At 44.3% G+C, this 71,717-nt stretch overlaps 2 protein-coding genes across 2 annotated transcripts in view; both read right to left on the bottom strand.

Moving 5' to 3' along the window:
* The window catches only part of LOC126045081 (T-cell activation Rho GTPase-activating protein-like), a 2,215-nt gene extending 718 nt beyond the window's left edge, over positions 1-1,497 (bottom strand). Inside the window, exons 1-5 of the mRNA XM_049815667.1 lie at positions 1,455-1,497; positions 1,304-1,357; positions 757-1,177; positions 338-499; positions 54-163 (exon numbers count right to left, since the gene is read on the bottom strand). Of these exons, the coding sequence (XP_049671624.1) occupies positions 54-163; positions 338-499; positions 757-1,177; positions 1,304-1,357; positions 1,455-1,459 (752 nt within the window). The 5' untranslated portion in view covers positions 1,460-1,497. The remainder of the gene's footprint in view (positions 1-53; positions 164-337; positions 500-756; positions 1,178-1,303; positions 1,358-1,454) is intronic.
* Positions 1,498-18,074: 16,577 nt separating this feature from the next.
* Positions 18,075-23,870, bottom strand: LOC126045159 (T-cell activation Rho GTPase-activating protein-like). The gene is made up of 10 exons (XM_049815869.1): positions 23,828-23,870; positions 23,677-23,730; positions 23,130-23,550; positions 22,711-22,872; positions 22,427-22,536; positions 21,912-22,107; positions 21,526-21,684; positions 21,191-21,246; positions 20,932-21,104; positions 18,075-18,863 (listed from the first exon to the last, which is right to left on the bottom strand). Exons 1-10 carry the CDS (start codon positions 23,830-23,832, stop codon positions 18,817-18,819), a joined length of 1,383 nt encoding a protein of 460 aa, XP_049671826.1. The 5' UTR covers positions 23,833-23,870; the 3' UTR covers positions 18,075-18,816.
* Positions 23,871-71,717: the final 47,847 nt, after the last annotated feature.

Genomic DNA, 71,717 nt, shown 5'->3' on the forward strand with positions numbered 1-71,717 from the left:
GTCCCGCCCTCTGCCATTCCCCGTGGAGCAGGCAGGCTGCTCGCCACACGTACTCTTTCAGTCCTGCCAGCTTCTCCTGCCTGCTGGACTTCTGCAGGGCGCTCATCCACTCCTCGTAGAGCTCTGCCTCGAGGAGCTTGGAGGGGATCTTGCGGAGGAAGTCCTGCAACGCCAAGGGCTCCGGGTGAGTCTTGGACCACCGCCGCCGGGAGCACAGGCAGCATCCCCGGCACTCCAGCCGACCAGCGGGCGGCTGGGTTTTGGCTCCTGCTCTCGCAGGTGCCCATCGGCACCGGCAGAGCCGGGAGCTGCCGGGCTCCAGGTCAGCAGGGTTTACCTTCAGGACGATGGCCAGCAGGTGCGCAGGCTGGCTTTCGAGGCGGACCTCCGCTCCGCTGTCGAGGGCCTCCCTGAGCTCCCGGGAGGCCTGCTCGCTGGCCGCCAGCCGGAAGATCCCCTCCGTGGATGGCCCGTGCTCGTGCAGCAGAGCCAGCAGGTCCTGCAGGGGACAGAGGAGGAGAGCTGCTTGGCTGGAGACAGGCCCTGGGGCAGGCGAACCTTCCTCAGGGGCAGGAGCAAGTGTGGACGGCTCCACAGCTCTCACTGGGGCGGGGCGGGGCGGAGGGGTGGCTGGAGGTGGGCGACGTGGGGAGGAGATGGCTTTGTCCCCGAGCCCCACCCGGGGTCCCTCTGCTGGGGGCACCACCTCTCCGGAGGAGCCAGCGGGGTGGGGACCCCCTGCCCAGGCTTGCTTACCTGGATGAGCTGGGGCAGCGTGCCGTCCTGGCTGCAGAGAGCTGCCAGGGGCCGGCCAAAGAGAGCCCCCCCGCCTCCAGAGCCCGACGGCCCGGGCACCTCTGCAGCGGCCGAGGTCCCTCGCTGCGCAAAGGGCCAGGGCAGGCCCATCCTCCTCCTGCGGGTCCCGCCTGCTGCCAAGGAAAACCAAGCAAAAAACCCTGCGTGGAGAGGTGTCCTTTGGGAACGAGGGGCAGAGCGGTGGGGACGGACGCGCCCCGCGGGAAGGGCAGCAGCAGCCCCAGTGCAGCACGAGTGCCCGCCTGCAGGAGGAGGAGAGGAGGGACGTCCTGCCCCCGTCTTCTGCGAACTCACCAGCCACGTGGCCATGTCCACGCTCTCTTCCAGAGGGGACGGGCGGCGGCCGCTGCTCCGCACCAGCCTGCAAGACACGCGCTGCGCTCGCCGAGCAGCCCCGCTGCAGAAAGGGCCCCCGGCGAGCTGCATCGGCCCCTGGCCGTGTGTGAGAGGTGGGGAGGGCTGCGACTGCACCCCGAGCGATCCTCACCTCTGCCTGGCGCTCGACCAGCCTCTCCAGGCTGCTGGCGTGTAGCGTCGTCGCCTGGGCAAGGGGAGAAGAGCAGAAGGTGAGAAGCGGGCACCTGATGCTGGGCCGGAGCAGCATCCGGGGGCAGAGCGGAGCCAGGAGGGACACTCACAGCATTGCGGCCGCTCAGCTCCTCCAGCAGGAGCTTGATGGAGGGCAGCTGGGTCACCCGGGCTCCCTCCACTCCTTCTGGCGGCCTGTGCATGGGGAAGGGGCAGAGAAAGAGCCGCGTGAGACCCAAGCCGCCTTTTCTCTCTCCTGCCAGCCTGGGGAGCACTCCCGAGGCGCCCCGCCGCAGCCGGGCAGCGCCCGGCAGCGGGCCGGAGAGCAGCGGCAGCGGTGAGGACGGGGCTGGGCAGGTGTTGGCTGGACACGGCTGGGCGAAGCAGCTCCGCCAGCTCTGCCCGCTCAAGAGCGGCCCGCAGCCCTGGGGGCAGGGGAGCGGTGTGTCCGCCTCGTACGGCTACACCTGGAGCATCCCCCCGCGATGCGAGCACGGGCCCCCCCGGGCTGCTCGGCCAGGCAGGGCTTACCCAAGGAGCGCGCTGACCCAGAGCTCCTTCAGCGCCCAGCAGCTGCAGAAAGAGCGGAGAAAGAGCCTGAGCGCCCGCTGCTCCCCAGCCTGCGGGCAGAGGCGGGCGCCCACTCGGCCCTGCCCTGTGGGGACGGCCACGGGGGCGGGACGGAGCCCCGTGGGGCAGGACAGAGGCGCTGCCCAGCCCTGCCGGGGACCCGGCACCGAGACTCACCGGAAGGTGACGACGCAGAAGCCGCAGGGCCAGACGAGGACGAGGGACTTGGTGGGCTCGCCTTCCTCCTCGCCAGCGGCATCGCTGGCCGCCCCCTTCCTGCTGGTCAGCACCTGCAGCTGGCCCAGGGCCAGGCAGAGCTGCGGGCGCGGGGCGCTGCCACGTCTGCAGAGCGGAGCGGCAGGGAGTGAGCTGGAGGTGGCCGAGCCCGGTGGCTCCCCTCCGGCGTCCCCCTGACATGGGCACGGCCGTGGGCGCCTCCAGCACCAGGGTGCCGGGGGCCTGGGGCTGCTCCTTGGGCATCCCTGCCCCGGGGCCGGGGCTGGGGCCGGGGCCGGGGCCGGGGCCAGGGAGAAAAAGGCAGGCGGGGCCTGCCGCTCTTACTTGGGCTTGGCGATGACCAAGGCGTCGCTAAAGAGGAGGAGGTCCCTCCTTCTCGTCCCACGGCCCTGGGTCACCCGCATGCGCTGGCGGAGCAGCGGCTCTGGCGACGCGGGGACGGGCGCGCACTGCTGCACGGGGTCAGGGTCGTCCCTGCAGAGCAGACGGCGCCGGGCGTGAGGAAGGCGGCTGCTGTGGGGTCCGGCTGTGCCGGCGCATCCCCGAGCCACGGGGGAAGCCTACCTGGACCCGTGGCAGCAGTTCGCTTGGCCCATCCTGCCGAGGTCAGGAGAATCCTCGCGTCGGACGCGGCGGTGGGGCTCCGGAGAGTGCCCGGCCGGCCCGAGCGAGGTTGCCAAGGGGGGCAAGAGTGCTGGGAAGCGCTGCTCGGGGAGAGCTTGGCTCTCCCCAGTGCTGCTCTGTCCTCGCACAGCGCTGTCCCTGCAGGTTCTGTTGTCGCTGCCGGGGGCAGCGCCAGGTCAACACGGCATGGCATTGTGACCTCAACAGTGGCACCAGGAGGGGCACTGGGGGCTCTCCCCACGATGGCCACGTCTCTCTGGTACTGGGGAGCCCAGGCCTGGGCACAGCACTGCAGGCATGGCCTCACTGGCGCTGAGCAGAGGGCAAGGGTCACCTCTCGCCAGCTGCCGGCAAGGCTTTGCCCAGTGCAGCCCAGGGTACCGCTGGCCGCCGGCTTCGGGCCAGGGCACCTCGCCGGCTCCTTGTCAACTTGGTGTCCACCAGGTCCCCCGGGGCCATTTCTGCCACGCTGCTTTCCAGCAGCTTGCCAAGGCGCTTTTGGTCACGAGTAGGTGCGGATGTGTCCCGGGATGCTTCATGCCATCCCGGCGCCATCGCAGTCGGTCCCACGCTCTCTCTGCAGGTCTCCCGGTGCCACTGTGGTGAGGGGGAGAAGGGCATCTTTCCTCCAGCCAAAGCAGTGGCCCAAGTGGAAGGGCTCTCTCTTGTTAGGGGACAGGGAGAAAGGGGATGGATGCGCTCTGGTGACAGAGTCGGGAGATGGCATTTCCAGAGAACTCCCACCTTTGCCTTTTTCCCTTAACTCCAACTTTCTCACACCAACTTTGTTCTTCACGTAATGTCTGGGTAAAAGATGGTGGTTGGCGCTCTCTTTTGGACCCCAGCCCCTAAAACATCGGGGGCGAAACTCCAAGAACCAGAGCAGGCCAGAATAGTGCAGGCCAGAATAGTGCAGCCCAGGGGGTTGCAGACACGTCCTGCCCACTTCCCACTTTTCCTGGGATGCTTTAGACAGTTGGCAGAGGGAAGAAAGCCGTCCTTCTGCCTGCTCGAGACAGACCTGTTGTCTCTTTCGCTGCAAATGTGCGAAGCAGAGCAAGGAGAAGCTAAAACCATACCTCAACCTGTTTTGCGAGCCTGCCTTGACTTTTGCGGAAAGAAAAGCAGGAAAGGGATGAAGAAGGGAAGGAGGGGAGGGAGGGAGGGAGGAAGGAAGTCAGTGAAGGTAGAAACAACATAAAAGGAAGGCAGGCAATAAAAAAAGAAAGAGACAAAGAGAGAAAGCGAGAAAGAAAGAGAGAAAGAAAGAGAGAAAGAAAGAGCTGTACTCTCTGTAAGCCCTCTAGGAGCAGGGCTAGGAAAGAGTTTCCAGGACTACAATCCCTCCTTCTCAAGCCTTGAAATGACTTGAAGGAGTTCCCAGGTGCCATTTAAGAAGAGAAATCTACACTGGGTAACTCTGATAATAATTGTATGTAGGTATATGTAGGAGAATGCATGGTTTAATTATGACCACAGCTTTTGCAGCTGTAGGATCAAGGATGAATACAATAGGACAGTGCAGTTGGAATGGACCTACTATGATGATCTAGTCCAACCCGCCTGACTACTTCAGGGCTGACCAAAATTTAAAGCCTATTATTAAGGACATTGTCCAAATGCCTCTTAAATACTGATAAGCATGAGGCATCGGCCACCTCTCTTGGAAGCCTGTTCCAGTGTTTGACACCTCTCTAGGTAAAGAAATATTTCCTAATATCTAGTCTGAAACAATCCTGATTCCTCTGCAAGCTCTCTCATCCCTCGAGAGAGTCAACAGCACCTCCCAGTTTAGTATCATCAGCAAACTTCTTAATGGTGCATTCAACTCCTGCATCCAGATCATTGATAAAAATACTGAGCAGAACTGGCTCTAGAACCGAGTCCCGAGGAACACTGCTGGTGACTGGCCGCCAGCCAGTTGTAGCCCCATTCACTACAACCCTTTGAGCTCTGCTGTTCAGTCAGTTCTTCACCCAGAGAACCAGCTACCTGCTCATCTCACAGCTGGACAACTTGTCCAGAAGGCTACTGTGAGGGACAGTATCAAAAGACTTACTAAAATTCAGAATAACTACATCCCCTGCTTTCCTGTCATCTACTAGACAGGTGACCTTATCATAGAGGGATATCAAATTAGTTCGACAGGACTTTCCCTTTGTGAACCCATTTTGACTGTGCCTGATGATTGCATTGTCCTTGAAAAGCCTTTCAATAGCACCCAGAATGACCTTCTCCATCTCTTTTACAGAAACTGAGGTTAAACTAGGAGTTCTGTCATTTCCTGGGTCTTCCCTCATGCCCTTCTGATAAACTGGAATAAGGTTGGCTGTAACATCTGTTAACTCCTTCAGGACTCTGGGATGAATCCCATCAGCCCCCATGGACTTACGAGCATTTAACTGATACAACTGTTCCCTTACAATTTCGTTGTCCACAAACGGGAAGTCACTGCTCCTGCAACCATGGTCTTCTGACTCACAGGACCAGGCAGCCCAAGGTCTATCGTTAATATTGAAGACCAAGGCAAAACAAAAGCATTAAATGCCTCTGTCTTTTCTTCTTCCCTATTTATCTGTTGACCATCTTCACCAGATACCGGTCTGATGCCTTCCTTACACCTCTTGCTATTAGCATACTTCAAAAAGTGTTTTTTTGTTGTCTGACAGAAAACTGGCCACTAGTTGAGCTTTAGCCTTTTGTGATTTCTCCCTCCATATGCGAACCACAGCTCTGTCGTCTTCCTGTGAAGCTTGACCTTACTGCTAGAGATCATACAATTTCTTTTGCCATCTGAGTTCCAAGAGGAGTTCCCTGTTCAGCCAAGCTGGTCTTCTGCCCCACATGCTTGACTTTCAACATAATGGGATTGCCTGCTCCTGTGCTTTTAAAAGATGGTTCTTTAAAACTGACTAGCTGTCATGGTCCCCATAGTCCTCAAAAGTAGATTCCCAGGGGACACTGCTAAATAGCTCCCTGCGTAGCTTAAAGTTTGCTCTCTTGATATCCAGGGTCAGCAATTTTGCTGACCTTTTTTCTCGTAACACCAAAAATTTTAAACTCAAACTCTTGTGGTCACTGTGGCAAATACATCCTACCATCACATCTCCCATTGAGTCCTTCTTTATTCACAAATAGCAAGTCTAGGAGGGCACCTTTCCTAGGTGGCTCACTGAGTGCTTGTGAAAAGAAATTATCTTCAACAACCTTCAGGAATTTCCCAGCCTTACTTGTCCCAGCAGTGATAGTATGGTATTCCCAGCTGATGTGTGGGAAATTGAAATCTCCCATAAGGACAAGGGCTACCAATCAAGAGATTTCTCCTAATTGCCTATAGAATAACTCATCAGTGCTATCATCCTGGCTGGGTGATTGATAGTAGACGCCCACGACATCTTCTTTGTTTCCCATCCCCCTAATCCTCACCCACAGGCTCTCAACTACATCATCCCTAACGGTAAGGGCTGTAAAGTCAAACCTCTCCCATACATAGAATGCAACTCCTCCACCTCACCCGCCTTGCCTATACCTCCTGAATAGCCTGTTCAGCCTTCCTGAACAGTGATGCTATGTTACCATTCTGCACCAGTGTCAGTAAACATTGTGTACGTAAGTTCCAGGTTCACAAGACAAAATGGTCACCTGAAGCATGATGTAACTATGATTTTGGCATGTAAGTGTAAGCAATTGCTTTAAAAAATTATGATTTTCTTCAGCCTGGTGACACACAAAATTGACAGCACCCAAGTTTCTGATAATAATCTCTCCAAGAACTTAAAATTTCTCCCTGGATGTTCCAAAAGCACTTCAGTCACAGCTGAGCATGGACAGCCATAGCCTCCTCCATGAGGCTCTGCAAATAAAACATTGCTTTTTCCCATTGCACGACAGCTGGAGATCTAGTCTGCGAACACTACTAGTCAGCCTTGATATATGATAGAGTAGTAAAAGCTTGTCTTCAAGAGCTAGCCAGAGATGCTGAGACCATCCACTCAAACACGAGACACCCAGGTTGACATTCAGCTCCTCTGACTTTAGATAGCTATATTGCAGATATTTATATTAAAAAGTTACTAAGATCCCATTATAGTTAGCAGACTAAAAAGTTATTCATGCTGCCCTAAAGTAGACATCTTTAGGACACCTTGAGACTTAACTGACTGTATTGACTAGGGCCTCAGTTTGATTTCCTACACACAGGCTACTTAAGATGCTGTAATGAAACTAGCACCTAGAGCCTAGCAGATATGACACAGGACCTATGGATAGTCTTGCCCTTCTGAGGGGATAGCTGGAAGCCAGAGGATATACCTATAGAATCTCAGATCATACCCAACTGATGCCAAGGGGAAGGCTACTGCATCAAGCCTTGATATTCCCTCACTATAATGCCTAGGTGGACACCTAGTGCAAATGTAGACACAGAAGTTAGAGTGAGCCGAATCCCACCTTAGTTTTAGTTAGTTCCCTCTTTTACCAAGGAGGTTTGTGTCTTGTATCCCCATAGCTGAGACCTATTGGGAGCATTCTCCATACACTTTTTGTAGCTTGTGCAGTTAAGAGCAAATATTGGGGCTAAAGGACTCTTTCCCCCCCCTCTGTTTCTTATTCTAAACATCTCCATTTGGCAAGCTTCAAGAAACACAATTCAAAGTACTTATTTGAACAAATTTTTGACATTTGAAAAAAGGACGTGCCATGTTTGTTAATTAATAAACACTTGTTATTTAAGAAATTATATTAATATGTGGCATTTCTAAATAATAAAAGACATTTGTTGAAGTGGAGAAACATTTTAAAATTAGTTATCAAGCAGTAAATACACAGCTCTACCTGTTACTCCCGCTTTCCCTAGAATACCAAAATGAGTTTCACAGATAGTGTCTGGTAAATTAACATGCTGAAAGCAACAGGTTTGTGCCCATAGCAAAATGCCTGACTGCAGCTAGTTCATTGTGTTGTACTAGTTTACCAGTGGACTAATTTAAAAAGCACCAAGTAAATGATAGGTGTTTGTGAGCTATCAAGAGGACCTCCAGGAAGACTAGCTGGTCTGTGAAGAGAAGCCGCTTGCCTTTGTCACCATCAGTCTTTGTTGTCATCTGCCTTGCTTTCCTATAAAGGGTCTCTTCTTATAGCTTTGTCTGCCCCTCTTTCTTCACTCATTTTGGCCCTTCACGCTCCCAATTAGCTTTTGGATTGATAATCCACCTGTCCTATGGCAAACACATAAGCTAGAAAGGCAATAGCTCACCCTGACACTGTGTCAGTTTTTCTGCCCTGCTCCTTAGGCCTTGACTAAAGAAAATGTTAACATAAGCAATTAAGAATATTCTTAGTTTACACATCAGTCCCACAGAAGTCAAATGCATGCGAGATTTGGCCACAGTCTCTGAACCAGATTAAATGTTGGGTTCTCATCCTGTTCTTTACTGTATTCTCTTCCTCTCTGTAGCTCCATTTATAGGCTGTGACTGGCGGAACAGCTCAATAATTTTCTTTCATGAAGGCTGTGAATGCAGAACTCGTATTTTCCCTGTGTTTTTTTGAGTAGAAGGTTAATTTTTCAGGGCTTGCTAAAAGCAAAATTGCTCCTGTGCAAGTTTCCCTCAATGCAGACTTCACCTTACTGCCTAAGGTACTAGAGGTAATAGAAAATCAAAATTCTGTAGAAGTCAAATGTACAGGATGAGAAATAATGAGGATAAGCAAATTGTATCCCTGATGGGAAATAAATTTTAAAAATATGAAATACAGACCATTTGGCTAATAGATTAAGTAATATTGCTCACCACTTCATAGGAAATATACATTACAGAAGAACAGAAAATATTGCAAATGCTGAAGTAACATTTTCTTATTTCCCTAAGACAGTCTTCCAGCACTTTTATCGGATGCTGTTGTATTAGATCATCGGGCTTATTACCATTTTAAAGACATACCAAAGCCTTTTAAAGAGAACTGTAATAGCCAAGTCGGCATCATCACCTCCCTACACTGACTCTGAACTTGGCCTCATATTCTAAAACAATAAGCTTCTACAGCACTGGGAAAGCCAATCCAAGCTACCCTGTATCCCTTCTCAGCAAATATTTGAGCATTTCTTCTTAAGGGGTTCAGGTAGAACATTGCAAACAAATACTGACATCTTGCAAGCCTGGACTGCAGAATGTCAACTTTTTAAAATTTCACCACAGCAGTTGACCCATTAAGTAATTTATTGCGTGTGCGAGTAGGTTGACCTTGGCTGGCCGCCAGATGCCCACCCAGCTGCTCTTTAGCAGGTCAGGTGGACAGAGTCATGCCCTTCCTCAGCAGGACAAAGGGAGAAAATAGGATGAGAAAGGTCGTGGGTGAACGTAAAGACTGGGAGATCACGTACCAATTACTGCCATGGGCAAACCAGACTTGACTTGGGGAAAATTAATTTAATTTATTGCCAGTTAAAATAGATTGGGGTGGTGAGAAACAAAGACAATTAATACAAGACCTTTCCTCCCTGCTTTCCTGGGCTCAACTTCAGTTCTTCACTCCAGACTCAGCTCTGCCTCCCTCTCAGCAGCACAGGGGGATGGGGAACGGGGCTGTGGTCAGGCCATAGCAGCTCCTGTTTGCCACTCCTTCCTCTGCACACTTTTCCCCTGCTTCAGCATGGGTCCTCTCCCTGGGCTGCAGTCCTCCAGTCTAAACCTGCTCCAGTGTGGGCTCTCCACATGCTGCAGTTCCTTCAGGGCATATCCACTTGCTCCAGCATGAGGTCCTCCATGGGCTGCAGTGTGGATATCTGCTCTGTCATGGCCCTCTCCGTGGGCTGCAGGGGAATGAATCTCTGCTCCGCCGCGGAGCACCTCCTCCCCTCCTTCTCCTCTCCCCTCGGTGTCTGCAGGGCTGTTTCTCACACGTTCTTCCTCTCTCTGCCCGTGTGACTTTTTTCGGCCCTTTTTGAAACCTGTTTTCCCCGGGGCACCCCGGCCTTGTCTGTGGGGCTGAGCGGTGCCCTGGGGTGGGCGGGTTGGAGCCGGCTGGAGCCGGCTGGAACCGGCTGTGTCCGGCACGGGGCAGCCCCCGCCGCTCCTCACATGGGCCGTGTCTGCAGCCCCCCCCGCCACCAACGCCTGGGCACCTGCAACCAGTGCAGTGTGTCTGTTCGAAAGAGCTATAATCACATTAAAACCTTTCCTCGCAGTGGAGAAAGGACATATGCTAGTTATTGACCATAAAGAGTACCTTTCTTTTTGTCAAGTAGAAGCCAATCTCATACTGTTCCACCTCTTATTGGCACCATGACTTGTTTTCAACTGTCTTATTTGTTCACTCAAACAAATACAAATTTCAGTCCTAACTTCTGTATAAAGTGTTAACGACGCACCTGTGCAAAAAAAGACACACGCCCCCCCCCCCCCCCCCCCCCCCGCCAAACCCCAACCACTGAACTAACCAAAAATGCCCACTCAAGGCTACGATACCCGCTGTGCAGAGGGAACCTGAGTAGACTGTTTAGTCAAATAAGTAGCTAATGCCTTTTAGAAATCATACTCAGGTTTTTTTACTTTAATAATATTCAACAGCAGTAAACTGCTTTGGCTAGTTAGGCATAATCTTAAACTGCATTCTACTTCACTAATATTTTTATGTCATCTCCTGAGGACTTTAGGAAAGCACAGAACTGCATCCTGGCAACTGCTCTGGCCCTTTTAAGATGATCTAGCAGTGTGCTGAAAGATTCCTTGCAGACACGGGCACCTAGGCGCTACACAGAGCAATTCTGAGGCAGCCTAAAGGGCCAAATCAGCTTGTAGCCTCAGGAACAAGATGACAAACACAATCATACTGAGTCCCCTTGGCTTCCCCTTGCCCTGTCCTACACCTTCTGCCGTCCTGTACTGTGCACCACTCAGGCAGCATCTTGGTTAAGATTAAAAAGTCAGTTAAGACCAGCTGACATGGTAGCTCAGAGTGGTCATTGTCACATAGGAGTAATTCAGTTCTGTAAAAGGATGGAGTTACTGGTTTGCTGAGCCTTTGTGGTGTATTTCATAGTTGGCTTTAGAGACCATAAGGTGTTTGGATGCTTTTATACTCCTAATGTGGGTCACATCACCTGGATGACATCATTAACTATTATTGCCTTCCAGCAATTACATACTAACTCTAGGACCAAGCACAGCAAAACTGACATCCAAACTTTACATCTTCCTCAGCATTTGGTCTTTCCAGATGACAGGCGATATTATAGAGCCAACATCCACTTTCATTAGCTTTTCCATCTCTACAGTAAACTGGAGAGTTTTCAAAGTAAAAGACATTACATACACACACATTATTAAAAAATCAGAGATACTTTGCAAAAAAATAATTTCAGCATTTAGGAAAACATGCATTGAGGTAATGTGAGGTTTTACTATGTTCAAGCACTGGCTCCAAAAGCAGCATGGTAGCAGCTAGCAGTCTGTCTGCCTTTCACAGAAACAAAACATGATCAGGTGATCTGCCCAGGATTCACATCCTGACTATTCTTTCTGTTTCTGTTTGGAGACTACTAGCTTTGTGCAATGCCTGTGTGTTCCCTGAAATAGATCTCCAGGACTGACTACATTTTTATATGTGTGAATGAATATACCTGAATTAAGACACATCCAGTTTGTAGCCAAGCCATTGTATAGGTATGATCATCATCCTGTATCAGCAATTTCAATTAGATTCAAAGTAAAAGTTCGCATGTCTTAAAAGAAAGATGCAAAGTCTTCGGGGTCAATAGCATCCTATTCCAGTGAAGCAATCTCTAAAACATGCCTGAGAGCATGGAGAATAATGGCAGAGGGGGGTAAAGTTGTCCCAGGATAGTGGATTTGAAAAAGAGCTTGTCCTCTGTATCCCAGTGCTGAGAACCAGACCCTTGAAGTGGATAACGAGCTTCTCTGTCTGTTCTTCAGGTCTTTTGGGGAAACAGTTCAATGAATGAATTACTGGACTGTACAGGTCACCACATCAAAACATAGTAGGAAGAAGGGGCAGAGAGTCAACATTCATTGCGAGCCGCTCACAGTGTATCTTGCACAGACCAGACCTCTGAAGTTAGGTCTTCAGTATAGGCTCCATTGCAGAAGGTGAAACCGCTAACTCCCTTTCTCTCATAACGTCTTGCAGCTATTTTTTTTAACTCATAATCTCTGAGAGTAAATGCAATGACAGCTGCAGGAAAAACAGAACCAGTGAGGTGGAAAGGGAGCATTTCTTGAAGTTGTCATAATTAAATTATAGCCAGAGTAAGCACAAAACCCCTGTAAATCATTCTAGCATACAGATCCAAACACAAAATGTAAGTTTGCTTCCTAACTCATCAGTTTCCCTACATTCATGTCACTAATTATAATTACTCCAAAGGAATTATTAATTAGAAATTATTTTGCATTAGGCAATTGGAAGACACGAAGCTCCCTTCTGAAATAAAAATCTATAATGACATTACAAATACCGCTACGGTTTTACAGTAATGTAATGTGATGAACTATTACCAAAGATACACAGGTATGACTAAGCAAACTAATTAACAATGCTGTTTAGCACGTCTCTTTATTCTGTTAATACATTATAATTTGTTTGCAACCTTAATTATTCCAGTTTGCCTCTTCTTGCGGCACACATCTGCACTTACTCAGAACTCGATTCTACCCACAGCTTCCTCTGGGTAAGTATGTTCCTTGCACCACAAGAGGACACGTAAAGGAGAGTGCTCGCAACAGCTAAGTTTAGTTTAGGGCCAGCAGGCTATCTCTGTAGTCAATGAAAGCCTTTTTTTCATCCAGAAGGTAAGTCCAAGGAGGAGCCAACTGTCTGAAGAAGCAGTCAGGCAGTGTTTTCAAAGTACTCAGATGGGGACTCGGGGACCCCGATGTAGAAGAGGTGTGTGCTCCAAACCTCCCAAAAGCAGTGGGTTAGAGGGACAGGGCAGGCTGAGAGCTGTACTCAGCCTGGAGGCCAGGTTAGTAGGCTGCCCACTTACCTTTTTTAACGAGTATTAGGTTTATTAAAGGGCTGAAAATGCAGTAAAGAACCATCAAGTGTCATAACTAATATCATCCTTATCTATAATAAACGCATAAAAGAATATATGTTCTCAAAATATCCCACAGCATGCATGTGTCACTGCCTTGCAGTTGGATGTGTTGAGAAATACACACCAATAATGCAATACGGAACATATCTTCCTCCACATGTTAACTGTCTACTCTCCTGACATTTTAGGTTATGCTGTTCTCCCTTCCAGTTGAAAATGTAACTAGATACTTCACTTCTAACAGTTTTAATCCTAAGAGAATAAGTAGTATACTGGTTTTATAAATCAAATTAAAGGCATCTGCACTGTTCTAATAGTGGGATTGCTTAATTCGTATTAGATGGTTTTGCTTAAACTTAGAAAATACAAGCTCACCTTTCAGAACATGCATTGGAAATGTTGTAATAAAAAAGGCTTCCATAGACACTTTTGTGTGGTAGTACTAATTCGTGTGATCTGGCAGTAGAATGACTAAGCGTATGGTTTTGTATCACTTATCTTTAACCACTTTAATTCTAGCTTGAATACAGAATCATACAAATTCTCTCTGTACAAGTATTGAAGAGACACTGGTACCTTCAAAGGATTTTTCATCTCATCCTAGAGTAGCAGAATAGGAAAGCTGGATTGCCCTCGATGTTACTGTCTTACACTGTTGATCATAAAGAGAGTCTGGATGACAGGCTTAGATGTGAACAATTAATTTTCTGGTGGAGAAAGCTAGGTGACATGAACCCTGTTGGGAGTTGGGGCAGCCACGCAGACTTTGCACCCCCCAGATGATAACGATTCTGCTGAGCCTAAAGATCTGCAAGAGGGTGACGCGTCCCCTCAACTCCCGAACCCCAACCCTCTTACGGAGGGACAGAAACGAGCTAAATCCTTCTGGGGTGGATTAGCCGAGGAGGCCAGGGGCGCCGCGGAAAAACCAGACTCTGAGGAAGTTTGGGTTAGTCCACCGCCCTACGTGCCCCAAGGTGGCGCCGACCAGAAAGGGAGAGGGCGGGGCGAGGGTGCCTATGGCGGGAACAGGGAGGAAGCGCTGGCATTGACGGGCGCACATGGATGGGAGGGGGAGGAGAGCGAGAGCGAGAAAGGTGGTGGGAGTGACCGGGAAGGGGAGGGGAGCCAATCAGGGCGGCCATCTGGAAAAATGCCCTTGTAGGGCAAACCCCTGGCGGAGCAGAGGGCGGGGCGAACCAAGAGGGAAGGACGAGCCAAGAGGGCGGTGCAAACCCAGAGGGAAGGGCGAACCAAGGGGGAGGGGCGAGCCACGAGGGAGGGAGCGGCCCACCCGCCAGGGTAGCGGGCGGGGCCGGAGCCCGACAAAAAGGCACGGGAAACCGGAAGCAACTGGTCAGTCGAGTTGCGACGCCGGGCAGGGCGCTGGGTCGGATGAGTGGCTCGCAACCGATTCAAATTCAGAGGGAGATGAAACGGAAACAAACAGAGTTAAGAGCCAAAATATTCCTATCCCAACTAAAGATAAACCGTGAGGGGGAGAAATCCCTCTCACGGACTGGAGGAAAATAAAGATCGCATGTGCCGACTGGGCCCCATCAGCCGTGCTAGCGTTCCCGGTGACGGATGGGGGACAGAGGGTCCACTCGCCCATAAACCCTAAGGATATACAAACGATTGTCAAGGCAATCGCAGATAAAGGGCTTAATTCTGCCATGGTCTCCACCCTCATAGATGGTGTCTTCGGGGGAGATGACATGCTCCCGTTCGATATAAAACAAACTTGTAGACTGATCTTTGACGGGGCAGGGATGATTGTTTTTAAACAAGAACGGAAGGAGAACTGTGCGAGAAAACTAGCCCAAGTAACTGGGGCGGATCACCCGCTACATGGCTCCAGCCTACAGCGGCTGATGGGTACGGACGGACCCAACAATGATCACCCCCCAGGCACAGGCCCAGGGCCTGCGGGCCCATGAAGTTACGACAACTACTCGTGCGGCTAGAGAAGCTATCCGCACAGCCTCTAGAGTTATTGCCAAGCCATCGCCATGGTCCACAATAAAACAAAGTGAAAGCGAGAGCTTTACGGAATTTGTGGACCGTCTCCAAGCAGCGGTCGACTCTTTGGCCCTGCCTGCGGAGGCAAAAGGCCCAGCCGTAGCAGAATGTTTACGTCAGCAGTGTAATTCAGCAACCAAAGAAATCCTACGATCACTGCCAGTGGGGTCAAGTATTGCGGACATGATTAAGCGGAGTGGATGCTAGTCCTGACGGGGCGAGGATATGCTGCTATCAGAAAAGATGGCAAAGTTAAGTGGTGTCCGCTTAAGTCCATTAAACTGGACCTCCCGAATAAAACTAATGAAAGCTGTGAGTTTTCATCCACAGGACCAGATTACCGGACGTCCTCGTAAGCCGTACACCCCGGTGGCAAGAGAGGACGACAAGCCGACAAGCATCTTGTCCACGCCTGAGAATTCCACACTGGCAGAAACCAAGCGACGACGACGTAGCCCCCATGGGATGGAGCTGCGATGCCTTTGTGTGGTCTTGATTTTCCTATCATAATGATCATGGTAGCATTGATTCTCGGACCCAGTATATTGAATAGGCTCGTGTTGTTTCTAAGAGCCGGCTAGAAAAGGTTAACATCATGTTGGTAAAATGCCGACAACTGTTTTAAAAATGTTCCTGTTCAAAATTTCCTTTAGCTGTCCCCAGTTATACCCTGTTACTCCCAGTTACCCCCCAGCTACCTCTTGTTTAGTGTGCCTTACGTTTTCTGTTCGAGTTTGTGATGTATATACTTTTAAGATCGTTGTGTTTTCTATCCAAGGTTACCATATATATACTCTTTTAAGACTGTTATATTTTAGACAATTTAATTACGCATAGGGAGTGGGGAAATGTAGGTAGTTAGGGCCAGGCAGCCGGAAGATATCGCGCTGTACGGAAAGATAAAGCCCCTCTCCTGATAGCCAATAGCGTTTAGTTTATGATGCAAGCGGACGGAAGTGATGTTGTAACCCCAAGTTATATAATGCTGTGTTACGCACCAATAAACGCCATTTGCCGTCCACCACATTGGTGTCTGCGAGCTGATGGACCGAGCGACCTGGGGTTGGTCGCCGTGCCGTTCCTGAACCAGGTCTCCACGCCTCCTTAAGGCGACAACTTTCTACTCTCCTGACATTTTAGGTTATGCTGTTCTCCCTTCCAGTTGAAAATGTAACTAGATACTTCACTTCTAACAGTTTAAATCCTAAGAGAATAAGTAGTATACTGGTTTTATAAATTAAATTAAAGGCATCTGCACTGTTCTAATAGTGGGATTGCTTAATTCGTATTAGATGGTTTTGCTTAAACTTAGAAAATACAAGCTCACCTTTCAGAACATGTATTGGAAATGTTGTAATAAAAAAGGCTTCCGTAAACACTTTTGTGTGGTAGTACTAATTTGTGTGATCTGGCAGTAGAATGACTAAGCGTATGGTTTTGTATCACTTATCTTTAACCACTTTAGTTCTAGCTTGAATACAGAATCATACAAGTTCTCTCTGTACAAGTATTGAAGAGACACTGGTACCTTCAAAGGATTTTTCATCTCATCCTAGAGTAGCAGAATAGGAAAGCTGGATTGCCCTCGATGTTACTGTCTTACACTGTTGATCATAAAGAGAGTCTGGATGACAGGCTTAGATGTGAACAATTAATTTTTTGGTGCAGAAAGCTAGGTGACATGAACCCTGTTCTACGACACAGGAGGAAACAGCACTGGATTATGTCTCATGTTGGGAACCATGTCGACAATTAGTTGCATTACTTACCAGCTATAATCTCAGCCTTGCTTAAGGAGAGTGTTACCTCTGTTGGTATATACATAATCATTTAAAAAGAAAGAGATAGGCAGAGAGAGAAGGAGAGACAGACAGACAGCAAGGCAGGCTTGATTTCCCTTGAATGAGTGAACTCGGGCAGCAGTGGAGCATCACTGATATCTGAATCTCCATTCACAACTTTCATGCTTCAGGAGTAACAAACTCCTGAAGGCACCTCTAATAGCAAAACAATGCTTTGTAATCCTCTTTTGTATTAGAAGGCCTGCCTATAACTTCTGTAACTTTCCCCATAGAAGCCTGAACGGCTGTTCTCTGAGATACAAGAAGGCGAAACACAAATTTCCTCCAGTTACTCAGATACCTTGAACACAGAAACCAACAGAGTTTAATGTGAAGAATCTCACTTTTTCACATAAGCAAGCCTTTATATTACACATTTTCATTCTATAATACAGCACGTATCTCTATACTACATACACATTTAGACACCAAAACCACCAATGTAATGAGGTTTTTCTATGTAACTGCCGTATTTATCTAAACTACATTACAGACCATTCACTGCCTCCATTTCACTTGTTCCTATCTTCCATTAAAGCCTGTATAAGTTTACCTTGGAGGCTCTTCAGGACTTCAGCTTGTATGATTTTTATTGTTGTTGGTTTTTGTTTTTACAGATCTCAAAGCAAATTGCTCTTGAGCACTGTCAGGCTAAGGAGTGATATTGCGATATAGTTAACACACAATAGTTGTATCATCATTCCAGAATACCCGTCCAGTCAAACAGGGAAAAACTCACAGCTTGCCTGTGTGACGTAGCTACGTATACACATTCTTTCTAATATAGTAAGATAGGCAGAGAGGACCAGCATTTCAAGAGTGGTATGTGCCCCCACCCATATGCTTGTATGTTAATGCAGTATGGAAATCATTTTAGTGTTTGCTATCAGTTTTCTCCAACCTGGAGAAAATTACTTCAAATGAATGCAGTCCACTTTACTACCTACGTACTTACAGGCAATTCTTGCAAATAAATACGTGCCTTTTACAGCATGTGTTACTGGGTAATAGTAAAAGTGCAGTGACAGGAGCCTTTTTAATGGATGTTGTGCTCTTGGTAGCGACAGCACCGGGGTTTTAAATAAACCAGTTGCAGTCGGCCGACAGCTTGGGAAAAGGTGCGTTTGCAGAGTGTCACGTAATGTGGTTGGCATAATTCTTGCCAATGATAGTGAGCATAAATGCAGCAGCACCACTTCTTCCAGCTAGCTGGATCACAAGGCACTTGATCTGCAGCTCGAAAGTGGTATGTGGCTCTACAGTATTTTTCATGTCAAATGAGAAAGGAGTATTCAAAGATAGTCAGAATATATAATGACTGCATTTGAAAGGATGGATGTACACAAGGTATCTTAGGTCATGTCTACCAATACTTGTCAGTACAGTCACCTGTTAACATTAAGGTGATTCTAAGCTTTTGGGGGAAAAGTATCTCAGCTTCCTACAGAGTGTGTAATTACACACTGTTTAAAAGGAAAAGTGGAACATCTTGGAGAAATGCCGCTTCTGTTCAGTCTCTGACTGACAGCACAGCGGCCGTCCACTACAATCAAAATGCCTCTGATGATACAAATTCTGAAAACCTTTTGAAGAAAACACCACAGCAGTCCTATCACGCCATAGAATAAAATGAGTAAAAGTGACTTAATTCAAAGATATCATTCCTCCCAAGTCCCACTGATGTCATGAATGGTTAGATCATCCTTCAACTAGTTTATGAGTGACAGCACAATATTGCATCATATTGACCTTCTCTATTCAGTACATAGCTACTTACAGTGGAAACTCACTAATTGGACCTATTGGCTGAAAAACCCATTGTAAATTTTTGAAAGTTGCAAATTGGTATGTGAAAAAATAATGCATTAAATCCCCTCAAGTGTCCTTTGTTCAGTTATGTTGACAGTTATGGCATATATTATTCATTAGACTTCATATCATGCTGGTGAATGTTCTGGAAAAAATAGTAAGTTGTGATCTCGTTTCTCTGAAGCTCCTCTAGACCATCCAGCTGAGTAAAAAGGGTGACAACATGAGGGTGCAGTAGGTTTTCACTTGACAGAACATTTATTTTCCTCAGAAGAGTAGTCTGACGAGCCATCAAGGTGTACAAGAATCAGGTCAAATATGACGCATCTCTTCCATAATCTTTGACCTTTTGCCTTTCCCTGATGGGGGAAGAAACCAGACAGGAGTTAGAGACAAGGGTGAGAGGAGAACAAGCAACTTGTGCTTTGACATGAAATCCACTACCCATTCATAGTAGTACTCCTCTGCAGGAGTACCCTCATAGCTGGGTATTAGGGATTGGTATTATCATCCTAATAATTTAAATTGTGGAAGTTTGGGGAGGCTTCAGTGGCCACAAGGGCTTTTGACTCAACTGCTGTATAAACCTATGCTTAAATGACCAGGCCTGGATACAGCTGCAACAAGAATGGAGGGTAAAACTGAACATGAGTAAAGCAAAAGAAAGAATAGCAACAGAAATCAACAAGTGTGTACAAATCACAGAAACCATTTCTTACTGAAAATGGCGAAGTTTTAATAATATACCAAAGATTTCCTTGATGTCAAGAGACCTTTCAGGACCAACAACTGACCACCAAACTGTTTCTGCATTCAAAATCCTTCTTTAGACTTCAGTGGCAGCTGTAGAGAGGCAGGGAGAGCGCGAGAGCGCCCTAACGTGGCTGAATGGCTAAGTCTGGACTCCTAGGGAAGGACTTATGCTGCCAAGCCAAAATCCACAGTCAACCCTTGCTCCCACTAAAATCAATGATAGCTATGACAGAATGAGAACAGGGGCCAGATAATCGCTCATCATTGTTTCCCGTGTATGTACAGCTCCTTCCAGGTGTTTCTAAGTGTGTTCAGGAAGTCTTCATCCTCATTCTTCATGTTATGCCTTCTGAAATGGGCATATTAAACAAAAATAATGCACTTGGCTACACATATATTGTGGGGACCAAAATTCACTGTAGTTGCTTTTGTTCCTCTGTCATCACCATTTCTCTGAATATTCCAGCAAAGTTATTTCATGGCAGGAACATCCATTTGAACAGTAAGTTTGGGTAATATATCAGAGAAGGAAATTTCTGAATGTAGAAAAAGAACAAAGAACAGAAACACACAGCACTTACAGTCAAAACTAAACAGCTTGGTTCAAATACCTCAACTCGGATTCTAAATATTGACAGGGAACATCTCCCTCCAACACGCAAGATTGCTAGACTAAGCATAAGTCCCTAAACCATGCTGTTAAGAAACAGAATGCAGTGGATGGATGGGTATGAAGGCACTATCTGCTGCTTACAGAGTTCACAAACAGAAGAAGAGAATAAGTCATTTCTGTGGATGGCAGTGATCTCTGTGGTTTTTGGCACATCCAGGACAGAGGTTCAAGGCTGAACATAGGTTCCTGTATCCCTATTGTTTGATTTTTTTTTCTACATACAAACAGAGTTTGTTACTTGTATTTGTGCTTACAAAAATGGTGACACTGTGGCATTTTTCCCCTACAAGAAAGCTGTAAGGAAATGACATGCGGACTAGATGTTCTTCTCAACTTGATGTCAATCCAGAATGAAAATATGGAATTGTTCACACAAATACGGGTGATAAAAACTGTTCTTTATGCTCAAACCTCTAGATTGTAGACTCTCTAAAAAGAAGAGATTTTGGCATCTAGTGTGAACTTTTCCCAAAAGGATGTGACAACAGCATCCTTCACTGAGGGACATCTATACTGAAGTGCTGCCTTTTTGAAATGAAATGAAATGAAATGAAATATATTCAGATGACAGCTAATGTATTTGTAGTGGCACTAAAAGTGAAAAAAAACAAGTCAGAAATTTTGCTTTGCTTTCTTCCCAGAGCAGACTGACACATTGCCCAACTCATACTGGTAACCAGTGGTACCGTAGATGTCTGCAGGATAGAAACAATTGGTATTTTTGTGACATCTTGTGGCAACTGGTATCATGCTTCCTGTTTTCTTTCAATTATAAAAACTGTATTAACGAATCTGGGGAGCTTGTTTTTTCCATTTAAGAAGATTAAAGAACTCTCTAACCCTTCTCCAGTGTAGTCAGCACAGTCAATTGTTCAGGCAGTATGTCCAAAGTGTTAGGGGTACTCATCTAATGAAGTGTCCTTGCACCTCAGCAATATTTCCAATACTCAGAGCAGCGTTAAAAGTCGAAAGATGGACAGCAGGGTCGGTCTGTTACGCACCTCGGCTCCTTGTTCTTCTCGCCCTGCCCAGGTTTCTGCGGTTGCCCATTCCCGAGATCTCAGTCGTCAGCTTCTGCCTTTTGTTCACAGGCTGGCCATCACTCTCCTCTTCGCAGCTTAGTTTTCTCTTTCTGTTGGAGTGTTCTTCCTTTTCCTGCGAAGAGCCTGGCAACCTTTCCATTCAATAGTATTGTTAGACAGGTAAAGCCATGATAAACATGAATCAATTCTCCTCTTAACCAAAGCTAGCTCATTTTACCTTCTCTCCCTAGACGAGCTCTTCGGGGGTTCGCTTTCTGGAGCGACTGGAGGCACCTGCAATGGAAACGTGGAAGCTAACAGGTGGCAAGGACGTACCTGCCCGATTGCTACCTTAGCTCTGAAAGGCAGATCCCGGGGATGGGTTTGCTCAGCTCAGCTGAGCCACTTCTGGTGGGATCATCGCACAAAGCGGGATGGCCAACCCGCGTCAGCCTCGCTCTGCGCTTTTGCAGAGCTGCAGGCCGGTGGATGATCTTGCTTGTCCCGGCGGCAGCAGTCCCACCTCCTGAGGGGGAGGCTTTTGTTGTCACACTGTTTCTGGACCTGACATACCTCTGCTGTTCCTGCTTCTGCCCCCGGTGCTGGCGACTCCTCGGCCGAAGCACCGGCAAGCCCAGCTGCCTCCTCCTCCTCCTTCTCCTCCTCCTCCTGCTCCTCCTCCTCAAAGAGTTCCCTGTGGTGCTCAATGAGGAACTCCACCAGCCGCGTCACCTGCACACAGCAAACCATTGCTTTCCACCTGGGTGGCCGAAGACGGGTCAAACAGCCTTTGCCACTCCTGACCCTCGCTTCTGTGCAGAAAGCTGCAGCTGTGGGGCTGCTCTTCCCGGCAGCTCCCCCACGAGCATTTGCTGAAGAGAGGAGGCAGCCTGGTACCTCTGAACAGCAAAGCTGGGGTGGGTCCAGAAGGCCGTAGCCGGCTGGTAAACACAGCATACCTTGCCCGTCACCTGCACCAGGGCGTCCAGGGGGAGCGTGTGCTCCTCGGGTGGGCTGAGGAGGTTTGGCCCCACGCAGATGGCCAGGTTGCCCGCAGTCATCCTGCTGGTGGCCACGTTCCTGCTGATGTTTTGCAGCAGGGCCAGCAAGCGCTTGAGCAGGAGGAGGTTGGCCTCGGGCAACTTGCCGGCCACCCTGAGGGAACGGAACAGGAACGCAATGTTAATCAACTAGACGTTGTCAACACAGGCCTCCCAGGCTGATCGCACCCAAGGCCACCCGAGGGAAGGCTCCCTGGGCACGCCTGGTCTCCAGCAGAGGGACTGCCTTTGCCGAGATACGGCCATCTCCCTGCCTCCCTCCCTGCCCTTCTGGCAAGAGACCCCTTGTGGAGCAGCCCCCAAGAGGTGGCTGGCAGCAGAAAAGACGGCTTTGTCAAGGGCGCCTTCGTTTGCAGACAAGTCCCGCCCTCTGCCATTCCCCGTGGAGCAGGCAGGCTGCTCGCCACACGTACTCCTTCAGTCCTGCCAGCTTCTCCTGCCTGCTGGACTTCTGCAGGGCGCTCATCCACTCCTCGTAGAGCTCTGCCTCGAGGAGCTTGGAGGGGATCTTGCGGAGGAAGTCCTGCAACGCCAAGGGCTCCGGGTGAGTCTTGGACCACCGCCGCCGGGAGCACAGGCAGCATCCCCGGCACTCCGGCCGACCAGCGGGCGGCTGGGTTTTGGCTCCTGCTCTCGCAGGTGCCCATCGGCACCGGCAGAGCCGGGAGCTGCCGGGCTCCAGGTCAGCAGGGTTTACCTTCAGGACGACGGCCAGCAGGTGCGCAGGCTGGCTTTCGAGGCGGACCTCCGCTCCGCTGTCGAGGGCCTCCCTGAGCTCCCGGGAGGCCCGCTCGCTGGCCGCCAGCCGGAAGATCCCCTCCGTGGATGGCCCGTGCTCGTGCAGCAGAGCCAGCAGGTCCTGCAGGGGACAGAGGAGGAGAGCTGCTTGGCTGGAGACAGGCCCTGGGGCAGGCGAACCTTCCTCAGGGGCAGGAGCAAGTGTGGACGGCTCCACAGCTCTCACTGGGGCGGGGCGGGGCGGAGGGGTGGCTGGAGGTGGGCGACGTGGGGAGGAGATGGCTTTGTCCCCGAGCCCCACCCGGGGTCCCTCTGCTGGGGGCACCACCTCTCCGGAGGAGCCAGCGGGGTGGGGACCCCCTGCCCAGGCTTGCTTACCTGGATGGGCTGGGGCAGCGTGCCGTCCTGGCTGCAGAGAGCTGCCAGGGGCCGGCCAAAGAGAGCCCCCCCGCCTCCAGAGCCCGACGGCCCGGGCACCTCTGCAGCGGCCGAGGTCCCTCGCCGCGCAAAGGGCCAGGGCAGGCCCATCCTCCTCCTGCGGGTCCCGCCTGCTGCCAAGGAAAACCAAGCAAAAAACCCTGCGTGGAGAGGTGTCCTTTGGGAACGAGGGGCAGAGCGGTGGGGACGGACGCGCCCCGCGGGAAGGGCAGCAGCAGCCCCAGTGCAGCACGAGTGCCCGCCTGCAGGAGGAGGAGAGGAGGGACGTCCTGCCCCCGTCTTCTGCGAACTCACCAGCCACGTGGCCATGTCCACGCTCTCTTCCAGAGGGGACGGGCGGCGGCCGCTGCTCCGCACCAGCCTGCAAGACACGCGCTGCGCTCGCCGAGCAGCCCCGCTGCAGAAAGGGCCCCCGGCGAGCTGCATCGGCCCCTGGCCGTGTGTGAGAGGTGGGGAGGGCTGCGACTGCACCCCGAGCGATCCTCACCTCTGCCTGGCGCTCGACCAGCCTCTCCAGGCTGCTGGCGTGTAGCGTCGTCGCCTGGGCAAGGGGAGAAGAGCAGAAGGTGAGAAGCGGGCACCTGATGCTGGGCCGGAGCAGCATCCGGGGGCAGAGCGGAGCCAGGAGGGACACTCACAGCATTGCGGCCGCTCAGCTCCTCCAGCAGGAGCTTGATGGAGGGCAGCTGGGTCACCCGGGCTCCCTCCACTCCTTCTGGCGGCCTGTGCATGGGGAAGGGGCAGAGAAAGAGCCGCGTGAGACCCAAGCCGCCTTTTCTCTCTCCTGCCAGCCTGGGGAGCACTCCCGAGGCGCCCCGCCGCAGCCGGGCAGCGCCCGGCAGCGGGCCGGAGAGCAGCGGCAGCGGTGAGGACGGTGCTGGGCAGGTGTTGGCTGGACACGGCTGGGCGAAGCAGCTCCGCCAGCTCTGCCCGCTCAAGAGCGGCCCGCAGCCCTGGGGGCAGGGGAGCGGTGTGTCCGCCTCGTACGGCTACACCTGGAGCATCCCCCGCGATGCGAGCACGGGCCCCCCCGGGCTGCTCGGCCAGGCAGGGCTTACCCAAGGAGCGCGCTGACCCAGAGCTCCTTCAGCGCCCAGCAGCTGCAGAAAGAGCGGAGAAAGAGCCTGAGCGCCCGCTGCTCCCCAGCCTGCGGGCAGAGGCGGGCGCCCACTCGGCCCTGCCCTGTGGGGACGGCCACGGGGGCGGGACGGAGCCCCGTGGGGCAGGACAGAGGCGCTGCCCAGCCCTGCCGGGGACCCGGCACCGAGACTCACCGGAAGGTGACGACGCAGAAGCCGCAGGGCCAGACGAGGACGAGGGACTTGGTGGGCTCGCCTTCCTCCTCGCCAGCGGCATCGCTGGCTGCCCCCTTCCTGCTGGTCAGCACCTGCAGCTGGCCCAGGGCCAGGCAGAGCTGCGGGCGCGGGGCGCTGCCACGTCTGCAGAGCGGAGCGGCAGGGAGTGAGCTGGAGGTGGCCGAGCCCGGTGGCTCCCCTCCGGCGTCCCCCTGACATGGGCACGGCCGTGGGCGCCTCCAGCACCAGGGTGCCGGGGGCCTGGGGCTGCTCCTTGGGCATCCCTGCCCCGGGGCCGGGGCTGGGGCCGGGGCCGGGGCCGGGGCCGGGGCCAGGGCCAGGGAGAAAAAGGCAGGCGGGGCCTGCCGCTCTTACTTGGGCTTGGCGATGACCAAGGCGTCGCTAAAGAGGAGGAGGTCCCTCTTTCTCGTCCCACGGCCCTGGGTCACCCGCACGCGCTGGCGGAGCAGCGGCTCTGGCGACGCGGGGACGGGCGCGCACTGCTGCACGGGGTCAGGGTCGTCCCTGCAGAGCAGACGGCGCCGGGCGTGAGGAAGGCGGCTGCTGTGGGGTCCGGCTGTGCCGGCGCATCCCCGAGCCACGGGGGAAGCCTACCTGGACCCGTGGCAGCAGTTCGCTTGGCCCATCCTGCCGAGGTCAGGAGAACCCTCGCGTCGGATGTGGCGGTGGGGCTCCGGAGAGTGCCCGGCCGGCCCGAGCGAGGTTGCCAAGGGGGGCAAGAGTGCTGGGAAGCGCTGCTCGGGGAGAGCTTGGCTCTCCCCAGTGCTGCTCTGTCCTCGCACAGCGCCGTCCCTGCAGGTTCTGTTGTCGCTGCCGGGGGCAGCGCCAGGTCAACACGGCATGGCATTGTGACCTCAACAGTGGCACCAGGAGGGGCACTGGGGGCTCTCCCCACGATGGCCACGTCTCTCTGGTACTGGGGAGCCCAGGCCTGGGCACAGCACTGCAGGCATGGCCTCACTGGCGCTGAGCAGAGGGCAAGGGTCACCTCTCGCCAGCTGCCGGCAAGGCTTTGCCCAGTGCAGCCCAGGGTACCGCTGGCCACCAGCTTCGGGCCAGGGCACCTCGCCGGCTCCTTGTCAACTTGGTGTCCACCAGGTCCCCTGGGGCCATTTCTGCCACGCTGCTTTCCAGCAGCTTGCCAAGGCGCTTTTGGTCACGAGTAGGTGCGGATGTGTCCCGGGATGCTTCATGCCATCCTGGCGCCAAGCAGTTGGTCCCACGCTCTCTCTGCAGGTCTCCCGGTGCCACTGTGGTGAGGGGGAGAAGGGCATCTTTCCTCCAGCCAAAGCAGTGGCCCAAGTGGAAGGGCTCTCTCTTGTTAGGGGACAGGGAGAAAGGGGATGGATGCGCTCTGGTGACAGAGTCGGGAGATGGCATTTCCAGAGAACTCCCACCTTTGCCTTTTTCCCTTAACCCGAATTTAGGCTTGCATTTACTCATATGCAGGAAATGTGTGCAGTCATGCTTATTCTGAAGCCTAGATTTAAAATCCACTTTAGCTTCAGTGGAAGTAAGGTGTGAACTTAAAGTGCTTTTCTGAAAAGTAGATTCCAAAGAGTTCTTTGAATAGTATATGTTTATAAAGTATTAAGGTATGAGAGGGTATAAGAATGATTAACAGAGTTATGCTGGAGCTGCAAAGCTGAGTATAGACTGAACTGACCTGGAAAGCAGGCATGTTTTTATAGCAGGTGTTAGTTCTGGCCTTTTCCTGTAGAAAATACTGCTACCAGGAGAGGGAGGATATGTTGATATTAACCTAATAACACATCATGTTTTAACCCCAGCCATCAACTAAGCACCATGCAGCTGCTCACTCATTCCTCCCTGCTCCCAGTGGAATGGGGAGGAGAACTGGAAAAAACTTGTGGATTGAGATAAGAACAGTTTTAATAGTAAAGTATAATAACGATAATAATAAAATACAGTAATAATAATGCTAGTAATGAAAAGGAATATAACATAAAGAGAGAGGAATAAAACCCAAGAAAAGTGATGTACAATGTAATTGCTCACCACCTACTAACCAACGCCCGAGCAACAATCCACCCCTCCTGGCCCACTGCCCCCATTTTATGCACTGAGCATGATGTTCATGTGGTGGAATATCCCTTTGGCTATTTCAGGTCAGTTGTCCTGGCCATGCTCCCTCCCAGCTTCTTGCACTCCTTCTTGCTGGCAGAGCACGGGGAACTGCAAAATCCTTAACTTAGGATAAGCGCTACTTAGCAACAAGTAAAACATCAGTGTGATATCAACATTATTCTCATACTAAATCCAAACCACACTACTGTACCAGCTATTAGGAAGAAAATTAACTCTATCCCACCTGAAACCAGGACAAAATGTTGTAAGGTAACCATGCCATTGTTAAGTGGTCTACAGGTTAAGCATAAGAAAGATGTTCTGGAGACTGACCAGTGTCATGACTTCTGACTCATGTCCTGTCTTACAATAAATATGTGCACAAACACCAATGAGCATCAACTTCATTAGGAATATGAGAATGGTGGTTCTGGGTCAGAGAATGGGTCTGTGCTTTTTCTAGTGCTCTCCTTGGCACTGCCCAGCAGTCAGCTGGTATATTCATGGGCCTACCGACAACCTGCCCAGCCTCTGTTTTCTGGAGAGCTGATGACTACATATGTGAGAGACAGTAGACAAAACCTAGTTATTCATATTCTTTCAGAGAATCTGAAGTTGTATATACCTTTTTTTGTTTATATTTACATCAGCACTTCAATGGTGTCAGACTAAATGGAAATTCTCTACCTAACTGCAGCAAAAGTTGGGCTGAGCTCTCAGATAGTAACCAGCCATTGGTTAACTTTGGATTTGAAATACAGCAAACTGTGGTGCAATAGGAAATGGAGACAACTAGGGACGTTAGTTGTATTTTCTGGAAGGAGGTGGAAAATTTTCTAATGAAAATTTTTTTATACTATTAGCATGGAAGTCGTAAGAGTGGCACATGACAGCCAAGTATCTTCGTTCAGCTAAAGTAGCGGAGGATGCACTGGGTTTGTTGCTAAGTTAGAGCAATAGCAGCTACTGCTTTAGGCAAATGGTTTTTTAGAATTAGAAGCCATTACTGTCTGAAGCAACACATTTAGAAAATGACTCTACATGAATAATTAGCTCACACAGCAAAGCTGCAGCTACCTGATAGCACAATATTTTTCCCACTTTGGAAGTTTTTTTATTTATCAAAAACTTTCCAATGGTCATCACTGCTAGTTTATTCCCTGTATGACAAATAAGTAGTAAATGAAGGTGTTTTCATATATTGGAACAATCTGCATGTTTACGTTTTCTACAGCTGTTGCAAAGATGTAATTGAAACCCTGAAGAGCTTTTGCTTTTTATACTACTGAAAGCCATGCTAAACAGCTTTTTGCAAATTTCCAGTTTGGAGAACTGCAGAGTAATTATTCAAGTGTTTATGCAGAAGAAAAAAAAACCACTTCCTTTAGAGACAATATTTTGCTGCAGATTTTAGTTCTCTCTTTTCTGTTTCGTCTGCCTTTTCTCCAGCTCAAAAATGTCTACTTCCTTAGAAATTGTTCTCATTCGATATGGTAGAATATCTTTGTGTAGTAGCTGAAAAGGAACTGGACCTGTCCTTTACCAGTTGAATACTGCACTAAATTCTCATTTCCATAATGCATGCTGCTTTCCTTTACTTATTAAAGAAAATTACCAAACTTTTTGTATTGTTCCCATACAGCCTCTAGGGACCGTGTATCAATCTGAATGTGTATGGCCCAGCATTACTTTTTGCAACTGAGCTAAATATCTGTGCCAAATTGTATCATAATCCAGGAATGAAAATAATAGGGATGACTTACTTGACATATATTCCCTGCAGATTGTTATGACCAGCTGCAAGTAAATGTAAAAAATACAGGTAGTTCATATTTCTAATTTAATCTTTGACATCTCAGTAAGTCATTGTAATATTAAAATTATTCTCACTATACTTTCTGCATGAAAGACCAAAAGAATATATGTTTTTAATAGAATTTACGCAGGAAAGTATTGACAAAAAATACTAGAGTACTCTTAATGTTTGGTCCTACATCAGACATGCTGAGATGAGTCTTAAAAGCTCACCAGAGAATTCACATTTGCCTCAGTGCTCTTAGTAAAAGCTGTAATTATCTGTATCTTTTCAAAATGCTTAAAATGAAACACAACCTAATTCTCAGTTATAGAACAATGTAGTACAGCAAAGACATTATCATCTATTTTTTCATTATAAGATGCGGGTGCATAACCAGGAAGAACACTAACACAATTATTTCGTAGTAAACCTTTACAGTGTATAACCATTTAGTGGAGCAGCGAAAATCAGAACTTACTCTGACTTTATCACAGCAGAACACTTCTGTTGTATAGGTAGACAAAGACCTTGACTTTCTGGGATATTTTCACTCTGACAGTCCTGTTTCCTCTCCTTTAATTGTCAGGAACCTCACTACCCAGCGATTTTTGTGGGGGATTAGGGTTAGCCTAATTGCTCTCCCCTTCACTCTTGACAGCATTAGTGAGGCTAGCATCTCCAGCGGAGTCCCTTGGGCCTTACTGCTGCTGAATAATGCATGCCAGAGCGCTGTACCCCAGAGCAACTTTTACCCACCCATAGGCAGGGCTTAGCAAAGAGAAGTATGATCCCAACAGGGGCTGAATGTAGACTGGGTAGAAGTAGGCAAGGTTGGCAATGACCTAATTAGGCACCATGGGACTAAGAGGGACCATAGACTTTACATGGCCATGCCTAGTCCTTGATTAAAGAAGTCCAGGATTTTTGCTTGGATTTACTTCATTGAAATATTAAAGCAGCCATTGACACCTTTCAAATTTTCATCTTTTACAATTCTCTAGTTTTTTACAGCTGAAACGTAACAGCTGAGGAGAAACTTCGAAATGTGTTGTGACAGGGAAGGGCATACTGCCCTCTTTACCTTCTGAAATTTTAAGTGCTTAACTGTTCAATTGTATATGCAGTTCAGGGGAAAAGCAAATGGGGAGAAATGTCAGTGGAGCAAGGGGCTTTTACATGGGAACAAGTATGCCATGTCAGGCAAAAGGTTCTTCTAGCCCAGTATTGTCTTTCTGGAAGTGAGCAATAGGGAAGTTTAAGGAAGAAAGAGAGAAGTAAGGGAAGAATGCAAAGGCACATAAATGTAAAGCAAACATGTAATGGTATTTCCTACTCTTGTTCTTACATGCTAAACCAGTAGCAGTGTCTTCACATCTAATAATGCTTGGTGGATTTCTAGTCCATGACTTTTTATGTAGTTACTTTTCAAACACCTGTGAATTTTTGATATCTCCAACATCTAGCAGTAGTGAATTCCAAGGCTTAGCTATATCATGCTAAAGAGCTTCATTCCCCTTTTTGTTTTCAGCCTGCCACATAATTTCATTTGATGACCACTAGTTCTTGTATAGGAAAAGAATAACCATTCCTCATTCACTTTCTCCCTGCCATGACTTTTTTAGCTGTCTGTCATATTGTCCTCTTAGTCATCACTTTCCCAGGTTAGAGCCCTTGTCTAATAGGTCATTCTTTGTTATTCCCTGCCTCTGATCAGTCTTCTGCTATTTTAATCTTCAGTATGGTTCCTTCTCTTCTCTTTGTGGCTTGCAGAGCTCACAAATGTAGCTACACTGACTCCTTCATACACACTCCTGTAATTTAGGATCTGGAAGTAGGAAGCTGAACTGGGTCAGAAGTCTGTTTGCTGTTGTATCTCAGAATACCCATTAGCAGGTATCTAGGGAAGCCTATAAGACTAGACCATGGTTCAAGAAGATTTGCACTTTAAACCTCAGGTTCATGCCCTGCACTTTGTTTTTTTGTTCCTTTCTTAAATGGCGCAAGATTTTGACTTGTCCAAAAAAGCAGTTTTTAACCCTCCTCCACCCCAGCTTTGACCCTTACTGCCAGTAATAAAGTAAAAAGGTGGCTCAGTCTGCTGATTGCATGTTTTGTTTCTTGGGAATCTTAAAAACAGGGAGAGATTTCCATTAAGAGAGATTGCCTGATATTATAAAAAGCTCTGCAAAGTAGACGAGCCCAGAATAATAATTTACAACTATTTATTTCAAGGATACATTTTTTATATTCACCCTGAAAAGTAGTTTCCTGGAAAAAAAAACTTTGAAGTCTGAAGTTAGCCCTGCTCCAAATTTGTTCTGCAGTAACAAATAAATACAGAATGCTGCAAAATGCAATTAACATAACAGATCCTGAACTGACGACTGTGTTAAATATTTGCTGAAGCCTGGTTTGGGGCAATATAATGGTCTGGGCAAACTGACAAGTGTCCACCCCCTATAGACCTTCTATTAAACTCATAAACCTTCACTGATTAACATTTTGGTGACCTAAGAAACTGATCATACATACATTTAATGACTGTACAAAGGAATGAATCACTTAAAATGCAATTAAAAACTGCTGCTTCAGCATGGATCTTTTAAGTCAGTTGGAAATAATTAAATTCAGGATGATTTATTGAAGAGATTAATCTTTCAGTTAGAGTTGGAGTAATCTACATGACCTCTTCTGAAGAAGATTGCTTACTACAGTTTTAATGGATACAGGATGAGCTAAGATAGTGTTGCTTGCTTTTGCTACCACCCAATAGACGTTCTGCCTCAGTACCTTTTTTGTATATGTAATTTATTTTCACTGGCACATACCTAATTAGGCAGTATCATATTCTGAACACTATCTTTCTTGATGCAAGGGTTTTATAAAAGGCAAGCCCTAAAGAATCTCACAGATCAGATCTTTCCATCCTTTGCAGCACACTTCAGCATAATACTGAACCATAAATTGTTTGTTGGTTGTCAAATTTCCCATTGAAATTGTAAAGCCATGGGAAGTTAAATATGCATGTAAGGTCCTATTGATTTCCAATTAACAAAGATAATGTCTATAATCTGTGGATATGGCAGGCACAATATTCTAATTTCTCTGGGAAACAACTGTTTGTTGATTGAATTGAATGTGTATATAATCATAAATTTGAATCCACATAACACAAAGGATGCTGTTTGTATTAGTTTTTGACTTCACAATTTTTGGTACACAAATAGGCCTAACTTCTCTGGCAAACAGTAGAAAACAGTTAACTTTATATATCTACCCTGAAAAATCCCTGAGAAATTCTGTGTGCATGTTTCTCCTCTCTTTCTGTAAGTTCTCCCCAGCACAGTTAACTCCCACTTTGGCTTAGCAAAGCAGACTGCTTTGGTCACATCATGATCTCTGACTTTTTATGGGTTTCAGCCACTTTCAGCATAATCTTCAGACTGTTGAAAGCATATTCATCTCCAGTTCTTCCTGGAACCAGCTTTTAGTCTTATAAATAATAAGCTGTGTCATGCCAGAAGGAATCAAGCATTGCATTTCCTACATAATTCTTTTGAGGATCCAAATTGTTTTATATTGTTTGATTTCATGTTCCCATTATCAGCTTCCTTACATTTCATTCCCAGTATACAGGGAGGACAGCAAACTAAGGCAGACAAGATAGCTGCAGAAAAATACCATCAGTTATGCATGACAGTCCCTTCCTCAGAAAACACTTGAGCTTGAGGAACCCTCTGTTTTCTTTCCACGTCACACATATGTCTCACATAATACGTGTCAGATAAATATCTTCACTATAGCTGATATGTTTGCTTAAGCTAACAAGAAGGAATTTCTGGAATGTCCGTTAGCAGGATCCCTTCCTGAAGGGTCCTTTGTTGTTGCACTAATTTTCAGTATCTTCTGTCAGAGATATAAAAAAGTACCTTGAGCCTTTCTGTTGTTAGGAGCTGGCATGACAAAGTAATAGCAAAATGATCGCATGAACTAACCAGAACAACTTTCTGCTGGAGTGAAGCTAAGCTTTCTACACACTATGATGCATGTGTTTTTAAGCTTCTTTTGCTTGCTCTACTACATTAACACTGCTACAGTTTTAGCTGCGCCCCCTCTTCCTTTTGCTCACAGTGCACTTCATCACCTACAAGACTGTATGATCTCTTACTAGCCCCGAAATCTGGGCAATCAGCACATACAGAGCTTGATGGCAGAGCAGCAGCTGGGGAACTTGCAGTGCATGCTCTAACTTGGGAATACCAGTCTGTGTATAAACAACTTGCAGTTTAATAATCCTACTTTTCAATAAAACTTGTTTTCTCTCTTTATCAACCAGTAAAGCCTGGCTGACACAGGAAGGAGCAATCTTGCGGTAATGAGATTTCGAAAGACAAGTTAAATTTGTTTGTATAGAAAAGGAAGGACATGAGAAGTAGGAAGTGCTGAGAAGAACAAATAGGATTATGAGAAGTTTACAGGCTCTAACAAGCTCTTCTGACACCAGAAGGGCCCCTTTTGCACAACCTCCAACTCTAGGCTAACACAGCAAACCAACATGTGACAGAGAGCACCTCCATGTGTGCCTTTTTCTGCAAGAAGCTCTTTTTCTCAGATGGTCTAAAAGTTTGGAGGGGAAACTTCCACCCTCAATTTAGTTACTCTCAGAGATTGTTACAGCATTCGCTCTTGGCAAATCCAGCCATCTCAGTTTCTAGAGCTATAAGACCCATGAACAAGGACTTTTTTCTCAGTACTACCAACTTTTGTGTTAACTATAGATGTGTAGCTTTTGAAGTTTCCCCTCATTTCTCCGTCTACCTCCAGAATTTTATTTTAAGCTAGGGAAATTAGTTTTCCTACGTTTCCTGCACTGTCACTACAGTAAAACAGTCACTGTCATGGGTGACACAGACCTTCCCTTAGACTCTTGCTCTCCATGGATCATGTGGGAATCCTGATGTAAGTCTCCCAAGCAAAATTAGCAACATGAACACCCCAGGGGCTTCAACTGACCTATCTGAAAAACGAAGGTAGTATTTAACCCTGCTTATAAGGAACTTGGAGATGAGGAGTGCTAAACTGATAGACATAGTAATCACCAACTACCCAGTGGTAGGAGCTCTCTGCTTATATAGGCTCTGCCTTTGCATGCAAATAAGCATGCTAACTGCAGAACTAACTCTCAATAGAGCCATGTAATTTTGTATGATGTCCTTTATCCAAGGCTGGTAATGCTGCTTGCATCACAATAGCTCGTCTAGGATTGGAGTCACTGGTTAAGAGATTTGCAGAATAACAGAATGTTGAAGGTTGGCAGGCACCTCTGGAGACTGTCTGCTTCAACCCTATGCTCAAACCAAGGTCACCTAGACCTGGTTGCCCAGGACCATGTCCAGATGGCTTTTGAATATCTCCAAGGATGGAGGCTTCCCAACCTTTCTGTGCAACTTATTGCAGTGTCCAACAACCCTCACAGTAAAAAAAAAAGTGGTATGTTCAGACAGAATTTCATGTGTTTCAGTTTGTACCCATGTGTTTCAATGAATTTGTGCCCAAATTGGTGGTTCTGCTTATAGTGTGGGATTCATATCACCTAGAGACTGATGCAGCAGACTTAACGTAAGTCTCTAAGGCAACGTCTATATAGCTAAATAAAAAAGGGCCAGGTACAGACTGAGTTGTGTCTATACACTGTGGGACCAGCCCCCCCTGTGGCCAGTGTGTCTGAGAGTGAGTTAGAAGAGTCCCAAGCAGAGCCAGGGAGTGAGATGAGGGGTAACCTGTGTGGGTGATCAAGGACCAGTGCTTGGGCTTGCTCGCTAGCACTCTCTTTGCTGCATAGCTGCACCCTGTAAGAAGCAGCATTAATTTCCCCCTAGAGATGCCTGAGACATTAGTTACACCCATAGTACTTAACATCCTCATCATGCAGAGGACTTCATGCCATTAATGTAGCATTCCCTTGGCTCCTGAATGTATAGTCTCTAATGAGGACACAGAAAGGGAGAGATTTAAAACACGTACTTTCCATATATTATGGGATAGGTACTGAGAATGTAATTTCTGTCTGCTTATAAAACAAACAGCATAGTAATAATACCTAAAAATGACTTTATGTTCCCTATTACACGAAGTTGTTGGAGATGGGTAAGCTACAACAGAAGGAGATCCACAAAATTTCAAATCCAGAAGAAACATTGATTATTAGCTGGTCCAACCTACTGTATATCACATAATTTCTGCATCAAAACACTAATTTTAAGGTGTAGAATAAATGTTTTAAACTCTTATAGATCATTTTAGTAAGTTCAAGTTATTAAAACCATTTTAAGTTATTAAATAACTTAGTTTATGGATAACAAGGCTAAAAAATGCTCCGTCTTTTCAGGTCAAAATTTAGCCAGAAGCTCCTGTTGCATTCTGTATTATTAATTTCTTCTTGGTAGGTACTTTCAGGCAGAAGACAGGTCTTCTAATTGTTTCATAGATGGTTCAAGAGGCTCAATAACTTCTTTTTGTGGACTGGGAAATTTCTATTTCTTCTCTCAGATGTCACTAACTTATACACATCCTTCTTGTATTACAGGTATCATACTTCCACTTATGAACTCTCCACTGTCAGCCTTGTAAGTGGTACCATCACCATCCTCCAGCCTAATATTCCAGTATTGGCATGTATGAACTCAAAAAAATAATTTTATCTTTTACAGTACTGCATTGTGACTGATCCTGGGTCTTGTAGGTAATCTGTGTCAAGAACAGGAAACCTACTCCTTTTCCTAAATGTCTGTTCAGTGATTTACTCACTACAGAATCACTGGAAAATAAATTACAGTGTAATCCGAAGTTTGGGGAAGTTTTCTAGTGACTCTCAGGGGCTTTAAAGCCAGAAGTTGGTTCATTTTTGGCATTATGTCTATATAGTTGAGTTCAGACCAAGTGTTTCTTTTTCACTACAGAAACTGCCCCAAAGCACAGCAGTTGGTCGTCAGCTCTTCCTTTGCTTGTGCACACTAGCCAGACTAACATATTAGTAGTCTTTTGTATTATAACACTAACATGAAGCTTTGGGAACTTATTAGGAAAAGTTTAGGGTGCTGTCTTACATGGAGATGGGAGAGGAGATAAAAGTTTTGCAAACCCTCGGATAAAGGATATGTAAATAACATTGTCTTTAAAAGGGACCTTGTTTATCGGTCTTCAGCATTGGAAAGGTATGTATTTTACTTTCATTTTTGCTTTCCTACTGATATCAGTAGTTACAAGAAAGTTCAGAAATAAAGTAATGAAACATTATTTTGTTCCACAATGGTGCTAGCTTGTTGTTTTCGTTTTCTCTTAAAAACTTTTCCTTAATTCTGCTTTCCCAAAGGAAAGATAATGGGTGGAGATCCATTAATCTACCTCCAGCACTTGTGTCTTCATCCTAGGTGCCTGGTGATTCCCCCAATATCTCTCTCTATGGAAATATATAAAGAAAGAAAGAAAGAAAATACATTTTTATAATAAAAAAATTCCCCTTCTAGTTGTAGAAGAAAGATTAGGTGGTTTTGAAGGCCTCCAGAGGGAGATCCACTCCAACTAAAATGAATTTTTAAATTCATTAATGTCAATAACTAATGCTTAGTTTTGGTGAACTGGAGCTCTTTTTGAACATCTTCAAAAGCATCTTCTTCTTTCTATTGCTGTTTCATTTACTTGAGGAAGACTGAACCAACAGGTAGATACTTAACCATTAGACACAACCAAATCCCAAATAAAACAAAGGCAAAATTCTTTTCGTATGGGATAGCTCCTTTATTTTTGTATCTCTATGTGGTATGACAAATCATATTTATCATGTATTTTGACCATCTGTTCTAAAATCTCCTTGGCATTTCAAGCATCTCTTCTAACTGTTTCTGTTTATGCAAAATCTCATTCTTCTAAAGCTATAAGACCAGGTCAGGCACCAAAGAGTCACGTGATGCTGGAGGGTATAAGGTAAAATCTTTCTCGTGTGCATCAGAGGTAAAACTCTGAGAACAGCATACAATAGTCAGAAAGAGTGGAAGAAAATTCTTGATGGTATCATTCTTAATAATAGCCAGACTGCGAGATTTTCCAGTGATACATTACTGGAGCGTAACCATGCCTGGACAGTGCTAAAGTACTTCTTCATTCTGTACTGCGTGTACTACCTGTGTACAGAATGCTTGTGTTATCTGTGATGCTAGAAAAGTGTTTTGGAACATTTGGAATTTTAGTGGATATTTTATCTCTTTTTTAAAAGAAAAAAAGTCCTAACTGTCACTTAACACATCATCTCCCTCCCACTGCTAAGTTTGGGGCCTGTTGACCCACCTCAAGCCAAACTGGAAGACAAGTAGGAGTTTCAAAGATAGTTATGTTACCACCCTTGTAGTGATTCCTGATGTCTGGGTAGAAAGGAGGTCCAGGCTAATGGCCCAGCTAAGAGAGAGCTGAAGGATCTGGCTGATGCCTCAGCACATGCGTTTGTCTAGGATAACAACAGCATTACTGCCTCTTGTTTCATTGGGGTGCACTAGGGATGTGGAGAAGTATTGGGGCTGTTATGATGGGGGAGACGCTGGGAGGAAGACTGTCCTCCTATAATGGACCTGGGCTTCATTTGATTTCCTGCTTATAGAACAACTATGCTTTTTATGTTCTTTACTTGTAAAATACGTATGGTTTTGAGTATAGGAGCAGAAGGCTCAATTTGCTCCTTATTTCTTTATAGGAAATCATTTTGACATAATACCTTTCCAAGGAATAGCTATCATTATATTCTGCCTGCTCACACATGTTCTTCCTTTCCTGTGTTTAACTGATTTATCTATGGGCTATTACTAAGCATGCTTATTGCTGTACATCTTCTTATGTCTTTTTCAGTCACTGCTGCTTGCTGTTTCTCTGGGTAGATGGCCACATATTGCTCTTTTTCTTTCTACTCTTGGCATTAAAAAAAAGTATTTTATTGTGTTTAAGCCATAATTCAAAAAAAGAAGGGTTACTGTGGTGCTTAGGACTGGCAATAGGGATGAGAAATTTTCTTAGTGCAGAAGTACAGCAGCTGAAGGATTCTAATCTCAGGAACTAGGGTGTGATTCTGGGAGCTTTACAAAAACAGCAAGGATGCTGGATGTGCTACAGGTGTCTCAAATCATAAACTGTGTGATAACACCACTTTTCAGCGCTTTCAGAGCCCTTTAATAATGGCTCAAAATAAAGGAGTGCTCTGTGCTCATGATTAAAATTGGTTCCAAGAGAGACACTAAAATGTCTAGCCAGTACCTATTCTGTGTGACAAAGGGAAAAGAAGAGGCCTCATAAACCATAATGAAGGACTTCTTACCTATTTGACGTAAGGACAACAGTTTCACAACCGTTACTTCTCCTGACAATAGAACCAGGGGGTATTCTATGAGGACAGGCATGCCACCCTTACCACAGTTACATATAACCGGCTAGATAAGTCCCACTGCATTCTCACAGTGCACTCTTCTCATGCATGTAGTGATGATAGTCTTTATAAATCTTTCATCCCCCAGTAGTCATTCTGATAAACCCTATTCCTGCACTGTGACCATTAGAGTCCCCGAAATCAATGGCAGAGACACCAAGTGTCCATGACCTAGCAGTTAAAAATTTACATACAGTCTTTGCCACACAGTACAAGATGTACCTGAAGAATAATGCACAACATAAGGTATCAGTGCAATTAGAGGGAGATTCTTACTGATGGAAGGCACCTTTAGCTAACTTAGTTAAGTCTAAACTAACTTAACTCTGAGGTTCTTATAAATTCCTGGTAGCACCTGCAAGGAGAGGTTTCTCTGCGTTCAGTACAGAAGGAGCCCTTTTAGGCTGGAGTGTTGTATTATTTTAGCACTAAGCTAATCTTTACATCACAAAGACAAGTGCATATTCCTGTTATTTACTGCTGAGCTGGCTTAAGTAGTTCCTGGAAAACACTAGCTCATCTCTTGCATCCTTCCCATTGTTCTGTTTCCTGCAGGGATTGTTCCCACTAAAGAGTGCCAGCATGGTGAGGCCTCCGTGTTTTAGGGTGCGGGTGGTTATATTCTCTTAAGTTTTATGCCTCTAAAGGTGGCTAGGATTTAAAAAGCTTCTTCACTTAATATATCTAAAACTTAGAAGTTGAAGGTTAAAAAGATTGATAGACCGTTCTTGAAAATAAGACCTTATTATGATATATGGGCCAGTTTGTGCTTTTGATACCTCTTAATTCCAGATCTTTACAGACACAGAGAGCAATCAAGATACTGGTTACATTAAAGTTCCATTTTTAAACTCTTTTTTAAATATTCAGCATGCCTAAACACTTCTTTCTAGAATGAAAGCTGAAATGCTAAAGTATGATCCCAAGCCCTATGTATGATCTGATAGAGAATAAGGCTTCTTCTGGGCTCTGTTATAAAACCCACTTGTGCTACATATATAGTAAGAAAAAAAAGAGTCTTCATCATTGTATTCTGCTTGAGAGGTATTATTGCCTTCCCTTGAAATACCTTGTCCATTGACACTTTATCTGTGGCTCCTTGGTAATCCTGCAATGGGGTAATTTCAAATTCATGCTGTTAAAACCCTTATGCCTCATGGACACCCAGTGTTACATCATGTACCCTGTTTATGTCACTGCATGCAAGGAGTCTGCTCAGCATCTAAGTTCACCTTGCAAGCTTTACATTTTATCATTTGTGTTATGTTTGACAAGTATTTATTTATTTGACTTGAAATGACAACTTCCACATGTGCTTCTGCTATGGATGTTTGGCCTGTATGCTGTTACATGACAAATATAATCTTATGAGATTACTGTTTTATGCTTATGCTGTATTTTTATGAACTATAAAACCCCCCTCTTGTTTAAATAAAATAGAGTTTACATTTAGTGTCTTAGAATTACCTTATTTTTAAATAATTTTTTTTTTTTTTTTTTTTTTTTAATTTTAATGGTCTTTCTGCTCATAGCACTCAAGCTAGCATAATTACTTGGATTTATATTTGGGGATTTTGATACTGAGAAGTGTCTTTTGTTTCCTGGAGAATGTTCAGCTGTGTTCAAAAAGGTTTTCTTTTACTGTAGCAGGTCTCCCCAGTATTCTCCCTTCTGTGTGATTCAGTGAGATTATCATGAGATTAAGCAGGACGTACATGAGCAGCTAGCAGCCTGGCATATTCCTAGATCCACTGATTTCTAGTGTTAAGACCCTGTAGGCAAACCCCAGATTGACTGTGGGCAGGCACATGGACTATCTAGACTTGCTTGCTGACATATTCACTCCCTAATGCCATGTGCCATATTGGTAGCGTATAACATGTCCTTACTTGCAAGATCTCATGTGCTCTGGGATGTGCTGTCAATGACTGAAGCTATCTTGAACCTGACCTTTGTATGCCTATCAAACAAAACGTGCTAAACATAAATTTTCCCAAACTCAGTCTTTGAATGCAAGATATAGCATTAAATTGCATCTTATTTCCATTGTTTGTAGTGTAAACAGAAAAGAACTGAGGGAAAAAATGATATGTGATATGTCTCAAGAACTTTTATATGCATCACAAGGTAACTGGGGATAATGAGGAATATCTGCTGGCAAAGCAATACAGCAGATTGCTTAGGAAACCTTTGGATTGCATCAGGGAAAAAGTTTCTGCTTCAGGAAGTAAAGAAAGCAAATAAAGGAGAGATTCTTTCATATGCATTGACAATTGTGAGGCATGGATGAGAATTTGAGGCTGGAAGGTCCATTTAAAAGTGGCCATTAGAAAAAAGATTCATCACCATTCAGGACAAGAAGAAGGAATAACAGCTGAGTGATAGAAGGTAAACTTCAATAAATTCACAGAATGGGTAAGCAAGATCTCATGTAAAGGAAAATGCTGTTAAAGGGTTAGCACCTTAGAAATAATACACACAATACACAATATCCATCCACAGGTATATACTATCCCACTGTGAAGAAAAGAAAGAAAATGCAGTAAGAGATCAGCTTGATTAAAGTGTGAACTGTGCTTGAACCTACAACACAAGAAAGAATCAAGCTGGAAGCAGAAACTAGGTCAGGCTACTGAGGATGAATGATAAATATAACATGAACATGAAGGAACAAAATTTTAAAAAGCCAAAGCTCAAAACAAGATGCATCTGCCAAGAGGTATCAATCAATTTAGAAGTGCAATTGTAACAGAGGGAAGGTGAAGGAAAGGGTCAATTGGTCAGCTGTTCAGCAGAGAAGAAAAGCTATTGCTGGATGATACTCAGAAGGTCAAATTTTGTAATAACTTTTTTGCTTCAGTCCTTACAAGAATGATCAGTTGCAATTGAGGGGTATTATAGTTCATACCAGTGATATAAAAGTAAAGACATTAACTTTGAATGGGAAAGGAACAATTTAGAGGTTAGAGTTTTTCAAGTCAGCAAGGGATTATGAGTTTCCTAATGAAGAAATTAAAGAAATTCATGATGAAATATTAGATAATAATGTTGTATTTGAGAGCATGTGATGGGCAGGTAATGTCTTGAAAGGTTCATGAAGGGAAAGCCAGTGTCTGTCTTTAAATAAGGAGAAAGGAAAATTGGGGTATGTTTCAGCCACTAGCTTAATTTCTGCTCTCAGAAAAATGTTTGAACAACTGACAAAACAAACAATTTGTTAGCACTGGAAGACAAGAAGGATGTGAGTAGCAGCCAATACAAAATTATCAATTCCGTGTGATTTCCTCCTGCAGCCGGACAACAGGATTTGAGAACATAAATGCCATTTATCTTGACTTTAGTAGGGCTTTCTGTATTGTCTTATATAACAAATTGGGAAAATATGATCTATATCTGGGGGTTTGGCTAGACGATCTTCAAATGTTCCTTCCAACCCAAACCATGCTATTCTATGATTCTATAAAGCACTTACATATTGTGGATACAGAAGTGCTGGGTAGGTTTCACAACCCGTGAAATGATGATCAATAATTTGCAACAGAGAGGAAAGCATGCATCTAGTATGGTTCCCCAGGAATGTTTCTTCAGTATGTGTTCAGGTTTTTTCTTAATGATCTGAAGAATACGCTCACTCAGTTTTCAGGTGACATGGAGCTGGGTGGCATAAGAAGAACGTAGAATTCAAAATGACCTTGAAAAATTGACTAAGTAGCTTAAACATAGTAAGATGAAATTGAACAGGGACAAGTGTAATGTATTATTCTTGGGCAGGAGTAATCAACTAGATGCATAGGGGGAAGGAATATCTAGTTAAATAGCAATACTTCAGAAAAAGAGCTGGAGGCTGCATTGGATCACAAGGTGAGCATAAGACACAAATGGAAAAAGGCAAAAGTCATTTTTATATATTCAGGAAATATAGTATGTAAGACATAAAATACTACTTTCCTTCTGCTTGTTATCAGCAAGGTTACAGAACAGTATCTAAGATGGGGCATTGCGTTTATATAAAGGAAACTGACAAGTTCAGAGGAAAGGATTAAGAGTGATCACAAATATACAAAATATGACCTTCATTGAAAGATTGGAGAATTTATTTAGTCATTAAGATAGGAGGGCTATGAAGACAGTAGTCAGATATGTGAAAAAGTGTTGCTAAGAAGATGGTAATTTGTCCCTGATTTCCATGGTGAATAGGAAAAGGAATAACAAAATTATAGGATGGAAGATTCCAATTAGTAACTGAGAAAACTTGCTTATGTATAAGGATAGGAAAGAGTCGGTAGAATACTGATGAGGTTGTATCCCTAAAACTGGAGGCATTGCAGAATAGTTTAGACCAGGGCGTGTCAAGAAAACTTAGATATACTTGATCTAAGTGCAAGGCCAGGAGTGGCCTTATGACTACCTGTAGTCCCTTCTATCTCTTTGATTTTTAAAGTTAGAAGTCAGTTCACATAGGTTCGTTGCTTATGTTACGAGATCCCAGCTGTCAGCCAGTCTTTAGGGGTTATATTGTGAAAATACTTGAAACAAAAAGGGGAGATGTTTAAGCCCCAAACATGTTATTGGAGAGTTAACAAAACATAAAGCAAGAAGACATGCACTGTTTTGTCTAGAATAAATCCAGTGTAAAAGAGATATGAGTTCTTTTGGCACACGTGTGTGTGAAAATCAGAGAGTATGAAAATCTATGATATTTAGTAATTTACTTTCTTGTTTAAGAAAAGAATTGTTTTATGGTTATAACTAGAAAGGCCACAAACTTGTATTAGACAGCTCTTTACTAAAAAAAATAATGTTTATATGTGCTTCCTGAAATACAGTGTGCCCTATATTTGCAGTATAACATTGTATTCAATTGATATAATTTGAATAAAGGTTTAAAATGAAGACTGCATAAATGCATTAGGTAACGTTCTTTTCAAAATATTGTAACCTACAGCAATTCAGGCTTTTCTAAAGGCAAAGACTTTGTTCTGCAAAACTAATTTATAAATCATTTTCAGTTCAGATGATTTAGAAGTATTCAAATAAGAGAGCCTTCACAGAGAAGAAAAATATCCCAGCTTTCACAAAACTGATTAACAGATTTCTAGGGGACCCTTGGGTTGTGAATACCTCTACTATAATATCAGAAGTGCTCATGAGAGAAAAAAAAGAAGCAAAACCCCAACACAGCTGAGAATGTAGCTCTAGATAAGTAAAGTTCTTTCACCACTAACTTTTATATTAAAAGTGAATTGATAAGATTAAGCAAGGGAAAAAAAAACCAACAAAGAAATAGAAAGTTCAGTTTTTATCTCAACTGTTGTAATTTGTGAAGAACCTCTTAAAATGCTTGATTGCTAACATAAATTCTTTATATGGCTGTGATTATAAAGTTGAGGCTTATGCCTGCACATATGTCTGGATTTTGAATATAATGAGCTGTTCAGGTTATACTTGGCTTGGGATAGAACTACAGGCCCTGTGAAGTAGATGCACCTTCATGACTGAAGTAATTTTTATAATATTTTGAAGTCAATGCATGTTCTATCCCTTCCAAACCATCCATCTGGGGAAGAGGTTTGAGTATTAAAGAAGGCAGTTTAATTTTCCATTCACTAGCTATAGACGAGTGATGCCTGAAATGCAGGCAAAAAAAATTGCACAAAATCTAATTAAAAGCAAAGATGCTGTAGAGATTCAACTGGTTAGAGGTGTTTGTGTTTTGGTAAAACCTGGCTTCTTATGTCATTTTCTTTTGCATGCTTTAGAACAGTCAGTGGAATTTTGGTTAATTTGTATTAAAATAAGAATTCATTAGTTTGGCTTGTGAGGTTCCTAGTGTATTTAAAGCCTCATACCGAAGGATTAAAGAATAAGTCAACACCAAGAGTAGCAAATAATGCAGAGTTTGGACCTCTAGTCCCGATTCTCCTCTCACACCTTCTCAAAATATTATATTTCAGTTGACTGCAATGGAGTTATTCTTTATATATACTGGATTTAAAAAAGATAAAACAGTGGTAGACACATACATGAATAGAGAAATAGAAAACAGGAAAATGGATAATTCACCTGTCTAGTGGAGTGCTACCTCCATCCTGACAAATGTAATTGCTCCAGACTGATTCTGAGTCCGCAGGCCAAGTGGGATGCAGTTAGGACTACTCTGCACTTCAGTAACCCAACCACATCCACGCTGTAAAATGCTCAGCCCTGGGGCCCATCGGATGCCCTTGCAGATTTCATTATTATTTTGTGTGTGTTGTTTCTGGTTTAAAGTGCCTGCGATAGTCTTAGGAGAGTATTGCAGCCTACCAGATTGCAGTAATTAAAAGGAACAACATTTGTCTGGAAGAGGAATAAAAGGGATGTATCTCTTCTTCCCACCTGCACTGGCACTTGGAGAGGCTCGTGATGGCTGATGTGATGTCTCTACCAAGCCTCTCCCAAACCCATTCTGCTTCACTAAAATGGGAGATTCCCAAGACCACCTCCAATGCTGGCCAAAGCAGGCAGTTGTGCCTGGAGGAGCATGCAGGACCAAGTACCCACGTCCTTTTGTAGGGACATAAAAGGGAAAGCAGGAACAGACCTCATGCTCTGCAGGAATATCTGTGTAGTTTGGGATTTTCCATGAAGAGATGCGGCAAGGAAGTCAGATTGAGGAGTAACCTGGAAAAAAACCTTCATGGGTGGGGTTTTGCTTAGTTTAGGGCCAAAAGCTAAGTTAACAGTCCTGTGCATCCCATGGGTTTCCTCATCCCATGCTAATACAAGTTAGCAGAAGCTGGCGCAGTGGGTTAATTGGATGTGTGCAGTACACAAAAGCTGCCCTGGGTACAGTTATGGAGAGTTTCCAAGCCTATACTGAGTGACCAGGAGCATCCACGGCGGTGTGTCGCATGGCTGGGCCGTGGTAGTTTAACCCCAGCCAGCAACTAAGCACCACGCAGCCGCTCGCTCACTTCCCCCCCAACCAGTGGGATGGGGGAGAGAATCGGGAAAAAAAAGTAAAACTCATGGGTTGAGATGAAGACAGTTCAATAGGACAGAAAGGAGAAAATAATAATGATGATGATAATAACAACAATAATAATAATAAAAAAAATTAGAATATACAAAACAAGTGATGCACAATGCAATTGCTCACCACTCACTGACTGGTGCCCAGTTAGTCCCTGAGCAGTGATTCCCCTGCCAGGCTAACTCCCCCCAGTTTATATACTAAATGTGACGTCACGTGGTATGGAATACCGCTTTGGCCAGTTTGGGTCAGCTGCCCTGGCTGTGTCCCTCCAAACTTCTTGTGCCCCTCCAGCCTTCTTGCTGGCTGGGTGTGAGAAGCTGAAAAATCCTTGACTTAGTATAAACGGTACTTAGCAACAGCTGAAAAAAATCAGTGTGTTATCAACATTCTTCTCATACTGAACCGAAAACATAACACTATAGCAGCTACTAGAAAGAAAATTAACTCTATCGCAGCTGAAACCAGGACAGGCACTCACCAGGATGCCCTAAAATTTGGGGGACTTCAGGCAGGGCAGTCTGGGCAAGAGGGTTTTCAAGAGAGGCTTTTTACTTAGAAATCCACCACAGTAACAGGAAATGTCCTCCAAGTTACACTTCATGCTTTTGGAAATATTTTTATTTAAATACACTTTATCCCTCATAGCTTTTCAATCTTCAGGCTTCATTTTTCTTGAAGTTTAGTTTCCTCCATAAGTTTATCATCAGCTAAAGAACCAGAGCTGATGAGCTGCTCGGAAATGTTTTGTCATGCTGTATATGATTTTTTTGCTTTGCAGCTATATGGTTTTACATTTGACCCGCACCCCTTCTGGGAAGAGATGCATATTCACTGTTAGTACTGTTATTTCCTACTTACATAATAGCTATTAATTTGTTTGATGTGTGAATTTTTCCGTTAAGGATTTCCAAGCCTCACATCACAGTAGTCTGGAGTTGCAACTGCAATTTGATGCAACCTTGGCTTGCACGCAATTAGTACAGAATGGTGCATGATGCCACCATCTTCCCTATGATGGAAACTCTGGCTTAGATGGTGCAGAGCACTTCCATTTGATCTAAACAAAATTGAGTCAATTTAGCAAGTCAATCTCACTAAAGAACATCTTGGGATTTAATAACATGCATGCAGTATGATAAAATGTTTGGTAAGTGCAAGTGTAAACAGGGATCTTACTACAGAAAGCTATTAGATAAATTTGCAAATGGATTTGTTTGTTTATCTACCATTTATAAAAATTCTTATGCAATTCTATAGTTGAATGAGCTATAGATACACTTCATAATTATATTGATTTGACTTTCAGATTCCATTTTGGATTCTACTGTGAAAGAATTTTATCAATGAAATCTAGCAAATTGCAAGCAGAAAAAATTCAAATTTGGTTGCATTAAGCATAATTCAGGATAGGTTTAGCACTCAGTCAATTCTTTTTGCCTGTTGTAAAGTCAGCAGACAACACGTCTGTCAATTTATGTCAAAATACTTTAGAAGGGCATGGGAGTAAGAGAAGCAAAGTAGAAAACTTAACTTTGTGATTCAGGACTATCATGGTTCAGGACATACATAGCAGTTTCAGGGTCTATTTTCTGGCATTATTTTTGTATTTTAGAACGAAAGACAGTTTGTACTCCATTAGAAATGTTATTTTATTAAAGGCATAGCTGTTTGGAAAATAGCAACTAAGAGCACCTTCCACAAGCCTTCAGTTCCCCTTCTGTCCTGGAGGAAACCAGGTTTATTTACATTTTTCTAACCATAACGTCATATCTGTCATTTTGACTGTGTCAGTTTTACTGCAAAGGTAAGCAGAGTTTAATTTAGATTCATTATTTGGACATTCATGTCTGAAATCCTACAGAATTTATAGTACATGAATGACAGGAGCCCACACTCACTCTAAATAGGTCTAGGGCTGCTATGATACTGCTGCATAGACATAAGACATTGCCAGTGTATGCTGGAGATGGCTTGTCCATGGCTGGAGGTGAAGGTAACTGGATGCAACATGAGGAACTACAGGATCGGACATGAGACATTGCTCAACAAAACAATGAACAGGCTCTGAAGCTGCCAAAAGTGACCAACAGTGTCACGAGGGATGGCCAGGTCTCACAAGGGCTGAGGAGGGTAACCCCATTCATGACACCAGGTAAGGCAGAGATGACCTAGGTAATGGCACCAGAAATGCCATATTTGAGTACAGATGTATGAAAACTGGGACCGATGGGGGAAAAGCGATTAGTGGAAAGTTGTGTATTTCAGAGGGAACAAGGGAAAAGAAAGTGGGAGGAAGGGCAGAAAAACCATAAGAATAAGGAGAGAAGGAGGATAAAGGAGGTGGTCTGGCCCCGACTTGCATCTGATCACCATCTCATCTCCTAACTATTTTTCTGTGCAAGGGTGCTCTCTGTGTGGGACACCGGTGAGCTTCAAGCCAAACTAGCTGGTGAGTCCAACAAGAGATTTAGGTCTAGATACTGGAAGGGCTGTAAATCTAGGGGCTAGTTACTGGAGAGACTGGGTGTTGCAGACCAGATACTAGAGGGCCTATAGACTTATGCGAGCTAACAGACAGACACACACACATATGTGCATGTGTGCATGTGCATGCACACCTTTTGGGAATACACATTTACCTTCATGTCCAGACAACTGGAAAGAAAACATATGGATCCCGAAGTCATTGGCTTTGTCTCCCCTTGACCAACATTGCATACACAACAGTTGTGCCATGTCCAGACAACTGGAAAGAAAACATATGGATCCCGAAGTCATTGGCTTTGCCTCCCCTTGACCAACATTGCATACACAACAGTTGTGCCAATTCTCACAGCCTTTCCCTTCTCTGTTCCTTAATTTCTCGTAAAGCAACTTACTATGATAATTCAAAATAAATTCTGCAACTTCATATAGTATTTTAGTCTCCATGCTACACAGGGAGTGTCTGCAGTCTGAAAATTATTGTAGCCGTGTCTGTGTTGCTGCTAGGCAGGCAGGCCAAGGAATACATTAAAACATGTGATGTACATTGTGCCGCGTACTTGTATCTGTGCTTCCATCTGTAGGGAATGTGGAAAGTTTTAGAGATCGTGTCAAACTATTTTAATTTTAAAATATTTTATGAGATATATTAAATAATGTATACACACTGTATAAGTGTCTATATAACTTCAATACTGTAGAAGTTCCTTACCCTCAAAAATTCCTGAAAGAATATACTACTTTTATTCCTTTCGTTTTTTTTTAAAGATTTGGTTGTATTTTGTGTATTAAATGTCCTGTATAAATGTCTTAATTTCTGAAGCACAGAACTCAGTATTAGATAATTTTTCTTATTAGCTAATTTTGTTTTCTGCAGAATCCACTTCAAATGTGTAGCTCTATATTGTTATTTCTTGCAGAGATGCTATTAGCCATTATTTCAGATGTTACTATAATTATTTTAGTTCTGTTGTTTATTTAAAAAAAAAGAGTGAAAAATTTCTATGGAAAATGATCAATCTATTTTCACAACTGAAAGCGATGACCAAATCATCTGAGTAAGAGGCACAGCAAGTCACAGGGTTACTCTTAGCTGCTTTGAAAATCAAATAACCTGTTAGTTTGGGTTTGTGTGGCGGGGTTTTGGTAGCAGGGTAGGATCCGCAGGTCCGGCTGCTGCTGGAAGCTGCTGGAAGCTTCCCCGGCTGGGAGCCGGAGCCGCCTCTGGGATAACAGATTCCAGAGGGGAAACCTGCCGGGAGTCGGGGGATCGGGATGGGAGAGGAACCCCTGTGCAGATCCCGAGGGCAGGGAGGAAGGAGGGGATGCCCCTGCAGCCCGTGGGGAGACCAGGCGGCAGGCTGTGTGTCCCCAGCCCGCGGAGGGGAGCGGGGGAGCAGATGCCCACCTGCAGCCCGGGGAGAGAGGAGCCCACGCCGGAGCAGGGGGTGGAGGCCCCACAAGATGGCCGCTGCTCCCTGGGGGCAGGCTGGGACTGAAGGACTGAAGGCCTGTGGGAGGGATCCGCGCCGGGGCAGTTTGTGAGGAACTGCAGCCCGCAGGAAGGACTCACGCTGGAGAAGTTCGTGGAGGACTGTCTCCTGTGGGAAGGAGTCATGCTGGAGAGGTTTGTGGAGGGCTGTCTCCTGTGGGAGGGACCCCCGGTGGAGCAGGAGAGGAGTGTGGAGTCCTCCTCCCCCTGAGGAGGAAGGAGCGGCAGAGACAAGGTATGATGGACTGACCCCAACCCCCATTTCCCATCCCCCTGCGCCGCTGGGGTGGAGAAGGTGGAGAAAATCAGGAGTGGAGTTGAGCCGGGAAGGAGGGAGGGCTGGGGGGAAGATGTTCTCTAAGGTTTGGGTTTACTTCTCAGTGCCCTTGTTTTGATTTGATTGGTAGTAAATGAAATTGATTTTGTTTCTTCCCCAATTTGAGCCTGTCTCTTGCCCGTGACCATAAGTGGTGAGTGATCCCTCCCTGTCCTTGTCTCAACCCACGAGCGTTTCTTTATATTTTCTCCTCATGCCACTAGGGCCAGCGGGGAGGAGTGAGTGAACGGCTTCGTGGTGCTTTGTTGCCGGCTGGTCTTGAACCAGGACACCTCTTGAAAGTCAGTATTTGATGAAACAGTACATAAGTCTAGAAAGTTTTTTTAGAAAGAGATGAAAAATTGGTGGTGATCAGTATGATGTTTTTCTTGAATGATAATGTAAAGGCATTCTCAGCATTATCTTTAGGACTGTAGTACTTTTATAAATCCAGTTGTAACTCATAGGAGTTATGAAAACAGGTATTCAAATATGTATTCGGTAGCTCAGGAACTCCTGCAGGTTGCATAAGACCCAGCAGGGATTGTCCTTCTGCTCAGCTGCTGCTGAGATAGTCTCTTACCCTCACTGAAAAGGCTCCTCTTTGCATGTTGACCCGCAGACCTGGATGACCAGAGTCGTCAAAGAAAATACTGCATCTTATAAAGTGACATTACAGTTGGTTCTCCTTCCAGTGCAACTGAGGCACTTTAAGGGAGGAGGTTTCCATGCTTTCACCAGGCAACAGCAGCCGTGAAACTCCTTGCTTCCAGCTGTGGCTTGTTGTCACAATATGTTTCAGTTTTGTAATCATCATTATCCTCTTATGCTGTTGATCAAAGCTGGAGCTTTCCACTGTGATGGTTCTTAAGTTTGTGACAGTGCTGGTGACTTCCTTTGGCTGACCACCCATTTGCTGTCATGACAGTATCAACTGCCACATTTTATACTCTTGAACTTTCTAGTGTTTCAAGCACCACTTACAAATTAACTGTTGATATTAATTATACCAGTTTTTATCTTAATCTTTGCTTTTATAATTATTCCTTGCTGTCCCTTCAGGTTTTTCTATGTTACGTCCATAAATCACTCAAAACATTTAAGTCCCCTTTGAAATATTTGCGTTTGATTCTTACTTACATTACTGCTTCTTCTCTTAACATCTGTTCTGACAAACTGTTCTGCCTTTTCTGATGTTAACCTGATGTGTTAAAATTGTCTTCTCATAATATGTTATCTGAATATATTGCTTATAAAAAGTGATAGATTAATGATGGCTTGTTTATTGCCTAGAACTGATGAAGACAGAAGCAGTAGTCCCTTCATGGTGAACTCTGTCCTGATCCAGAGTGCTCTGCCTCATAGGAGCTGGGACGCTTGTCCTATCTGCTGCAAAGGTTGGTAAAAGTGACATATGTCAAATAGGTGCACAACTCATTTCACAGGGGCTACAGGTCAGTGGCAACTCCCTGTTTTTCAAGATGTCCATGTTCTCTGGATCCCAGTGGCTGACATGCCATGTAAACTGTTCCATTGCCCATTTCTGAACACTATCTTGCTTAGCAGGACTGAGAATCACCAGTAATCAAACAAGATCTGGCCTGGCCTTCTGCTCCATGTCTAAAATAAACAGATTTTTCAGTCTCCATTCTGCACACCTTTGTCATTCACTGCAGCATTGACACCCGCTCCACAATAAAAAGCTCAGTAGCTGTCCTGCCCAGTCTTTTAGTGCTGTGACCAAGCTCCCACATTCATTAAACTGCATCATTTCCCCCTAGATGAGAGTTCCCATCAGCTGCTTCTCTGTGGCTGTCAAGAGCCCCAACAGCCCTGCTAGGATATCTGAGAAACCAATTGCATGCCATGCATCCATTGAGGTATATCTAGCAACTGGATGCTGGATGTCACGTCCACTGTGAAATACCAAAAAGCATAGCACACCTTTGAACTGAGTTTTGGGGGAAACCCAGGATTTAGGGGGAGGTATGCATGGTGTCAGAAAGTTTGACAGCTGTCCAAATTCACATGAGTTAAACATTATATCTCTGCAGAAGCTAACAGCTGACACCCAGTAACAATGAACAGTCAGCCACATAAATATTAATAAATAACTAAAATAATTTAACCAGTCAACAACACAGAATAATTAAACAGGGAGAACAGATTACCCTTGGAAACTGGTAAACTGAAGAAACTCCGGAGAATCTTCTCTACCTAAATACTGCTGTATCATACCTTCATATTCCTGGAGCCCTCATAGGAATCTATATTTCTTAGTCTCAAATCTTGTTACTAGTGGATGATAGGTTGGGAAAACAAACAAACAAAAAAAGCCATGTGGAAATCCTGTAATAGCATAAAGTTTGGAAATCTAAATGAGAAATTGTGTGTTTGTTACCAGTATTTTTTTCAGCTGCAGTGTTGGGACTAAACACAATGCTGTGAAAGTTTTTCCTTGCTTCCTGGACTAATAAAAAGAGGAACCTCTATAAACCCAGAACATCTATCAAAACCCACTAAACAGACGTGCTGCTTCTTTTTCAGTAGGGCCAGAGGAGCTTTTGCATAGCCACTTCCTAGCATTTTCCCCGAAGACATACTGTTTTTGAAAGAAATACCACAGTTTTTAAAACTTTACATTTTTTAAATAAGAGGTCTCACTGTGTGCTTTGACAGTTGCAATTATTTAATGATGGTTACCAAAGGATGTTTGTAATAAGTACATTTTGCATGTGAATGGTGCTATATAATCAATGATAATAACACAGAAATTTGCAGATATTAGGCTATCTATCTTCCTGACTAAAACTGTGACTAAATCCTTGTGCTTTATCACCAAATCATGTCTGGGATAACTTGACATGCTCAGTGAAAAAGCTTTTGAGAATCTCAGCTGTTTTGCCTCCAGTGAACACCAGACTGCACATTATTCTGTGGAACATGACTGTCAAACATTTTTGTTGGGTTGATCATGCGTGAAGGATGGAAATCTTTTGCATCAGCAGGAATGGTCTCTTCAAGATGCTCATGTCATAGTATTTCCTTTATCAGGCACAATTTAGCATCTCCTCCCCAGTTGAGTCCCTTGAACAGGAAAAGAGAAATAAAAGTGCCTTATAATTTTCTGGCTTGATGTGGTTTTTAAGTACACCTTTTTCCTCTGTTGAGCAATAAACACCAAAGCACTGTTAGAGGCAGTAATTTCTCTTCCCTATTGTTAATGAAGATTTTTACAGCTAGTCTTCTCTGTATTACTGATACAGCCTGACAAGTTCAGTATATTAGATCATTAAGCTTGTCTTTACAGTATTTAGGAAAACAGCATAGAAAGCAGATGGCAATCATTTTCATTTTTAGTACAGAAGCTCAAAATTGTCTGGTGAGCTCTGTTACCCCTTGGATAATCCATGAAACAAAAGGTAGAAGAACAAATCTAATTCCCCTGCAATCTTAGCAGCTCCTAAATCCTGCAAAGATACTTGTTTTGGCTTTGATTAGACTTGGAAAAAATGTAATCCAATTTTATATTGCCGTTGTATATAATTGCTTGCTCTTTGACTAAACATTATTTCCCATCCAGAAATCCCCGTGTGATTTGAAAACACTGCCCCCATCACTGCTATATATGAATGTGTTGCTGCTGGCAGAGAAATGACTATGTAGTTTTTTGCAAAGTTTTTATCAATTATCATTTGCCTATGAAAGCATATAATATATTTGCGTTATCCTAGGAATACCATAAGTGTGGCCATTAGTGGGTGGGCAGGAAGAAGAGCGAAGCATTATTTTTGTTTTTCTTGTGAAGGCTTATGCAGAATTCCCAGGACACATCTCATTTGACACAGCAAAAAAAAAATATTCTTGCAAACCTGCACAAAGTCTGTTATGTATTCAAATGGAATAAAGTCAGCATAATGAAAAAGCAGTGTTGGGCTCTTCCTGCATCTCTGACAAAGACACAAATACTGGCTTTTTATTCTCTGCTGCTCTACTATTCAAATAGAATAAAATATCAGTCATGCATTTTTTTTAATATGTCTGAATGAGCTCTCTTGACATTTCAGGCTTGGTGCACAGTGGGCTGGGTACTCAAGTTTTAATTTTCCTGTTCTGCTAAATGTAACTTTTCATGGTCCCTCTCCTCCTGGAGTCCTCTTAACAATCTTTGAAAGTTTTGTTTGTTTGTTTGTTTGTTTGTTTTTACTTTATGTACATCTTATACTTCAATATTTGTTATTCAAATTCTCCACAAGCCACGGGCAACCACTGCCAGTGGGCAATAAGCACATAAGCATCAGCTGGACTGTGGGCAAGGGTGATTTTGAAGAAACAATGTTAGATAGTTCTGCTTGAAATAGCTCTAGGAGCCTAGGGCAGATATTATTTCATTCTCTGACACCCAGGGGAACTGAACTTTCTGCTCTGACCCAAAGGAGACCCCAAGGGCTAGCCTCAGTGAGCAATCGGAAATCTAACAGTGTTACTTGGTTCTTGCTGCAAGATGGCAAATTCTCTTTTCAGTGGTGTTAGGAAAGATATTCTTGAAACATTTCTGCCTGCCTCCTACACGTGACAAGTGTTTCTGAAAAACTGCATCTTAGTGGTTACACCATAGTAGGTCATCTGTTGATTTGTTGCTCAAAGGGAAATTTTCTTTTTTCTCTACCCAGACAAGTTGCCAAGACTCCCTCACAAAAAGCTGCTTTTTTTCAACTCCAAATATTTTTCACTATTTCTTTAGTCCTTCAAGCAAGTGGCTCAACTAATCCATGACACAATTCTTAGAAAAAGGAAAACATGATGCAGGCTACACAGGCCACTTGCAGCTCATGAAGAAATTTGTGTGCTTGCTGACTGCCCGAGAAGCATCCTTACTTATACCTACCATGCTGCAGCAGTGACAATCAGGTGACAAGACACTGCTGAGCATCCTGTGGAGCTAGGGCTTCCTGTGCACATGGAGGAGCATCACAGCAGCTACGCATCTTTCCTTCCCCTTCAAGAACTGGACATACATCACAAGGAACAGATGGACGTGGAAGTAAAAAACCTGCACAGAACCAAGGCAAGTGTAATCTGGTTTAGGATCTGGAAGCAGCAGGATAAATTTAAGCGTGGGTTAAACACTACCCTGGCATTCACCCAAGGTCTGGGGCAGATTTCGTAGCCTGTGCTAAGTTTTGTGTTGCCATGGCTACTGTGCCCTCTCTGGGTGGTTAAAACACACCAGGGTTTCTGTCTGAGCAGCAGGACTGTCTTTGACTGCATTTAGATGTATCTCGTGAGCTGTCATCTGGACCAAGAAAACTCTTCACTCCTTTGGTTTGTAAGCTTAGCCTCCCTCTACCCCAAAATCTGCTTTGCTGAAGTAGGTTGTGCATTATCGAATCTACTTTTAAATAAAACATAAAAAAATGAAAAGGGAAAATAAGGAGCCAGAAATTTCAGTGCTAATATTAAAGTTGTTTTCATTATTTTAAGGAAATGTAGTACTCAAATTACTGCTCACTACAATTTTTATATGCACAGCTGAGGCTAAACTTGCCTGCATTGTATTTTCATACTTAAAATTTAGCTCTGAATAACCATTGCTTTTAGTTTGGTAGTCAAAAAGGACACCCCAAAAAATGATTTGATTCCTATCTCTTTGTCTTCTACAAGAATGAAATCTAATGAAGCAAATTATATTTTTTTAACAAGTGAACTCAGTGGTTCATGAACTGGGTTATCTTCTTGCATTTTTGGCCTTAGCCAAGTTTCCCCCTCCTGCTAAAGAGTGAAACATTTCAGTCAGATTACTGGAAAACTATATACACAAAGCAGTGCAAAATAACTGAAGCAGACCTTAGCTCTTTCTGTGTTGTCATTTAGGCTGAGACACTGGAATCTGGAAAACTCTCAGAAGAGTGGCTGAAACAGATTTATACACTTTTATGGAAGATGGATAACACATTCTGCTTGGCGAGGAAGCTAGAACGCTTTTACAAAGCCCTGCAGCCCTCTCTGAATGCTAACAGTATGTCTCTGTTTGTGGAAACACAGCATTCCTGTTTTGTCTCCTCTCTTTTGAGCTGAGTGCATGCAACTTTTTCTTCCTGGATGTCTTTGTGTTGTAAGGGACAGTGGAGCAGTTTTACTTGCCCTTGTGGGTAAAGGCCAGGATTACTGATGGCTGCTGTGCTCCAGCCTCACTTCTCACCCTGCGCCCAGTAAAAGGACTAGCAATGTCAGGTGAGGATTTCCCCAGTATAAGGGAATCAGGAGTAAGCCAGAGAGTACAGAAGGAAGAATAAGCTCTGGTCCCTACTTTTCATCGGTACTATCTGTTCTGCAACATTAAATAGGAACAGGCATGAGTTCTCCTTTCTGTTCTGATAAAGTAATTTGTTACAGTGACTTTGAAAATCAACTCTTTCAAAGACAAAGTTTCCAACATTGTGAAGCCACAAAAGTGAAGTTAAATTATGTAGACTTCTTACAATCACAATAAACCCAATACTGAAAAGCTGTGCTGGTATTGAAGAATGTGTAGTGATTCCTATACACATGGGGATGAATTCAGAGCAGTTGATACTGTAGTGGGTGTGACTCCATGGAGGCTGGTATGCCTTGGGCACTGGGAATGTTTGTAATATTCTGGGAGATTTGTCAGCTTTACATAGTGTCAGCTTCACCCCATTTTCACTTTATTTTGCTTTCACTTCCATGGTGGTCTCCAGCCACATTGAAAGCAGGAGTGACGTTAAAATCTAGGTACATAAGAATAGGATCAGGAAGTTAACCACCACAAGGTTCCTAGTAAGGGGAAGGTAAAGCGCTGTGGTATGTGGCAGGAAATTTTCTCAGCATGTACATGGATAGACAATAGTTATCCACTTTATCTGACCTTTATTTTCTTCTTCTTCAGTGCAATCACACACAATTATTTATGTACCTGCTATTAGAATTTCATGTTGTTGTATCTGCACATACAGCATGTGTGTATTTAACTATGGATATATCACATATAGAAAACTATCACCATGTTAGAAAGCTCCAAGGTATCTTCTAGTACATCCAACTACACTGTTAAAACCTTTAATTCTTGACCTGCCAAACTGCCTTACATCTTTTCCTGTCTTTCAGAAAAATTGAGCTCTTTCCTCTTCTGTGACTGTGGAGGAAAATGGGAAACCGAATATCAGTTATCTGATCTTTTGGTTTTCCCTTCTCTGAACTCGTTGTATCTTTTACTCCTGATTGCTGTTGTTGGTCAAGCTTTTGCGTGACTTTGCCAAAAACTCAGAAAAGGACTTCTTTTTTCTGTTCCTGTTTTTTCCCATTTGCCAATGAGGTAGGTTGATCCTGGCTGAACACCAGGTGCCCACCAAAGCCGTTCTATCACTCCCCCCTCCTCAGCTGGACAAGGGAGAGAAAATAGAACGAAGGGCTCATGGGTCAAGATAAGGACAGGAGAGATCACTCACCAATTACCATCACAGGCAAACCAGAGTCAACTTGGGGAAAATTAACTCAATTTATTACCAATCAACCAGAGTAGGGTAATGAGAAATAAAACCAAATCTCAGAACACCTTCCCTCCACCCCTCCCTTCTTTCTGGGCACAACTTCACTCCTGGATTCTCTACCTCCCCCCCCTCCCCCCCCCCCGCAGTGGTGCAGGGGGAGGCGGAATGAGGTTTACGGTCAGTTCATCACACGTTATTTCTGCTGCTTCATCCTCCTCAGGGGCAGGACTCATCACACTCTTGCCCTGCTCCAGTGTGGGGTCCCTCCTATGGGAGACAGTCCTCCATGAACTTCTCCAATGTGAGTCCTTCCCATGAGCTTCAGTTCTTCATGAACTGCTCCAGCGTGGGTCCCTCCCATAGCGTGCAGTCCTTCAGGCACACACTGCTCCAGCGTGGGTCCCCCGTGGGGTCACAGGTCCTGCCAACAAACCTGCTCCAGCGTGGGCTTCTCTCTCCGTGGGGCCACAGGTCCTGCCAGGAGCCTGCTCCAGTGCGGGGTTCCCACGGGGTCACAGCCTTCTTTGGGCATCTACCTGCTCTGGTGTGGGGTCCTCCCTGGGCTGCAGGTGGAGATCTGCTCCACCGTGGACCTCCCTGGGCTGCAGGGGGACAGCCTGCCTCACCAGGGTCTTCACCACGGTCTTCCCCACAGGCTGCAGGGCAATCTCTGCTCCGGTGCCTGAAGCACCTCCTCCCCCTCCTTCTTCACTGACCTGGGGGGCTGCAGGGCTGTTTCTCTTACATGTTCTCACTCCTGTCTCCGGCTGCTGTTTCTGTCTGTCCCAGAAACTTTTCTTCCTTTTTAAATCTGTTCTCCCAGAGGCACTACCACTATCGCTGATGGGCTTGGCCTTGGCCGGTGGCGGGTCCATCTCAGAGCCGGCTAGCATTGGCTCTGTCAGACACAGGGGAAGCTTCTGGCAGCTTCTCACAGAAGCAATCCCTGCAACCCCCCCCACTACCAAAACCTTGCCACACAAAGCCAATACAGCCAAATAAACATTTCTACATAGACATGGATATGTAGGCATCAAAGCACCATGGAAAACAGTTCAATACAAGCATTCCCATTTTAGAAAGGAGATAAAAAAGCAGAAAGGGCCAATGTTGGCTCCTTTTTGTCATGCAGCTGGTAGCCTACTAACTTTCCTACCTTATGGGGACAGATCTCATGTTAGGTTCAAGAAACAGAGCGTGAGGCTCCAAGCAGAGAGTAGATACAGTACCCAGCCTTTCCTTTCTTCTGTGTGTAGAATTGCTGCATCCCTGCACTTGGGTGTAATTGGTGCTTGAAGTTATAGCCATTTTCAAAGTTGCAGCTAGAAACCTTTGGAGTTGCCAGGGTGTCCCTTCGCTCTTGACCACATACAAAAAGTTTAACTGCCATCAAAGGGTCAGCCCCATCCGGCAGCGTGACACCAGGGCACCTGCGCTGCTCTGCCCTCCGGCCATGCTGCAGGGTGTGGGGATGCTTGGTTCCTGGGTCAAATGTGCATCCTGAAATTGAGCAAGCCACAATTTTTAAGCCCTCCTCTGAGTTCCCAGGTGGATGACAGCAGGGGTATATCTCTGTAGATAGAGTAAAGTTGAAAGTCTTCAATAAGATTATGTCACTGGAGTGATGAGGCCAATACAGGTACTTAAAATAGGAAATGATTCACAGTTGGCTAAAAAGTAGAGTGCTGGCCTTTGGGTCAGAGTTTCGAGTTCTTGTTTCATTCCAATTATCAAGGACTGAAATAGAAACAGTTAGAGGGAAAGAGGAAGAAAAAAAGCCCAAAATTCAGAGATCAGCAATATGTAGCTTGCAGGCAGCTGTTCCCTGAAGCATAGCCAAAGAAAGTAGCTGAGGGAAATTAAGAAAGAACTCATTTTTGTTGGTAAACATTAATCAGCTTGTGATTAATAATAATTTCTTTTCGTATATGATTTAAAATCCACCCTCATCTGGGACGTTATGACAGGAGATGCCCAAGAATGCAAATTTTGGTAGCTAGGACACAAAAAGCAAAGCCAACCATGACAAGAATGATTATTTTAAAATATTCTTTCTGCAAGGATTAATAAATACCTTTTGAAGACTTTTTAAGTTTGAAAAGTTCAATTTTCTAAAGTTTTTTTTCTCCCAAAAATTTGTGATTAAGTTTATGCACAGAATTACAAAGAAGCTTTTTATTCCTGCTTTAAATGCATATCTCTCTGTAACCTCAACCATGGTGTTATGACAGCCTGAGCTCACTGTGAAAACATATTCCATTTCCTTCATTGCCCTTGCATCACTTCCCATTTTTTTATAGTGTTATTGTGCTTCATAACTTGTATCCTGTATTCTTCCCTTGCAGAACACAGAGATAGCAAAGGATGCCATAGATTCTTTAGACAGAAGACACCTGTGAAATTTATGTATTTACATTAATAGAAAACAGATGACCTGAGTGATGTTTTTGCAGTTGTACGTACAGCATAAATGATTTACTTGTTCTCTGTTTGTGACAGTCTGCAGTTTAAGCAAATTACTTGCTGACACAAAACGTAACTGGAACTGTAGGTTCAGAAGCTTTGCTGTGCTCTTTTATCTGCTCCCCTTTCTTCCTGGAGCATTTTGATCTCCCCTGAAGAAATACTTTGAAACTCAAAGCCTTTTTTTTTTATGAGTTGCATGCTGGGTAATAATATGATGACCATGTTCTAATTGAGCAAAAATGGCTTTTCTTTAAAAACACGAATTTTCAGAGTTCTTCCTGCAGCAGCTAGATTTTTTTTTCAGCCGTGTGCAGAGAGTGATTTCCTAGTGCCTGCTTCACACTCTTCCTTCCCATAGCTTGGTCTTCTTCATCCCTAGTATCATGCTGTTTCCTACATGCGCAGTTTTTAGAAAGAGCTGTAAAAAGCACCTTTTAATTTAGGCCTTTCCAGTAAACTGAATGATTAATTCCAAAGGCAGTAGCAGAATGGTCTGATTAGAGCTGTCCTGGCACAGCAGCACTCTGCCTTATGCAGAGTATCAGTTATTTCACTACATGTAATGTTATTTGACTCCTGCTGGAGCCAGTCTTGATGTGACAGATAAGCTCTAGCCTTCAGAGAGTGGGAAGGGACATCCCAGCATGACTGCCTTCTGCAAGTTCTTACCTCCTGGAGAAGAGAAGTCATTCAGGGCTGCTGCGAGAGACATGCCTCCCTCCCCTCCTTGCTCAGTGCTGATCTTACAGGTAGGCAGGAGAAGGTGAAGATCCTGGGATGATGTGTAGGCCTTCTCTCTCCTTTCACCTGCAACTTTGAGCTTGGAAAAGAGCAGAGGCAAGTTCTTCTGAGCATAACTGGCAGCACAGTGGCCAGATTTAACATCTAGGGGTGAGGTTACAGAATTCTAGTACGGGATTTGCTCAAATCCAGGATGATTCACTGTCCAGAAACAAGTGGAGGGATGACTCAGAAGCTTGCCTGCTCAGTGGGAGTTTATAACCAATGGCCAGTGTACTTGGCTCGAGGGTCAGGATGTTTCTGGAATATATGAGTCTCTAGGACCAGCTGCCAAGGCCCGTTCAGTGTGAATTCACAAATCCCCATCCTCCTGCCTCTTTCTACCCTGGCTTCCGGTGTTGCATCACCTCTTTCCATCCCAGAAGGATGGAAGAAAACTCCAGACGACCCCAAAAGCCTCCAATACCCCTTAGCAACTGACACATGCGAGTGGTAGATAGAGCTCCAATGCATGTGGCAGTTATCGTGCTCCTTAGTCCTCATCTACTGAAATGAAAGTTGAGGGAACAAGTCTCTTTTCAGTACTTCCTGTTCTCCCTCCTTCCTCTTCTGCCTAATATTACAGCCTACCAGTGTTCTCTGGCAAAATTAGAGAAGCGTCGGCATCAGAAGTGCATTCAGGCAGCTTCACTTCTGGTGCAGGAGAGGACAAATGTCTGGCTTGTAGGAAAATGAGTGTGCTGCCATGTCTGTACCCCTTTTGCCTCTCATTCTTCGCTGCTGCTGCCATTCATTGCAGTACAATCTCCTTCTGGTTGCATCCAGTAGCAGTGATACTTTTCCACCTCTGTCTCTGTCTTGTAGCTTCCTATACTATTCCATGCACATCAGATTTTAGGTTCTGTTTTCAAAGTGGGCCCTGCTTTGAGTGCGATATGGACCTGGTGGCCCCCAGTGGTCCCATGCAAATGGAATTGTTCCCTGGTTGTATGATTCCGACTTCACTTGTGTCTGGACAGGCAAGTGGAGTTACTCCAGTTTGGGAATGATTCTGTGGAAAATTGCATGACTTCCTACTGACAATTTTTTAAGTTTGAAAGCTGATCATACTGGACCCAGTATGAAGTCCACTGTGTCCCCAGACACCATAACGGAGGGCACTTGGAAAATTAGATTTCCATGTTTTAATGGGAGGCTACTTTCAGGATGCTGTCCCAGACCATGGGGTTGTCTCATTGCACATTTGTTTGGAGGACTGAACAGCTATATCTGTTTGAAAGGTAACATAAACTACAGACTTTGTGCTGTAAACAGAGGTGCCAAACGTTTAAAAACCTGACTTAAAATGTGTATTCCAAAAAAGAAAGGCATCAACAAATACCTCTCCCACGTTGAAGACAAGTCTTGAAGATATACATGCACTCAACTAAAAGTTGCTCAGCTCTGTCCCACAGGTATGAGGTCTGCAGGTTTTGCAGTCAGAAAGGAAAGGAGCTCCCTGGGTGAAGGAGGTAGAGGAAGAACCTAATGTCCCAGGAAAGAGCAAAATGGAGGATTTTCTTTTTCCTTGTTAATGTTTCTGTCTTCTATAAAAATAAGAACTATCATAGAAAGAGTAATTTTGTGAGGGAGTTTAGCATCCGGTCTCTCTAACACTGTTTATAGTGCAGATGTGTCGAGCATGGCTCCCATCATGATGACAAATAATATCTCACTGCTCCCTTTGACTGCTGCTTTCTATCTGTATCCATTGTGCGTCGTCTTCTACTTAGATTAATTTAGATTATAAATGCTTTGTGACAGGTGCTGTCTTGTTTCATGTTTATGGGATACTTAGTGTGATTAGGTGAACATTTCCTGGATCACTACTTTGTAACCTCATTTAGTGATAAAACAGGGTGCAGACCTGCACTTGTGCCACAGATGTATGCATCTGGGAATTGTATTCCTGCTGAAACTTGTCTTCAGCCAGCCAGGGAGCAGCTGTCCTACTTTAAGTGATAGAGCAGGAAGCAGGACAGCATTGTGAATTTTAAGGGAGAAGAAACCTTTGTGGTCAGTAGAAAAAACCCCATCTTCTGGGTCTCTCTTGGTGAAAATATAGTGGCTGCTTTTGTAGTATTTTCATATCATGAGAACAAGCTGTTCTTGTAGCATGTTTGGCTTGTCCATCTGGTAGGAAAAACAAGGGATGAGGGAAGAAAAGGAAATATCAAGAGGACTCAGTGTGTCTAGTTGTGTGTGTGTGTGTACACGCATCAGGTAGGAAGAGGGAAAGAAATATTAAGGGAGGAAAAATTAAGAGGGTATGAAAAGTGGGAGGGAAGCGAGCAGAGGGTAAAAAACCTAAAAGGAGGCAGATTGCATCCCTGTAAAAGACAGAAACAAAGAACCTTCCAGGGAAAGATAGAGAAGGAAAATAAATGAAAGGGGGCCAGGGAGGAATTAGACATTGTTGGGTTACTTCCATCAGTTTTGTCAGAAATTGAATTAAGCCCTTTACCAGCTGTTTGTGTTGCCAACTGACTTTAGTGGTATACATATTACTGAAGTACCATGAAGAGTCTTTGTGGTAAATTGTCTCTGTGAAGTCCTCAGGATTCTGAGCTGAGAGACATGATTTTTGTTTTTCTGCTTACATATTTATCTAGGGGTTTTGATTATGTTTAGATTTTCATAAATAATGTAGCTGTGACTTCCTTTATTATTATGGCCAGCTATTGAGGCTATCTGAGATAGCAACCAACGAGAAACTCCCTTAACCTTTTTATAGCTACTATTCTCTCTCTTCCACTTTCAGTCGCATTTCACTACGGAGAAGGTTTTTTAACTGTGGACTGACATCTCACAACCTGTCTTTGGATGATGGTGTTTCAGACAACCGCAGTATTCAGCGCTGATGTCAGAGTTGCTGGGACGGCACTGGGCAAGCTGTGGCTTTTTTGAGGCTTTGTGCTTGTGTGCAGAGAACAGGCTGCTGAGGGACAGTGGGCTTGTATGAAGAAGAAATCTCTCACAAATGCTGAGGAGCCCATGCTTAGGTATGCCCAGGAGAGTATCTCCTCACCCCTCCATGTGAGGTATTCCAGATGTGTCTCTGCCAGATCTCCTTTGGAGGAGGTCCCTGCCCTGTCTCCCCAAGGAGCCAGCCGGGGAGGTATGTGCCATACAAACATACGGCTCCTCCAAAGTGTGTGCCATGCGAACTATAGCTCTTCTGGTCACACCAGTGTTACATCCACCCTGCATACTTCAAGGACTAAAATGCATGCCAGGGAGGACAGCCCTCCTCCAGAGCAGAGCAGAACTGGGTGAGGTGGGTGGCTGTGCAGCTCAGGGCTGCACTGGGAGCACCAGGAGAAGAAACGCTGGGGACTGCTTGTTCTGTTTATCAACTGCACCTGCCATGACCTACTGTCGGGGTGGACCTGCTCAGTTGATAAATTGTGTGCTTTTAACTAGGGAAGCTGCACAGCAGGAAGTCAAGCCACAATCAAGAATACCTACCAGCAGAGAAACCATCACCTGGGGCTGGGAACAGAGTCACAGAGAGCATGTAGGAATTTCCAGCAATATTTGAGCAAGTCTTACTGAGACTGTGGGGACCTGGATATCTCTGAGACTCGTTGGTATCCTTGGAGTAGATGGGTTTTTCGGTTTCACATACAGTTTTGCATTTGCTTTTTTATTACCCGTTCTATTTCTCATTTTAATACTTTGATGATTTTCTTTGTCATCTGTGTAATTTTAATTAAATAAATTGGCTTTTAATTTTGACTCAGTGCCTTGGGACCAATCTATTTCTTTCCTGTCGTCATTTCTGTCCATGGCATATATCTCTGGCTGACATATGTAGTCTGTCTAAATATCAAAGGTTTTTTAAAAAGGGAGCAAACGAGGAAAATGTCAGGAAAAAAACCACCACAGTCTAGATGTGATTTACATGGAAAAACATTTTTAATCTCAAAGCTGATTGCCAAGATAAGTTCAAATGCTGAACTCGGAGAGAAGTCCCCATTGCTGATGAAAAGTGGACACTTTGTTCTTTGAACAAAGCCACCCACACCTAAAAAAGAGATTTTATGTTGGGGCAGATGACTGCAGTGCAGCTCTCAAAACCTGGACTGTTACCACACTGAACGGCAAGTTGACACATTTCCTGCTTTGGTGGCAGAGCAGGTATTGCAGAATCTGATGTGGGTAATAAAAATCTTACCCACATTTTGTATTGAACAAGCAGGTGAAATCTGTTCTGTTTGCCAGTATCCTCTTGCATCCTGCTTGTAAAATGGACATAAAGATACCAATTCCTTTGAGAAAACCTCTTCTGTGAGAGCTAGAAGCTTCCTCTCCTCATTCAGGTTAACCCACTGATTAAACAGGTAGCTGCAAAGCCCAAGCCAAAAGTCTTATACAAATTTCAATGAAAATCAACAACATCTCCATCCCTCAAAATACTGGTGTGTGTGTGTGTGTGTGTGTGTGTGTGTGAATCTATTTCCAGTCACATACAGTGAGAAATCACTTAGTATCACTGATTAAGAATTATTACTGTCAAGAACAATTCATTGTCATTATGCTGTTACTCATTGAAAGTATAGGCAGAAAAAAGGCAGGAGCAGTTTGCAAAGAGCTTGGGAAGAGGAGCACAAGTTACAGAAGACTTTGGAGAAGGCACCAAGAAGACACGCTGTACCGTATTTAGCTGGAGTGCTTCCTGTGCCTGCAGCATCTCCGAAAAGGAGGTAGATTTCTTATAGAAATAAGTAGGCCCATTACGTTATAATCCAGCATGTGGTATATGAAACATATGGACAGGGGGCTAGTGAGAATTACAGCAAGGAAAAAATGTAATTAAGAAACAAACAAAGCTGAGTCAGGCATGTATGTGCCAGCCAGGCAGGAACATCCAGTGGTGCCATGTGAATGTGCAAGGACGTCAACGGTGTTTGACCTGAGGAGAAATGCAATTACTACGGATATACTATGCAACTATGATGGTGCCAACAGGCAAACGTAAGTTGTTGAGGAATACACAACAAAACATTTCTGGAAATCACAGTAGCTCTTCTACTCATTGCTTGGCATCACATATTTGACTGCAAACAAAACTGAGAGAGGAAAGAGTATAATCATTTTGGGCCCTGTTAGGAATTTTAACAGACTATAAAGATATATTTCATGATGCTGATGGGAAAACCATGAGATTACTGGCAAGCCAGCAAAGAAAATGAATTATCATACACTACCAAGTAGACCAGCAGCCCTGTAAATGTCAAGAAAACTTTTAGGAAAGCTAATGTTTTGTATCAGAAGCTGATATTTGCACAAAATTGCTGAACAGAATTCCCCTTATCAACGACCAAATTTGAATTTACTGTATAGTTTATGAAAAGACCATACTACATGGTAATGCCATGGCAAGACAGACTGTAACACTGCCAAAGCAAATGTTGAGAGGTGAGCATTGGACTAAATGTAGGCATACTGAAGATGAGGAAAACTCAGATAGTCTTAATCAGTAATCTATTGGCTTCTGAGGAAATCTGGACAGCCCCCGGAAACTAAAACTCCAGGGGAATGTCTAGATCAAAATACAGGAAAGACCCAGGGTTGCTATGAGATTCTCGGATTCTGTTATGTTCTGCCCTTGAAACATTACATGATGGCACAATTGAGACTCAGGAATACCTTTTCCAATAATAAACAAAATCAAGCAAAATTATTCAAAAGTTGTGAGGCAGCTGGATCAAGAGAGTAATGCATCTGAATGAGACCTGAGAGCAAACCTCTAGCAAAACCAGCTTTGTCATTAGGGTCCTGAACAGCACAGAGAAGAATAAGTTTGGATAAAAAAGAGATGCTGGTTGCTGGCTTTCCAGCATGGAACAGTTTTGTCATTCAGTCTTAGCTCTTTGCAAGGGTACAAACCCATCACAAGCCACTGGAAAGCATCATGTAGAGGCCATTGACCAAATATTATCAAGGAAAGGTACTCCTTGTGACAGATAAACTAAAGAGAGTGTATTTCTCTGGTGCAGCTTAAGTGGCTCAGGAAATAGAATAACATTGTACTTGAATTTTTTGCTACTTATGGCAAGAAGCCCTAGGCTGAGCAGCATCACCTTGAGTGAATGCTAGGAAAAGAAAACTATTTATGCACTCAAACTTCCCAGTACATAAGGAGACAATGTCACAGGAATATGTTTCTGTCACTGGCTGGAGGGTAATCTGTGCATTAATGACCAGGCAGTAAACACAGACAATTTATACCTACGATATTAAAAGACTTGGGTGAATTTGGAAATAAACATACTGTTGAGGAACGAACAGCCAATGAACGTTATGGGATGTGTAAAGACTACAATAATCAAGAACAGCAAAGAATATTTTACCCTTTGGAAATCTCAGCCCACCTATCAGAAAGATCAGATTAGTTTGTTTTTACAGAAGAGAAGTAAGGTCATAGATTATTGCTCCATTCTCTGGAATATGGACTATCCCAGACATACTAAAGCCAGGAAACAGAAGGCATATGGAAAATGAAAGGCATGTAAGGACGTGTAATTCTTACATGATGCTCCAATACACTGTAGCAAAAATAACCTTTGCTGTGTTGTTGTCATACCCAGAAATGTTGAAGAATAATAGTAATATTTTTCTTAAGAAACAAAAATGAAATAGGTATTTACTTGGAATCCAGAAGAAAAACTTCTAACACCTGTGAAATGAAAGTGCTTTCACACAGAAATAATTGAGCCCATCTTTTTGCATAAAACTTAATAATACATTAAATGAGAACCATGACCCTAATCACATACTTCTTTCTAGTCTGAAATAAGGAAACCAGCAAATGCCATTACACTTAAATTACTAGTGTTATTTTCCTCAGTGCATCATTGCTTCCCAAGGCTCTCACAAAGCCATGGAAAAGAAGAGTCAAAAGTAAAAAGAGCCAAGAGGCAGCAGGGGTTACCTATCCACAGTACTGCTGCTCTGCGCAGAGCAGAGATCAGCAGAAATGTGTCAGAAAATCAAGGCTCTGCTTCCTGCTAGGGCACTCTGTTACAACTAATAGTTGGTATGTGCAAATAGCTAAGATAACACATCGTAAGCAGAGACTCAGCTATAATAAAAGACACAAGAAACAGAGACTGCTAGGCACAATGTTTGCCATCAAATGCCCATATAAAATAATGGCAAAGGAGGGACCTGTGATATAGGTCATATGGGTTGGTTATAAACTCAGGATAGCAGTGAAGCTGTAACTGAAGACAACTTCAAAGCAGGGGCAGACTATAAAAAATGAAAGCCCTTTTTAATTAAAGAAGTCTTCTGAAATTAGAAAAAAAGCAGCAAGCTCCTTTTCCCTTCCAGCAGCTAGAGGGGAGTGGAGTTTCAATTTTACAAATTGCTAACTAATCTGGAGCTAATGTAAACTACTAATCTCTTACTTATGCCCCAGGTCTAAAATCCTCCTCATTCCTGCTTTTGAAAGTGTCATTCAAAATGTTTAGGAAATTGAAATTTCAACTTTCCTGGGGAAATGAAGAAATAACTGTGGTTTCTGAGAAACATTTTAAAATTATTTTCTACCTAATAAGTTGTTGCCACAGCTAAATTAAAGAAAAAAAAATTAAAAAAGGATTTCCAAACAGATTTAAGATGTGTACAAAATAACACATAATGATTGACAGCATGGTATGTCATCAATGCTGCAGTTATCACAGATAACAGAAAATCCCCACGTGCATAAAATTAGGCCACTGAAACAACCTTAACTCTGCCCCATAATCCCATGGTACAATTGCCATATTATTGTGACTAAAGCTTCTCAGTGTCTGCAGTCCTAGAGCAGAATAAATTACTTTTCCATTTTTTGATGGTTTACTTTCAATTCTTTTACGCTGACCCCTGTTACCTTTGCTGCAATGAGTAGAATTTTGAGAAGAAATGTTTAAGGTTACATGGCATTTGGTGCCAAGATTAGCATAGCTGAAAATTCATCTGCATATGACTATTCCCATCAGTGAAACTATCAAAGAACTTCTCTCTTTTCAAAGAGGTTTTCAATCCCATTGCTCTTAATGGGACTGAGGGCAAATGTCCCCTTTTGTGCTGTGACGGTCAGCACCTTGCTTTGTTTCCAACACACACAAAGTCAACAACATAATGCTGCTAGCAAGTTAAACCGCCATTTAAGCTGCCCCTGTCGGGGCACCTAATTGGCCGGGTGAATTTGTCCATGCTCTTCTGCTACCAGCTAATCTAAATCTTCGCTTCTTGATAGTGCATTGCTGCTGTTTACTAGCTGAATTTTGTCTACACTGTCAGAATCCTGGAGTCCTTGGTAGGACAAGGTCCTATTCTGTGAGGAAAATAAATGGATATTTTCTTCTAGCCCAGGTAACGGGCCTCACGTTTTTGTAACAGAATTATTTGAGTTCAGTTTTCCCTTTGAAGTTCCAAGTATAATGGCAAGGGTCACCACACATTTGTTACATCTCCTGTTTTGGTTCATCGCCATAAAAAGCCAATGCAAACGATTACTGATGGCCATTCCTGTAGAGCTCTTTGACATTTCTGTGCAAGACAAGCTCTAGCTGGCTTTCTTTTCCAAGTTTCTAAACTATTTATTCTTGTTCCTTTCTATCCCTACTTTTGAGGCTTTTTATGTTATGAATTTTCTTTCTCTTTGTCTCTCTTTCCTGGCAAGTGTTCTCTTTGCAGCTAAGTCCTTCCTTTCTGTTGCCAGGCACATTTTTTTTTTCCCCTAGGTTGCTAGGCAATATTAGTTTTCTTCTTATTTTACTACTCATGTGACTTCTGCTCACCATCCCCTTCCAACATTACCCTACACCTTTTATTCATTACCACCTCTGCTTGCGCATACACAGCTGAATAAAAATAAACCAGTGAACACTGGAAGGGGCTTAAATGAAAAGTCATTGCTATAGCTAATGTTAAATGTCAAAATTTGTAGGAAAATTCAAATTTTAAAGAATGAGATTTCATATTTCACCTGAAGAATGCCTTTTAATAAAATCCAAATTTAATGCGAACAATTCTAGTGGAATGAGGAAGACCTTGGCTGTAATGATCTAATCTATTGTCATGCTTAATAAACATAGCATAAAGGGCTGCTGAGGTTAAGCTATACTTCACTATGTTTGTTTAAAAACCCATCATAGAGTCACTCTGGGATCTAATGTATTAAGCCCACTTCAGCAAACAATGGCATGAATAAGAAATCAATTGCTTTTCCTCTGTCAGAAAAGGAGGGTCTAACTGACCGGTGGTTTATATCAGACAGATCAAGTAATACATTGCAGACATGCTGTCCCAGATGACAGTATGGAAATTACCTTCTTAACAGCTGTGAAATATAAGGATTTTTTTTGTCTTTGAAATTTCCTCCAACTTTTTCTTCCACTGATGCTACAGCACTGATGATAGTGCTCCCCCACCTAAATTGCTTCTGTCATATAATTTCAGTGTTGGCTTGTCTTCAAAATGACACACAGCAGCATGGAACAAATGGGTCATTATGAGAGCTGATAAACTCAAGAGATCCACCTCAGCCTCTCCTGCAGCAAACTCAGTCTTCCCTTATGAAGACCTGCTCAACTTGCCCTTTCGTATCCAAAGTTCCTGTCATGCAAATTTCTTTCTGAATTCTCCTTTTCTGTTACAAGAGGCCTGAAGACCAACCCTTGCTTGCCAGACTTTGACTTTTCTCTACTCATGACAAAGACCCAGGCTAAGAGGAGCCCTGACAGTCGTGTGTGCCCATTCCTCCTCTCCACCCCAACCTCCACGCAGAGCAGACCTTGTTCTTCATTGCCTCTACAGACGGAAAGAGCTTCCCTTGGCCATAGCTGGCCTTTGGGATTGCTCCCTTCATCTGTGGGAGGATCGAAGAGGATAAATGTAGAGTAAAATAATAAACAGAGGTGATATCATCATAGTACCATATTAAAAAATCATAGTAATCTAATAATCTGTCTGGTTCAGCCTTACATGATGATGCCAGGGTACACCTTTTACCACTCCTCTAAAGTGTTGCGCCACAGCCTTCTTCCCTGTATAGCCTTTGCTGAGGTTTCATTCAAGCCTGAGTGGTGGGTCCACCCCTCTCTCTTCTGCATATCTTTTATGGAGGTTATACTTTGTTAGTTGCAATAGAATCACTATTATTACATATTGCATAAGAGGAATGTAGGTCTTTGTTGAATAGAGACTTCTTTTCACCTCTTTTACAGATAATGCTGCCAGAAAGTCTCAGTTCCTCTCACATACCAGCTCTATGAAAAGATAAAAAAACATGTTTCTGGACATTCCTTGAACAGGTTTTATATGAAAACACCAGTGTAAATTGTCAGTCATAGATCAAAGTAGTTTTAGTGATAGCAGTGCAGATTTGTGGCAGTTGAAATTTATGAAAACCTTAAAAATCAAATTGAATGGGCTCCTATTGTACTGCTGTACTGCTGGTTTCAGCTGGGATAGAGTTAACCGTCTTCCTAGTAGCTGGTATGGTGCTATGTTTTGAGTTCAGTATGCAAAGAATGTTGATAACACTGATGTTTTCAGTTGTTGCTAAGTAGTGTTTAGACTAAAGTCAAGGATTTTCAGCTTCTCATCCCATCTTTAGCAATTGCAGTTTGTTTTGCCAAATAATCCATTTCATAAACTGATCACGCTGTTTGGTTTTGATGTGTGAATATTGTTTGCTTTGTGATGACAGAGCAAGTATTTTATTTCTCTTCTGGGGGGGGCAGAACATATCTTTAAAAAAAAAAGGCATTATTGTGCTGAATATGGAAGAAGTATTTCATGGTCAAAGCAGAAGGAACAGAGAATGTAAAGAGTGGAAAATTTCTCTACTCTCTTTTCTGAATCTTGATTTGACTGGAGAAGGCTGACAATACGGTGAACTTAAAACTGAAATATAATGGAAGCCCCATGCTAAAATCTTTTCTGTACCCTGCACACTGCCTTATTAACATGGCCTCGATGTTGACACTGCCTGAACTCTCTTTCTAAAGCACATATAAGAACTGTACATGCTTCCTACTCTCATCACTTCTATGACTTACATCACCTCTATTACAAGCTTGGTTTAGTAATCTCTGTATTAAGAAATACAATCAAGTTCCTTGTTCAAGTCTTGTAAAATACATTTTCTTTTTCAGGTCACTCAAGGGCCAAAGCGCAGTAGCCTCCTTTTTTATAGAACTGTCTTTAGTTAGTAGTTGGCCTCAAGTTAATCCTTACCTCAATTCACAAATATGGATCCAAATACCAGATATGCTTTTCAGAATTCACTTTTTTTTCTGTGTGATGTTATTTTTCTTGATTTGTCGATACTTGATCGCATTCAACTAGTCTTTATCACCCCTGTGGTTAAAGACCTTTCTCTGTGTATAAGCCTATCCTTCCCACTAAGCTTGCCAGCTGAAATTTTGCTGAATTGCAGAGTTACTTGTATAGTAAAAAGCTCAGCCTGATTAGTTAGTTCTGGGAGCCTTCTAGCTCCTGTGGTCCAGAACTGCACCTGAGTGACTAAAATGTCAGCAGGGCTCACTTGCTGAGCTGGGTTAGCACCAGGTTAGGTCACCTTCAGAGCTGAAATGGTTCATGTCCAGTCAGCTCTGGTGTTTTAGACCTTGTTTCCTTATGCTTAAAAGTTCAGAGCTAGCAAGTGCAGAGAAAGCTGTAGCCTGCTTTGACCTGCCAGCATAGATACAGCAGCATGTCTATACATGGTAGATGTGCAGTCTCCCATATTGCTTGTTTTGGGGACAGAAAGAAAACAAACTGAAAAGCTTT

The sequence above is a fragment of the Accipiter gentilis genome, chromosome 13, assembly GCF_929443795.1.
Source record: "Accipiter gentilis chromosome 13, bAccGen1.1, whole genome shotgun sequence".
NCBI lineage: Eukaryota > Metazoa > Chordata > Aves > Accipitriformes > Accipitridae > Astur > Astur gentilis.

Coding starts and splice junctions, on each gene's coding strand:
- LOC126045159 (XM_049815869.1), bottom strand. Junction 23,551..23,676: donor TGGTCGAGCGCCAGGCAGAG/GTGAGGATCGCT, acceptor CGTGTCTTGCAG/GCTGGTGCGGAGCAGCGGCC. Junction 18,864..20,931: donor GAGAAGAACAAGGAGCCGAG/GTGCGTAACAGA, acceptor TTCCCCCATCAG/GGAAAGGCAAAAGGTCAAAG.